The sequence below is a fragment of the Henckelia pumila genome, chromosome 1 (assembly GCF_033568475.1).
Source record: "Henckelia pumila isolate YLH828 chromosome 1, ASM3356847v2, whole genome shotgun sequence".
In the NCBI taxonomy this organism is placed as follows: Eukaryota; Viridiplantae; Streptophyta; class Magnoliopsida; order Lamiales; family Gesneriaceae; genus Henckelia; species Henckelia pumila.
This window is the reverse complement of record NC_133120.1, coordinates 107959557-108031645: the sequence shown is the minus strand read 5'-3', so window position 1 is coordinate 108031645 and position 72089 is coordinate 107959557. Positions and strand designations below refer to the sequence as shown.

At 35.7% G+C, this 72089-nt stretch overlaps 3 protein-coding genes and 1 long non-coding RNA gene across 4 annotated transcripts; 1 reads left to right on the top strand and 3 right to left on the bottom strand.

Annotated features, from left to right (window-relative positions):
- Nucleotides 1-9079: 9079 nt before the first annotated feature.
- On the bottom strand, nt 9080-12880 carry LOC140875733 (uncharacterized). The gene is made up of 5 exons (XR_012148578.1): nt 12656-12880; nt 10770-10832; nt 10565-10678; nt 10334-10408; nt 9080-9407 (listed from the first exon to the last, which is right to left on the bottom strand). It is a non-coding gene; the product is annotated as an uncharacterized lncRNA (long non-coding RNA).
- A 12469-nt stretch (nt 12881-25349) lies between these two features.
- LOC140883616 (SH3 domain-containing protein 1) lies at nt 25350-30801 on the bottom strand. Its single transcript, XM_073290163.1, has 10 exons — nt 30612-30801; nt 28921-29034; nt 28736-28805; nt 28512-28660; nt 27896-27997; nt 27186-27380; nt 26519-26581; nt 26277-26426; nt 26047-26121; nt 25350-25655 (listed from the first exon to the last, which is right to left on the bottom strand). The coding sequence occupies exons 1-10, from the start codon at nt 30669-30671 to the stop codon at nt 25527-25529; spliced, it is 1107 nt and encodes a 368-aa protein (XP_073146264.1). The 5' UTR covers nt 30672-30801; the 3' UTR covers nt 25350-25526.
- Nucleotides 30802-31556: 755 nt separating this feature from the next.
- Nucleotides 31557-36161, bottom strand: LOC140882030 (carbon catabolite repressor protein 4 homolog 4). Its single transcript, XM_073287761.1, has 10 exons — nt 36016-36161; nt 35237-35337; nt 35053-35093; nt 34267-34316; nt 34030-34099; nt 33789-33910; nt 33303-33433; nt 32624-32774; nt 32114-32261; nt 31557-32042 (listed from the first exon to the last, which is right to left on the bottom strand). Exons 1-10 carry the CDS (start codon nt 36048-36050, stop codon nt 31743-31745), a joined length of 1149 nt encoding a protein of 382 aa, XP_073143862.1. The 5' UTR covers nt 36051-36161; the 3' UTR covers nt 31557-31742.
- Nucleotides 36162-46753: 10592 nt separating this feature from the next.
- Nucleotides 46754-49736, top strand: LOC140880542 (pectin acetylesterase 8-like). Its single transcript, XM_073285127.1, has 13 exons — nt 46754-46893; nt 46974-47108; nt 47194-47276; nt 47470-47599; nt 47695-47774; nt 47887-47973; nt 48060-48184; nt 48272-48332; nt 48404-48457; nt 48534-48611; nt 48735-48840; nt 49055-49200; nt 49291-49736. The coding sequence occupies exons 2-13, from the start codon at nt 46988-46990 to the stop codon at nt 49426-49428; spliced, it is 1209 nt and encodes a 402-aa protein (XP_073141228.1). The 5' UTR covers nt 46754-46893; nt 46974-46987; the 3' UTR covers nt 49429-49736.
- Nucleotides 49737-72089: the final 22353 nt, after the last annotated feature.

Genomic DNA, 72089 nt, shown 5'->3' with positions numbered 1-72089 from the left:
TTGTATATGTAATTTTTATTAGTATTAATCGGCCCAAAGGAAGATCAATATTTAATATGATTACATATGTGTTTATATAAGGATAAAATTGTGATAGTTATTCGGTTTTCATGTGAATAATTATCGGCCCAAAGGAAGATTATTATTTGGCATTTTATTGACTATCAATTTTCGGTATCCCTTATGAGGTTTGCATTATTTGAATTAATTGGTTATTCTCTATGGATTAAGTTTATCGGGTCAATATATATGGGTCATTTAATTTTTTAATATACGGAAATCCAACCCGAAAAGAAAACCCATGACCAGATAATTCCCTGATTTGCCCACCAGACATCATTGATCGTACAGTCAATGATTAAATAATTGAATTTGACCAAAATAATTAAAATTTATTTTTTAAGAAAAGAGTCAATTTTCTTTGATATTAAATTTGAATAAAGGAATAGTTAAGGTATATATATTTTGGAATAAATTGATTGAAGCAACATGTCGCCAAAGTGACCTCTATTGTGGAAATTAATTTGTTTTGTAATATAAAAGGTTTTGTATGTAACTTATGTGAATAATTAATCGGCCCAAAGGAAGGTTATTATTTAACAGAATTACATGTGCAGTTGTGGTAATAAATATGTGATTATTATTTGGTTTTACATATGAATAATAAATCGGCCCAAAGGAAGATTTATTATTTGATATGTTATTATGATCAGTATTTGATTACTAGACCAAGATATCATTTTCAAGTTAATATTTTATCCAAAGATGAAATATTAATGGAGTGTCCGGTATCTTGAGATGAGAATTTCCTTTATTTGAATTTAATATTACTCATTTGGGCATTTTTGTGTGAGCATATTTAATTTATTGATAATTTTCTGTTCAGTTATTATTTGAATATTTCTGTTAGTTTTACTGTCCACATCAACTTTATTATTACTTTCAAATATGCTCGTTACTTCAAGTTATGGAAAAGTGAACATCTTGATAGTTCTTGGAATAATGATCAAAGATATTGCAATAAAGTTTGATTCAAGTATACCTTTATGAACTAGAGTACCTCTTTTGAAAGGAGGGAGATGGAAATGTATGAGAAATTAAATTGCATGTTTGATGATTATTAAAGTAGTCATTTAGAAATCATTAGGGCATGGTAGCGCTTATCGTGTATGCCCAAATTATCCGACTCAATCAGATAAACAAATAATGCAGTAGTGTGAGTAGGGATCGTTCCCACGAGGAAATGTAAATTTAAAAATGTTCTTTAAAATAAAAGGGTGTTTTGAAGTTGAGATTAACTACTAAAAATTTTAGCAATTAAATATTTAAATTATCACTATCATGCAAGATTAAAAATTAACTGAGAAAATCAATAAGAAATAAGACTTGGTATCGGTCGACTACACCCTTGATATTATTCATTCAATCATTGATCATCTAAAAATAATTAATCCTATCAAATATTCATCATCGGAAATTTAATTCATGTTTCACCTTAATTTTAGTTAATTAGACAACAGCAGTCTAAGTTAACCCTTACCCCATAAACTAACCCAATACCAGCGATCAGATTTAAATCCACGGTAGCATTCAAACTAGTAAAACTAATAAAGCTAGACAACCCATACACAAGCGGATGAACTTAGCCTAGTCAATTATTATTCCTACGAAATAATAAATTCAACAGCAGAAAATATTACACGCAGTTGCTTCGCAAATTAGAGGTTTCAAACAATTACGGATTTGAATTCTAATTTAGCTTTTGTTTGTATAATGAAATCCTAAGATGGCCAATCTAAAAATCTCATACACAAGCATATCAATCAATTCAGAATAATTCTTGATACTTGATAGAAATCAAACATTGAAAATCAAAATCTCATAAATAAACAAAATCAAGGTTCTTGTCTTCCTCAACCAAGTACTAAAGTTTAGCCAACAATACTCATGAATTTTCTACAAAAATTCATGAGAGAAAATAAAAATAAGAAAAGATAGATGAAAACCTAGCCGTTCACAGAGGGTTCTTCGTGTTCTAAGCGTGTAGAATCCTCTGATAATCTCTCCAAAACGGAACTAAAAGTCTAATAAAAGTCTAGAGCATTAATTAAAAGATTTTCCAAAATTACAAATTCTTCCCGCAATAGACCCGCGCGCTCGATCCTAACAATTCCCAGGATCGAGCGCGCACAAAATAGCATAGTACTGCCTTCAAACTTTCTTGGCCGCGCTCGATCCGGGAAGAATGTGCGATCAAGCGGCAACTTTTGAGCATCATACTGTCTTCAGAATTTGATGACCGCGCTCGATCCTACAACTTTCTCGGATCGAGCGCATCACTTCCATGATTAAAATTTTGCTTCGCTATTTCCTTCTACGCATGGACGCGCTTCGATTTCTTTGATCAAAACAAGGTAATTCCTACACAATGAATAAAAACTAAGTTAAGAAGCTAAATGCACGACATAAAATAAAACTAGACCAAAACATAAATAACGACACAAAATGCATACAAAACACTAATCAAAACGACACTAAAAATGCAAACAAAACACTACTATCAAATACCCCCACACTTGAACCTTGCTCGCCCTCGAGCAAGTTATGCAAAAACAAAATAAAACAGAACAAAAACATAAGCAAGGACGAATCACACAAGTCATAGCCTCAGAGAAAAATATTTTCACCTAAATAAAATCACAGCAACTCTCAATCATCAATGATACACCTTCAGTCGAATGTGAGCGTGTGTGTGTGTCATGTTACCCCAATTACATGCAACTTCCAAAGAACAAAGTTTCAAAACTGTTCGCCGACCTATTAAAAATTCAGTGTAAGCTACACCATCAAGAAACTCTCCTCCCAACAATCCTTCAACACAACACAACTTTCTTGAGAATAATTACGCACCTCTGGATTTTGCATCCGGTATTGCTTTAGCCCCAATAATTACCCGCAAACTTAGCTACAACCAAGACAGGATTAGAATTTCAATCCCCTCGTCTATAGCCCGGATGGAGCATCAACCTCATTTTATCCGCATACTTAGCCTTGATCTTGCTCTTTTAGGATTTCAATCCTGTCAAGGCCCGGATGGAGTTTACATTTATTATTTTATTATTTTTTTTCTCTAGGTGCGCCCAAGATCATTTATGTCATATCAAAGAAATCATCAAGATTCAAACACTATCAAGTTTCACAAACACCTATTATCGTGCAATGGTCCAACAGACATCCACGATATCTAATACATCGCTACACTTCACTGGTTAAACATGTGTGCTTAAGAATATTCAACAAACAACCTACGGTTTCTCATATCCAATCGAGAGTTAAATTTTTTTCAAAAATCCATTTTTCAACTATCTCGTCATAGGCTAGAAATTATCCTTTACTTATGCACACAAACACTCATGAAACAATTTACGAACTATATGCAAGTACGCAACAAACACAATGCAAAACAAACAACAAAACACTGAATGCACCCCCCCACACTTAAACGAAGCATTGCCCTCAATGCTTGAGAACTAAACTAAACAACTAACAACACAAAAGAAAATGAATGCAATGCAATGAAAAGATAAAAAGAAAACTCCCCAGGTTTATGGATTGGCGTCCGCCCCGTCCTCATCATGCTCTGGCGGTGGCACTGGGTCGACCCTTGGAAACTCAAAAGGTGGCGGGAAAGGAACAGCTGGTGGGAGAGTGGTGGGATCAATCCCAAGTCTCTCGGAGATGCCACGAGTTATATAGTCCAACACCTGAAAATTTGCATTTGTGGCTGCATTGAAAGTGTTATGGTGCTACGTGAAAGCGGCCATCTCCTGAACAGTAACTGCAGTCGGGCGGCGTGGAGGTGGAATATGACGCACCGGATCATGTACCTCCATAAACTGGTCATCCACCACAAAGATGCTCCGCCGGTAAGCTCTTTTGGCATCAACCGCTGCTTGATCAATGGGTCGCATTGGCTGCAACCATTCCTCGTCTATTCTAGCTTGCACACCAGCTCGCAGGCATAACTGTGTAATGATCATGGGAAAGAAAAGACCTGATGTCTTAGAAGTGACCGACTGCCGTATATGAGCATGAATAACTCGACCCACATTGACCGGAAGTCCGACATCGAGAGCGTATAGCAACACAGCACGGTCAACATGAACTTCACTCTTGTGTGAGATTGGCATTAGACGGTGGCATAAGAATGCGTACCAGGTGGCTGGACCCACAAAAAGATATTTTTCTTTGAAGCACTTGTAAGTAATCGGATCCGACCAAGCAGCCCCGGTAAAGCACAGCTGATTAAGGATCTCGTGGACATCTGGGTAAAGGGTTGCGCTTTGGAATATGTTGTCATCGACATCAGGTATCTCTAGCATGGCATTCAACTCAGAAGATGTGTAAGAAACCAAAGTGCCCCGGACAAAGGCCTTGCCATCCGTCCGCTCCGCAGCATTAGCGTAGAATTCCCTAACAAGAGGGACGATGGCTGGAGCGGGTTGCTTACAGAACGTTCCCCACCCACGTGCCAAGACTTGAGCCGCCACTTCGTTTACAGTCACATCGAGATCAAAACCCCTCTCAGTAATAGGGGAGCAAAATAAAATACTTGAAAGTAAAACATGCTAGCATTTATAACATGTAAGTCAAGCATGTAATAAACCATAGCATAATAAATAAGTAAGCAAGGAAGAAGACTCGATCTACCCCACTCGCTATCTATCTTAGTCCAGAATTTTCTCGCTCTGATACCACCTGTTGTGACGACCCGAGTTCAAATCTCTCAATAATCAAATAAGCATAATTAATAGTCAAGGAATCAAAGACTAAACAAAATAATTTTTTTAAAAAAAAAAAAAGTGAGCACCTCGCTCGATCGATAAAGATTACCCGATCGAGCGAGCCATGCAGCTCAACTCTCGGGTTGATCAAATGTTGGCCTCGCTCGATCGATCAATCTTCACCGATCGAGCAAGCCAACTAAGCTCACAATACTGCCTCCACTCTGCAGGCCTCGCTCGATCGGTAGAAATTACCCGATCGAGCGAGCACACGTCCAGAAAAAAATAAAAACAGATGCTCATCTACTGTCATGCCAAGTTCTTCCATTTCTTTTCATCTAACAACAACTCATACAAAGCCTATTTCAAATCATAAGCTAGCATGCATTCTAACATGGTATAAGTTGACAGAAATAGATCATAACAAAGCCTTAAAATCAACTCAAGATAGGCTCACATATCAAACAAGACTCATTGTTTACAAACATCAAGTTAAGTCCTAAGAGGTAGCAACACCATCTCCAGTTTTGTACATAAGAGTAATACATCAAACTCATAACCAATAAGTCTTAGTACATGTAACTACAACAAGATCATGATTTGGACTCAACTCTAGCATTGACAGCTCAATAAACCACCTAAACTCGGATCATCACGCTATTCTCTCATCTCTTTCATCCCTTGTTCTTCAAGATCGCTTTTGCCCTGTTCCACTCCCGTCTATTGCCATGACACATACAACACAACAATAGCCGGATAACTCCGATGAGAAATATATTTCCCAGTAAAAGAAACTAAACATGCATAGCAAGCATATATCAAACTCATGATATAAAATAAAAACAATGCATGTTTTAAAACAAGGTTCTCTAACAATTCTCTCATTTTTCGGTTGGGATCCCGAGAAGAAGATATCATAACTAACCACCGACTCTCCCGATCGAGGTGGGGCTACTTATCTTCCTTCTCTAGACTTTGAAGCCACTACATATGCATTTCAGACGCTAGGCTACATCAACCACCCAGGCCATACATATCTAATCTCTCAAATCGTCTATTCGAACGTCTCTGTTCATTTCAAAATCAAGGAATAAGTCTTGCAAGATGAATGCAACATATATCATCATAAAAGCATCCATTAACAACAAAGACTCATTCAACAACTCATAGAAGAGCATATAAAAGCAATTAAGCAAATAAGTATGTGCTTTAGGGAACTCGATACAAACCATCTCGAGTTATAATCCCATTCAAATAATAGTCCACTTTTACCTTTCAATTGTGAAGTTTCAAGGTATCTTAAAAGCTCTCCAAATCTGAACAACACAATCACCAAAATCTGCTCAAGCTTCAACCAAACTTCAAGGCAAAAAGCTACAAACCTTGCTCTTTCTTCTATCGGTTTCGAAGTCGAGATTATCGAGTTGATATCCCCTGTTATGAACTGAAATCACAGCATATAAACCAAGTAAACATCAGCTACAACCCAGCAACATCTCAGTCCGACAAACAATAGCAAAACAGCCGCAAATCATAAGTTCAACGGCGTAACGGTTAAAGTCGGCAATCCCAAAACGCAACTATAACAATTCTATGATCGTATCAGCTGTATACGATTCAAAACCAGCAATAATTCTTCAATATATCAATAGATATACAATCAAATACACGGCTGAATTCATAAGAACATAATCGATAGCCATCCTTCAACCCGAACTCGATAAATCAAGGAGTGCAAGCTCAACAACAACAATTCATAACCACATTTGATCTCTGCCATTTTCGAATTCTTAAACCATAATGAACTAACAGAAAACTTACATCAAATCGAAGGTCTTCTTGCAAGGATTCCAGAACATCTTTCGGAATCAAAATCGGATAATCGGATCAAAAGATACGGCAATTTGAAAAGTTCAAAGGCAAAGAAAAGAGAAGAGTTCGGCTCCCTGTTCAACTCTCTCCAAATTCTGAATTGATTCTCACACATACACGTATACATGCTGACAATTCATTTACAATTCTGATAAATTCATTTATATTTGCAATTTAGCCCCTCAAGTCTTCAAAAATTGCAGTTGGTCCTCAGCTTCTCATTTCATTCAATTTCAATCGTAAATAATTTAAGAATATTAAAATTTAAATCAAAACTCCAAATATTTCCAAATTAAATATTCTCGAATTAAAATTAAATAATTCCGGACGTTACATTTTGTCATTTCATTCACAATTTGAACATTTTGTTTTTGGTAGAAAATTACATTTTGCATTGTTCATGAATTCAAAAATATTTATTTTAACCAATAAAAAGTGAGTAATATCAGGTTTATATAATTATTAAGTTTTTATAATTATTATTTAACATTCTGTTATTCATATCTATCTATACAAAAATATCAAGGTCTCAAAAAATATTTTTTTATTTTTATTTTTTTTAAAATTACTATCGGAAGTTTTAACCTTTTGTTTTTATCTTAGAAAATTTTGTCAATTCATTCACAATTTAAACATTTTGATTTTAGCAGAAAATTACATTTTTCATTGCTCATGAATTCAAAATATTTATTTTAACCAATAAAAAATGATTAATATTAAGTTTATATAATTATTAAGTTTGTATAATTATTATTTAACATTTTGTCTTCATATCTATCTATACAAAAATATCAAAGTCTCAAAAAATATTTTTTAATTCTATTTTTTTAAAAATTACTATCGAAGTTTTAATTTTTTGTTTTTATCTTTTGAAATTATTTACAAAAATATTTCTTTTAACTGTTTTGGTTGAAAAAATACGCGTTACATTGTTCATAGATGTGAAAAATATTTATTTTTATCCAATTAAAAAATGAGTAATCAGACTGATATAATTATTAAGTTTGTTATTTGTATAACTTCTTCATATCTATACAAAAATATATAAGACTCATAAATATATATCCGTTTTTAATTTTTAATTATAACATGTTTTTAAAATTACTATGAGAAGGTTTAATTTTTTGTTTTTCTCTTTTCAAAACTGATTTCTTTACAAAATTTTTTTCTTTTATTTTAGTTATTTAATTAATTAATTAAATGAAAACAAATCCCACCCATTTTGTTTTTATCTTTTAAAAACTGATTTCGTTACAAAAATATTTTCTTTTATTTTATTTATTTAATCAATTAATTAAATGAAAAAAAATCCCACCCAAAAGCATGAAATTATAGAAAATTATTTTAGGCTCATTATATTGTAACATTTTTTCGATTCATTTATTCTAATCAACCCACTATTACTCAGTAATGAATGCATTTAGTTAATGTGTAATAATTAACAAGCCATGTACTTTGTATTTATTTATGTAAAAATTTATACATTTACTTTTATGTCCTAGCTAATAATTGATTTTTACATTTATATACTTATTTGTATTCACTTTTACATAAATTTGTGTAGAATAAAAGGGCAAAGTTGTAAATTCACAATTGTAAAACTTTGCCCTTTTATTCACACTTTTAGATAGGTAATAGATGTGTAGAATAAAAGGGCAAAGTTGTAAATTCACAATTGTAAAATTTTGCACTTTTATTCACACTTTTAGATAGGTAATAGATAGATTTGTATTCACTTTTACATAAATTTGTGTAGAATAAAAGGGCAAAGTTATAAAATCATAATTGTAAAATCTTGCCCTTTTATTCACACTTTTAGATAGATAATAGATTTCGTTACAAAAATATTTCCTTTTATTTTATTTATTTAATCAATTAATTAAATTAAAAAAAAAAACCCAAAAGCATGAAATTATGGAAAATTATTTTAGGCTCATTATATTGTAACATCTTTTTGATTCATTTATTCTAATCAACCCACTATTACTCAGTAATGAATGAATTTAGTTAATGTGTAATAATTAACAAGCCATGTATTTTGTATTTATTTATATAAAAATTTATACATTTAATTTTATGTCCTAGCTAATAATTGATTTTTACATTGATATCCTTATTTGTATTCACTTTTACATAAATTTGTGTAGAATAAAAAGGCAAAGTTGTAAATTCACAATTGTAAAACTTTGCCCTTTCATTCACACTTTTAAATAGGTAATAGATTTTACTACAATGATATTGACGATTTAGTTCGACCTACCTTAATGGTATCAATATTACCGCAATAAGAGGTCTAACAACTCATTATTTGCCATGTCAATCTTATAATATTATTTATACATATGTGTTGAGTTCTGAACCTTTGAGTATTACTCATATGATAAGATCTCATTAACCGATATTGACAGACATTAGTAGACATATTTAGTATTTACAAACGACAACCTTAGCCTCAGGAAAATTTCATGTCATCCCAAGTTCACCAATATTTATCATACAAATTTTGAAAAGCACAGACAAAAAATGGATCCAGCAATAACCAGAACATGTTTAATATACAATCTAGTGTAGCATGAAAATAAATAAAATATAGAAGCATGCACAAAAACCATGATGTCGAATTTTCAGTGTGAAAGTTCATTTTCCGACAATTTAGTGGCTGGAGCTGTCGTCTCCCTTGGTTACATCAGCAGGGGGAAACCATCCTGTGTTACCTTTGCATTCGCCTTCCTACCAACCGTTTGAAGCCACCTGAATTCGAATTCAAGCAAACGAAGATCATCAAATAAGCTTACGAAGTGAGAGTTGGATCTTGTGAACTAATATGCAAGTAAAACCATCACTTTCTACATATAGAAACCAGTTGGAGTACAAACTAATATTTATTAACGCTTAATAAATATACAAAAGATCATGAGTATTACTCGACTCAATTTATTTGTTTGCTCCCCTAAACAGGACCGGCAAACAGGAACGGAGCCAAAAAAATCAAATAGGGGGGCGAGATAAAAAAAACACATATATTTCGAGAGAATGATAATTATAAGACAAAATATTACTTCAACACAATAAAAAAACGTCAAATAATAAATAAATAACTTACATAAAAAAAATAGAAACTTCAATGTGCAATTGCCAAAATTATCGATGTTTCATCTATTGTTTGATCATTCAGAGCAATCAAACTTACAAAACAGTTCAAAAAAATATTACTTTAATCTTATAATACAAATAATAATAAAAAATATATAGAAATTCCATATTTACTAACTTGTTTATTATGTTTATCCATAGTACTCGACGTTTTTTATATCCTCAAACTCATCAATAATTGAATCAGTATTGAAAGTTTGAGCAATCTCCTTTTCAATATAAACTAGCAATAATATGTTTATTTTTATTTCTTTTAACTTTTTTAATCTTTATTTAAGAAATAATATTTTAATTTTAAAGAAAAAAGTAACTCAAAAACCCCTCGCCACCCCTGCCCCCCACCACCGACTCCCTCTACCCCCTACTCCCTTGTTCATCTTAAAAATTGAGGGGGGCGGCTGCCCCCACTGCCCCCACCTTCCCTCCGTCTCTGCCGGCAAAACTTCAGGCATCGGAGTAAGGGATGTAATATCATGTGGCACTATAGATTGACCATGTTAAACACGAGAGCATTGAATAGGTACCTTTCGAACTACAACGTAATCATCAACTTCAAGAGTTAGATCGCCATCTGCTTGAGCGTCGAAGGAGTGTATGACCTGATAACAAAAAAATGTCAAGAACCAAAGCAAGGAAAGACAGCGTGCATACAAATCGAAAGAGAAACAAAAGCCAGAAAATTCATCTGTATTCATGGCATAATAGAAACTTCCCAATACATACATTACTAGCCAAAACAGTGATAAGTAACTAGCCTTTCAAAGAAAATAGGAAACATTTTTATCCTCGTTAACAGGAGAAATATCATCCTTGATCGATGGATTTTCGGATTGTAGAGACAAGTAATCTGTCCGCTCCTCAAGAATCATCTAAAATTAAACAAAAAACAAATAAAGATAGTAAAAAATAATAATCATAAATGATTGAAGATTGACCTGAATAACACGAGGAGGTGCATACCTCAGAATGCAGTTTCTCCAATAAGGCAACTGCATTTTGATGATAAGATCGCTCAGCATCAACCTGTGTGCTCAAAGTTTATGATCACAACCAAAAAATTCGAGAAAGCTAGAGATAAAACCAGATCTGCTTAAATTCAAATATTTAGAGTGAATCTGATCAGACCACGAGTCAAGTTTCCATCAAAATTTTAAAAACCAATCCAGTAATCCCATTATGTTATAAAACATTCAAATAATTCGGCATTCTAGGAGTTATTGAAGTGCCATTAACTCAATACGAGGAAGTAATAAATTCACATAGAAAAGATATAAACATGCCCTTTTGAACATCCTTACTTCTTTATTTGCATGATTTTTTGAAGAAAAGTATCTAAAATTACAGTTGGCACACATTGAAAAAAATATTTAACGAGTACAAGATAAAATCAAGGAAAAACATCAAAATAAATAACTTCGCTATAAATAATCAACAATTTGAACTATAAAATTCAAGGTTGATAGGGTCCAAAAGGATTGCACATAAATGCTATAAAATTCAAGGTTGATAGGGTCCAAAAGGTGGCTATATCACATGAAAATATTTTGAAATTTTCTGCTCTTTTCTTAAATTGCAAATTTTGCTACCCCCAGAGTCAATTAAATCGTCCCATCTAACACCTTCGTCGCCCTTACCTTATTTCTCCACTTGTACGTAGAATGATAAATGAACAGGACTAGTCAACAATTTAATTTTTTTTTTTTTTTTAAATAAAACAGACTTAAAGGCGCATGCTTACTGCTTACTTTAAAAAATATTTTGAGGATCTAATGCCATGAAAGGTAAATAAGTTGTATCCAAAATAAATTAATAAAAGGACACCAGATATCATATCAATTTGTTCTTATGGACGTTGTGTCTGGCCACTATGAATGTTTTATATAATATCACATAAAGGGTCATATATAGAGCACTATAATGCCCAAAGATATTTAATTATAATTCATTTCGCTACAACTGTATGATGCATTTGAAGGCGGTATGAGGGATATAAGTACGCTGATAAAACTCTCTACTACATTAACTTGCAACGAAAATAAGTTTTAGTCGCGCCTCGCATTCTGGATCAAAAAATAAAGAATTTCCGACCACAAAAAGAACAATTTAACATTACTCGCACTTATAAAAAAGGAAAAAAGCAAATTTCGTGACCACGGGAAGGAAAATGATACCATGGATTCCAACAAAATGAAGGAAAATTAAGTTCCTTGTTAGGTAAAATAACATACGGATACCAAACAGTACTTTATGACTACGCCAACACTCGCATAACATATCCCAGGGCATCGAATCCTGGACCTTCCCCCATTCAGATTTTTCCTAGTATGGATGTCAGTTATGATACTTAGCACATACAAACTATTCTTGGCATAACTCATCCACCTAACACCAATATTAGTAGTAAAACGCCTGAAAGGCCAAAATCATTAACATATCCTTGTTTCTGGTGGTCCTTGTATATTAAAAAAGATTCAAATTTCTTCTGGTAAGAATTTCTTGATGCCACAATTATGGATAGCATACCAAAGAGGAGAGACGCAGATGACATCCAAGAGTGTACGTCATACACAATCGCAGAAGGAAAGCGAAACCCCATATCAAACGCATAAAAACAAACAAATAAACTGTGATTTCCTAAACCTGTTACCTTATGCCAAAAACCATCATTCTCCGAAAACAAGATAATAAAAGCCCAGGAATCTTAACTCACTAGTTCCCTATTTTCTTTAAATTCCATGAAATTCATCCCAACAACCCGAATCTTCCAGCAAGATGACAGCTCCGTACCATAATTCAAGAGTTTAAATGAACTCCTCAAAAGTTAAAATAAGACAAGAACATCATACCTGTTGTTGCCTAGCCACTTGTTCTCTTAGTTTACTCGCTTGCTTTCATGCTTGCAGGGCAGGGCCACCATCAACTAACTTGGCGGAGGATGAGAAGGGATTCAATTTACGCAGGAAAGCAAAGTAATGAAGTGGAAGAAGAATCAAATGAGAAAAAAACAACGAATTTTAAATTTGAGAAAAGTTTAGGACAAGAATTACAGGTGTGGACACTGTCGGTGAAAGGGTGCGTTGGACTCGAGGAAAAGGGTGTCATTTCTATTTTATTTCTATTATATTTAAAAAAAATTCAACTCTCGATTTATGATATTGTCCTTTTGTTTAATTACATATCAGTTAAAAAAGTAAAATTAGTTTGGAAGAAATTTTAAAAAAGAAACTTTGACTTATTTTTTTATTAAAAAAAAGGGAGTTGACTCATTTAATTTATAATTAAAATCAAATATTACTTAGTTAAACTAATTAACAATATCGATTTATTTGATTCTTGCCGCGAGTTGCTCTAATTTTTCCGCAACAAATACATGTCTTCATCGTTCTTCTCTTCACCTGATTGTTCCTATATTATAATAGATCCATTTCGATCATTGAGTTGTGAATTAGACCTAATCTATTCCAAACATCGTGTAATGCTCATTCATCTGTCTTGGAAGGAAAACAAAAACTTATCTCCCTTCAAACTCAAGTTTTCTCATTTTTTGTTAAAAGTAAGCATTAATCCAATCTCCAAGTCATTTTTTTTCATTTAGCAAGTGTTGATAAAAAAATAATGTGTTGGAATTAGTTGTCTTTGATTTTATTAGTGATTTGTAGCGCTGAAGAAATTTTGGTTAAATTATGGTTGACCAAGAGTTCTCTATGGGTCGACCATGGTCTACCCAGAGTTCATGGTCGACCAAGAGATCTGTGGGTCAACCATGATCTACCAGAACTCTCTTGGTCTACCATGGGTAGACCATACTCTCTGGGTAGACCATGGTAGATCATGGGTAGACCATGGTCGACCCAGAAATCTCAATGGTAGACCATGGTACACCGTGGAGAGTTCTTGTTATTTTTTACTAATTAAAATAGTTTTATTTTCATAAAATTTTTGTGAATTTTGTAGGTTATGCCTACAGTTATCATTGTTCATTTTTATGGTAGATGAGAAGCGAATGAAGATAACGTATATAAACGGAATCAAGAGCTAATGCAAAGTTTGATTTTATTCCAGTAGATAATGATATTTTACTTGAAAATTTAAAAAGTGAACTATATAGAGCTGGAAAAATAAACGACTGTCAACCTGAGGTTGAATTAACTTCTAGAGTTGTCGTGCAACATTCAACCAATTTATATATTGAATGACCAAGATTTGAAATCTTATTTATATTTTGGTTGTCCCAAAATGAGGCCGGTGCTTAAAGATTGAAACTGAACATGTTGGTTTTCTGGATGTATTTGATAATGTGCATGAAATTGGTATTGACTATTGATGAGAGCAGTACTAATTAAAACGATCAAAGATCTTAGGATGATTTGAGTATTGTTTCTTTGGATCGTAATAATATCATTGAAACTTTTGATGAGGTAGATGTGGTTGCAAATAATGAGTCAGATGTAGTTGCAAATATGGATATTGATAACGAGGCAATTGTGGTTGCAAGTAATGAGGCAATTGTGGTTGCAAGAATGAGGCAGATGTATTTAAAAATGTGGATATTGTTAATGATACATTTTCATTCACAAATGGTTCAAACTTGATTGTTCCCAACAAGGGATAGCAGACGAACAACATTGATAAGTATAGGTCGTACGTCTTCATCCAGAGCTTTGCAGTTAGCATCGCGTCTTAGATGCAAGTCAAATATAGTGCACTTATTGACCCCTGCCATGAGTTTTAGCAAAAAAACCAGCGCTCATCACTCTGGACAGGGATGAGAATTAGTTGCGTCTTTTCACATGACACGAAGGGTCATTCTGGATCAATCCTTTTAACCACCCCACAAGATTTGTGTTAAAAAAATCTATTTTCATCTTCAGTCACTACTGTCTACTGACATCGACCAATAGAATTATCTATGCAGCAGCGGGTGACATCACTTCAGGATGTCGCAACTGAATCTCGAGCAATCCCCGGAGAGCTTCACACATGTGCTTCATTTGATTAGAAAATATGTTTTTAAAGTTTAAAAATAAGCGTTATACAAATATACACGAATTGTAAATGCTTACACAAATCGTGAAGGGCGAATTTGCAATCACGTACCATGGACCGGTAGAACGTCTTGTCATAATCGTCATAAAACTCTTTAATTCCGCTAGGCGAACTCACGAGCATCGATGCCCTAACTCGAGCCAACGAAGTCGTTTACATTGAAAGTCACACTCTCCGCAAATGGCCTCACACTGTCACAACCTCTCGATATGGTCGCCTCGCCACTTGACATGACCGCATCAGGAGTCAACTTGATATCTAAATATAAAGTTGATTATTTATTATACTATACATAAATATATAAGTCAAAAACTGCATTAACTCAACTTCCTAGGATTCTTCTGGTATAGTTGGCAGCTCAGCTCGGCTACTATAGGGAAACAATTCCCTGACCATATTATGATCCACACCTAATAACATACATCAAAAAAATTAAAATTATAAAGACAATTCTATTACATAATTCTATTATTCAAACATAATTAAAAATTACTCACCAACGTCTGTCTCAAGTATAGATGATTTCCTCTTTTGTCTTCTACAATAGATCATGTTATAATCTCTCTGATCATGCATTGCTCTGAGACCTGATCTCATTCAAACCTACTCTAATCTGTTCCACCAAAATCGATCTCAACTCATCAAAACCCAATCTCAATTTTCCTCCTGCACGCTCTCATCTCTATACACGATGATTTAACATTATCCTGCAATGCACTCAAACGATGCTCCAGTGGTGATGGACGGCGAAAAGGATTGAGTCCTAAGTGGACTCGTGGACCTGTACGAATGAGAGAACTGGTGTTGGAGCTGGAGCTAGTGGCTTCGGCAGAAGAGGTGCTAGAGCTGGATCTAATGACAAATAGAAGGGGTGCCGGGAACCATCTTGAAAAGAAGGTGTGTGCTGGACTAGGGGAGACTCCACATCATTCTCGAGAGGGTGTTGGCTATATATAACAGTTTGGCCCTGACTCCACAGCTCTAGTACCCGAGTGGTGACAGCACTTGGTGCAGAATCAACAAATACACCAGTCATATAATACGATGACACGAGCTCCCTAGGATTGTGAGTCAAACATCCAACACAATCCTATATTTATTTAATATCGTATCAGATAAATTAAAAATTTATAACAGTTGCTATATCAAATTAATTCATATTACTTATATGTATATCACAGACACTAAAGACTGCACAAAACATCAACATCAGACGGGTACGGTTTGAGGGCCATGTGTTAGTTATCCATTGAAACATCTTGGACAACATCAAACCGTCCACCACATCTCTTCTATGGCCAAACTTTTGTGTCACACTAGGATAATATTCATAAGAAATTATCTGTAACATAAATTTCAAGCAATGTTATTATTATAAATAAAAAAACAAAATCACTTTAAAATTAAAAAAATTATATACCTGCAGAGGCAACACAAAACCACTGAAAAAAAAGCTGTCATCAACTTCTTTACAACCCCGTGCCTCGGTAAGGGAAGTATATCTCCCTAAAATGTCCATTTTCAAAGATCTGACGACATCACGTTAGGTTATTCTACCCCAAGAATAAATATTAATCCTATCCAAATCATCTATAAGCCTTAGCCATCTAAAATCAATCTTCACGCTTTTTTTACTACTCCCCACCGAGCACAGCAAAATAAAAAATAAAGACAAACTATCTTCAAATGTTCCAGTTCCATCCCCTTGGTCTCATTTTGCCCTACGTCTTTGATCTTTACCTTCAAATCACTGAGAAAAATCTGAGACTTACCAACAAAATGTCTGAAGACAAAAACACCTCCCTCTGGTAAATCTATCGGCTCTATACCGCAATCGAGACCGGTTATTAAACAATGCTTTAACATAGAAAATCTAACCGAACTCTTGCGCACGACCATCCAAAATCATCACTGTTGTTATAACCTATCTGCCTATGAATTAGATACCAAATAATTTGACATTAAAATCTCGGTGATACTTAACGATATTACCAAATGGAGACTGCTCAAAAAACGTCGCTCTCTCCTCGTTGTTCAGGTACTGATGAATCTTCTCCTTCGCAGTCTCTTTATACCTCGACTCCACGGTCAATTTGACACGGAAAATTACATTCTTACCTAATTTTGTTGGCAAATGCATCTGCAAAATACAAAAATAAATGCGATAAAACAATTAAAGAGACAACTATTAGATGGGTCTACCCAAAACCGTGCCTGAGTCGACCCAGAGAGCAATAACCCAATAGCTTGAGTCAACCCACAACCGTGCCTGGGTCGACCCACAAGTGCCCAAGGGTTGACCCATGCTTTGTGCGACCCAAGCACTTGGGTCTGACCCATAACCGTGTCTAGGTCGACCCAAAGAGCAATAACCCAATAGCTTGGGTCGACCAACAACCGTGCCTCGGTCGACCCAAGGCTTGGGTGCCCAAGGGTTGACCAAAGCTTGGGTCTAACCCAAGAACGTGCTTGGGTCTGACCAAGCACGGGTCAGACCAATTGGGTCTTCTCAGTTCGTTTTTTTTGTATTTTAAATAAATAATTTGAAAAAACATACCAAATTGTTGTTCATCTTTCTGGAAAGGATTTGAGAATAAGAATATAGATTTTTTTGAAAGAAAAGAATAGTGAGACGAGATCTGGAAAAAGAAAGAGAACGAGGGAAGAAGAGGAAAGTTTGAAGGGAAAGATAAGAGAGTGACGAGAAGATAGATAGAAAGATTTAGGGTTAAATAATGTTTTAAAATATATAATGAAATATATGTAGTTAAACAAAAGTACAATATCGTAAATCGAGAGTTGAATCCCTTTTCTTAAATAAATTAGAAAGGACTCACTTTTCCCCAATTTTTCTTATATATAATTATATATTTTAAAACATTATTACCTTAAACTTTTATCTCTCTCTTCTCGTCACTCTACCCTCTTTACATTCAAACTCTCCTCTCTTTCTCTCATTATTTTCCCTTTCCCATATCTCGTCTCATTATTCTCTTCCTTTCAAAAAACTCTCTATTCTTATTCTCAAATCTTCTCTAGAGAGATGAACAACAATCTGGTATTTTTTTTCAAATTATTTATTTAAAATACAAAAACAAAACGAAATGGGAAGACCCAAGCTTGGGTCTGACCCAAGTGCATGGGTCAACCCTTGGGCACCCAAACCTTGGGTCAACCGAGGCACGGTTGTGGGTCAACCTAAGCTATTGGGTTATTTCTCTCTGGGTAGACCGAGGCACGGTTTTGAGTCAGACCCAAGTGCTTGGGTCAACCCTTGGGCACCTAAGCCTTGGGTCCAGGCACGGTTTTGGGTTGACCCAGGCACGATTTTGGGTCGATCCATCTAATAGTTGCCTCTTTAATTGTTCTAACACATTTATTTTCGTATTTTGCAGGTGCATTACCAACAAAATTAGGTAAGGATGAAATTTTTCGTGTCAAATTGACTATGGAGTCGAGGTATAAAGAGACTGCGGAGAAAATTCATCACTACCTGAACAACGAGGAGAGAGCGACGTTTTTTGAGCAACCTCTATTTGGTAATCTCGTTAAGTATCACCGAGATTTTAATGTTTCCAATCAAATTATTTGGTATCTAATCAATAGGCAGATAGTAGATAATAGCAGTGATGATTTTTGGATAGTCGTGCGCAAGAGGCCGTTTAGATTTTTTATGTTAGAGTATTGTTTAATAACCGGTCTCGATTGCGGTATAAAGCCGATAGATTTACCAAATGTGATGTTTTAGTCTTCAGACATTTTGTTGGTAAGTCTCAGATTTTTCTCAGTGATTTGGAAGTAAAGATCAAAGCCGTAGGACAGAAATAGACCGAGTGGATGGATGTGGATAAGTTGAAGATAACAAGTCTTTATTTTTATTGTGTTGTGCTCGCTGGGAGAGTAGGAAAAAGAGCGCAAAGATCGATCTTAGATGACTAAGACTTATAGGTGATTTGGATAGGCTTAATAGTTATCCTTGGGATAAAATAGCCTATCGTGATGCCGTCAGATCTTTGAAAAAAACCTTTAAGGAAGATATACTTCTCTTACCGAGGCACGAGGTTGTAAAGAAGTTGATGACAACTTTTTTATCGGTGGTTTTGTGCTGCCTCTGCAGGTATATCATTTTTTTTAATTTTAAAGTGACTTTGTTTTTTTTATTTCTAATAATATCATTGCTTGAAATTTATGTTACAGATAGCTTATGAATATTATCCTAGTGTGACACATAAGTTTGGCAAGAGGAGATGTGGTGGACGGTTTGATGTTGTCCAAGATGTTTCAATGGATAACTAACACATGACCCTCAAACCGTGCCCGTCTGATGTTGATGTTTTGTGCAGTCTTTAGTGTCTTTGATATATATATAAGTAATATGAATTAATTTGATATAGTAACTGTTATAAATTTTTAATTTATCTGATACGATATTAAATAAATATAGGATTGTGTTGGATGTTTGACTCCCAATCCTAGGGAGCTTGTGTCATCGTATTATACGACTGGTGTATTTGTTGATTCTGCACCAGGTGTTGTCACCACTCGGGTACTAGAGCTGTGGAGTCAGGGTCAGACTGTTATATTTAGCCCGCACCCTCTCGAGAATGATGTGGAGTCTCCCCTAGTCCAGCACACACTTTCTTGTCAAGATGGTTCCCACACCCCTTCTATTTTAGTCATTAGATCCAGCTTTAGCACCTCTTCTGCCAAAGCCACTAGCTCCAGCTCCAGCTCCAGCTTCAGTTCTCTCATTCGTACAAGTCCACGAGTCCACTTAAGACTCAATCCTTTTCGCCGCTCATCACCACTGGAGCATCGTTTGAGTGCATTGAAGGATAATGTTAAATCATTGTGTATAGAGATGAGAGCATGCAGAAGGGAAAATGAGATTGGGTTTTGATGAGTTGAGATCGATTTTGGTGGAACAGATTAGAGTAGGTTTGGCTGAGATCAGGTCTCAGAGCAATGCATGATGAGAGAGATTATAGCATAATCTATTGCAGAAGACAAAAGAGAAAATCATCTATACTTGAGACAGATGTTGGTGAGTAATTTTTAATTATGTTTGCATAAGAAAATTATGTAATAGAATTGTCTTTATAATTTTAATTTGTTTGATGTATGCTATTAGGTGTGGATCATAATATGGTCAGGGAATTGTTTTCCTATAGTAGCCGAGCTGAGCTGCCAACTATACCAGAAAAATCCTCGGAAATTGAGTTAATGCAGTTGTTGACTTATATATATATATATATGTATAGTATAATAAATAATCAACTTTATATTTAGATATTCAGTTGACTCCTGATGAGGTCATGTCAATTGCCTAGGTGACCACATCGAGAGGTTGTGACAGTGTGAGGTCATTTGCGGAGAGTGTGACTTTCAAGATGAACAACTCGTTGGCTCGAGTTAGTGCATCGATGCTCGTGAGTTCGCCTAGCAAAATTAAAGGGTTTTATGACGATTATGACAAGACGTTCTACCGGCTCATGGCGATTGCAAATTCGCTCTTCACGATTTGTGTAAGCATTTACAATTCGTGTATATTTGTATAACACTTATTTTTAAACTTTGAAAACAAATTTTTCTATCAAATAAAGCACATAGGTGAAGCTTTCCGGGGATTGCTCGAGATTCAGCTACGACATGCTGAAGTGATGTCACCCAATGTGTCGCTGATGCATAGGCAATTCTATCGGTCAATGTCAGTATTGACTAAAGATGAAAATCGAGTTCTGAACACAAATCTTGTGGTGGTGGTTAAAGGAATTGATCCAAAATTGCCCTGCGTGTCATGGGGAAAGGCACAACTATTTTTTTTCCCTGTCCACAGTGATGAGCGCTAGTTTTTGCTAAAACGCATGGCAAGGTCAATAAGTGCACTATATTTGACTTGCAGCAAAGATACGACCCTAATTGCAAAGCTTTGGACGAAGACATACGACTATACTTATCAATGATGCTCGTTTGCTATCCCTTGTTGGTAACAATCAAGTTTGAACCATTTATGAATGAAATGTATCATTAGCAATATCCACATTTGCAAATACATCTGCCTCATTTCTTGCAACCACAATTGTCTCAGTACTTGCAACCACAATTGACTCGTTATCAATATCCACATTTGCAACTACATCTGTCTCATTATTTGCAACCACATCTGCCTCATCAAAAACCTCACTGATACGATCCAAAAAAATAATATTCAAATCAAAATAATCATCATAAGATCTTTGATCGTTATAATTAGTATTGTCCTCATCAATACCAACTTCATGTAGATTATCAAAAACCTCCAGAAAACCAACATGTTCAGTTTCAACTTTAAGCACCGGCCTCGCTTTGGGAGAACCAAAATACAAATATGTTTTCAAATTTTGGTCATTCAATATATAAATTGGTTGAATGTTGCACGACAAACTCTAGAAGTTAACTCAACCTCGGGTTGACAGTTCTATTTTTCCAGCTCTGTATAGTTCACTTTTTAAATTCTCAAGAACCAAAATAACATCACCTACTGGAATAACTGCAAACTTTGCATTAGCCCCTGATTCCATTTATATATGTTATCTCCACTCGTTATCATCTACCATAGAAATGAACAATGATAACTGTAGGCATAACCTACAAAATTCACAAAAAATTTATGGGAATAATACTATTTTAATCAGTAAAAAATAATAAAAACTCTTCACGGTCTACCATGGAGATTTTTGGGTCGACCATGGTCTACCCATGATCTACCATGGTGTACCAAGAGAGTATGGTCTACCCATGGTCGACCAAGAGAGTTCAGGTAGACCATGGTTGACCCATAGATGTTTGAAATGTATTAGGTTACTTCACATCCCAATTATCGAAATGTATCTAATATAATATAAGATAAGAACGAAGAAGACATGTATTTTTTGCGTGAAAATTAGGGCAACTCGCGGCAAGAATCAAATAAACTACATTTTAAAAAAATGATATTTTTTAGTCTGAAAATGTGATCTTGAATCTGATTTTAATAAACAAAAGTAGCAAATTTAATCCGCACATCCAAATGCAGAAAATTATCCAGGAAGCTGGAAGTGGTAAAACATCATTGACAATAAAGACAAGATTTTAAATTTGATTACAATGCCTTCCATGGGTTTTCCCATTTCTCATCCTCCACGTGATTCATAAAAACAGAAGAACTACCGGCTGCCAAGTTTGGGTGATACACAACCTCAAACCACGTAAACCAGAATTGTTAACTTTCCAACTCTCCCTGTCTGATTTTGCTTTATGATAGATTTGCTAGTTTGTATTGATCTGCTCGACAAATATGCCAGTTTTTAACACAAAACAGAGTTGTATTCCAAGCAATATATGTTTGTTCATCGAGTCAAGGGTGTTTCACTCACTTAGGAATCTTAAAGGCAACATTTTTTCAGGGAAAGAAAAATAAAATTCGCCCAAAAAGTGTGATCAGGCACAAAGAATTTACTTCTGGAAAACAAGTTTGAAAGAGTAAATTACAAATATAGAACATGCACGGATCCATATGGGAGGTAGCGAGCCTTCCAGAGCAACAATTTTTAGAGGGACTGTCAAAGCATATGTTTTCGATTTCCAGAGGTCAAAAGCTGCTTTCACTTTTTCATCTTCAAAGTTCTCCACATTTGATTTCTCTACGTCATTGGCATCTGTATATGAAGACAAGGATCATAAACGAACAACATTTCCAGGTGATCCCTTGAAGAAAAAATAAACAACCATCCCCACCTCTAAATAGTTCTTTTAAGTAAAAAATCAAACCACACAATGTATACATTCACGAGCTTGCACACCGTGTAGCACGAGTTAGCATGTGCCCACTTTACAAACTGGGAGACATTTCTTTCCACACAAAAATTCGACTTGAAATTGACAAAAAAATCACCAGTGACAGACTCTTAATTTCAGTGAATTCCAAGCAAACAAGGTAAAACCAATGAATGAGAAAATCCGACCCCACAAAGCAAACCCCCAAGCTCGGCTTTAGGCATTTCTACAAACACACGCTAAAGCACAATTACATAAATAATTCCATCATTACTCGCACCATAGCACCATCCCCAAAGAAGTGCACACTGACAAAGCAAACTGTACACCACCTTTCAAGGAACAAGATTATAACTTTAGGAGTTTCCTGCTGCTGAGCGATTGAGGCTGGAGGAATTCGGGCCAGAGCTGGAGACGGAAAGACCCAAAGCCCGCCCAGTCCCAGCCCAAGCAAAAGAACGGAAGAGAGCGAGAGCTGCCGGAGAAGGTCCACCAGCGAGCTCGCCTTAACAATCCGGTGGTCCTTAGAGAGTTCGGCAGAGAAGACTTTGAGTGTGCAGCCGAGACGGTGGACCCTATAACGGGTCGGGTTCCAATTTGGATATGGAAATGGTGGCTATTCGGGTTCGGATCGACGACCAGTCGAGGAAGACAAAGGGGGCTTTTCAAACACCTTGAAGACGGTAGAATATTTTTCGGTTTCTCTATTATTTTTATAAAAAAAATTAATTCCTAATTTATAATATTCTTAACTATTTTAAGCTTTTTGTTTTTCAAATATTAACAAAATATATTAATTATTAATTTTGTTAACAATGCTACGCTTAATTTTAGGGGTAATCACGGTGCGATTTGGGCGGGTTTTTCATAAAATTCAAAACGAATTGCCATTCATGGTGCAGTTTGAAATATTTTTTAAATTGCGGTTTTTTTTAAAAGTAAATATGCGGTGTCGACCTGTCGGGCGGTGTCACGGTTTTTTCAATAAATAATAATGTCCATCAAGTTGAAAAAAATATAAGTTATGAATACAATAAATCAAAATATTTATGTTGATATAAAAATATTAAATGAATGTGAAATGTTTTTCAAATAAAACAATATAGTTCAAATTATAAAAAATAAAATAATAATCAAAATTTGAGTCATCTAATCACATAATTCAAAATAAATGGCTCCACCGAAAATGATATATACGTGCATTACATTATTATTTGATTACTTTCAACTTTCAAGCAATAACACCTGCAATATTGAAAGAAACAAATGCTTAAAAAAATATTGTACATTCCGGCAAGAAAAATAATAGTAAAAGTTGGATAAGAAAAAAAAAATATAGTCTAAACAATTTTGTAGAGAAACAAACCTTTTAAAAAAATATCGCTTCAATGAATGATTTTTTATCCCATAAAGACTTGATCAATCAAATTTTAAAAGATGAGCAAATAATCATTAGTCAATCAAACAAACTCTTGAACACAAACTAAGAATATAAAAAATATAATAATATAGATGAACAAATAAACTCATGAGCATATATAATTTAAAAAACTAATTATTTAATTATGGGGTGCGTTTGGTGCGACTTTTCAATAAAATTGCCACCACACCATATTATGCGGTACGGTTTGGCCTTTTTTATGTTTCCAACCACGGTTTCGACCATAAAATTGAATATGGTGATATGTTGCGGTTCGATTCGGTCGGTTTAGACGGTTTTTGATTAAATTTGATCAGCCCTACTTAATTTAAATACAAAGCTAATAAATCAATCACATTAATATTGATAATACAAATACCAACAAACAATATTTGTTGTAATGTAACTTAAAAGTTAGTAAAAATTATTTTGGTATATAAACTATTGATAAAATGTTAAATTGGTACATGAACAATTGAAAAGGGTTTAATTGGTATATGATCAAACTCAAAAGTCAATTTTGTCATTTACTTAAATTTCTTTTAAGTTGAATATTGTTATTAAATTGATTAATTGAACTACATACATATTTTTGTCTTTTAAATTATTATATTAATTATAATTGTAAATATAAATTCATATTTACTAATTACTATACTATAAAAATAATATTATATATCATGTATACGAAAAAGTATTCAACGTAAAATTTGTAGATCATAAATGAAAAAACACACACATATATATCATTTTTATTTTGATTACTATAAATAATAATATTATAACATAGATAAACCTAAAAATATCTTTTATTATATATTTTTAATATATATTATTTTTGAATATATAATTTATCATCATTATATATATGTGAATGTACATGTTTGTATTAATTAATATTTACAATGTTTCGTATAATAATACGATCCCTTATTTATAATATAAAATTTAAATAAATATAAATTTATGCTTATAATTCTATTAGTAAAATAATTTTGAAAAATAAAATGTGTATCTATTTTAATTTAACAAAAATATTAGACTTTAAAATAATATATATAAAAGGTAAAATTGATTTTATAAATTGATTATGTACCAATTAAACCATTTTTAATAGTTCATGTACCAATTTGACATTTTACCAATATTTCGTGTATCAAAATGAATTTGACTCCTTAAAAGTTAAAAATTTGTGCATTTTTTTTATCCATTTATTTATGTGACTGCTACAATGATATTGACTGGCATTAGTAGACATATTTAGTATTTACAAACGACAACATTATCCTCAGGAAAATTTCAGTTCACCGATATTTATCATACAAATTTTGAAAGCACAGACAAAAAATGGATCCAACAATAACCAGAACATGTTTAATATACAATCTAGTGTAGCATGAAAACAAATAAAATAAATAAAATATAGAAGCATGCACAAAAACCATGATGTCGAATTTTCATTGTGAAAGTTCATTTTCCGGCAATTTAGTGGCTGGGGCTGTGTCGTCTCCCTTGGTTACATAAGCAGAGGGAAACCATCCAGTGTTCCCTTTGCATTCGCCTTCCGACCAACCGTTTGAAGCCACCTGAATCCGAATTCAAGCAAACGAAGATCATCAAATAAACTTACGAAGTGAGAGTTGGATCTTGTGAACTTGGATGCAAGTAAAATCACCACTTTCTAGATATAGAAACCAGTTGGAGTACAAACAAATTGAACCTTGTAGAAGAACATTACTCGACCCGTATTTGTGATCAGCCGAGCTCAAGCATATTCGAAAATATTTTCTATCAACAATTGCTATATTTATTAACGCTTGATGAATATACAAAAGATCATGAGTATTACTCAGACTCAATTTATTTGTTTGCTCCCCTAAACAGGACCGGCGAAACTTCAGGCATCGGAGTAAGGGATGTAATACCATGTGGCACTATAGATTGACCATGTTAAACACGAGAGCATTGAATAGGTACCTTTCGAACTACAACGTAATCATCAACTTCAAGAGTTAGCTCGCCATCTGCTTGAGCGTTGAAGGAGTGTATGACCTGATAACAAAAAAATGTCAAGAACCAAAGCAAGTAAAGACAGCGTGCATACAAATCGAAAGAGATAAAAAGCCAGAAAATTCATCTGTATTCGGGGAATAATAGAAACCTCCCAATAAATACATTACTAGCCAAAACGGTGATAAGTAACTAGCCTTTGCAAGAAAATAGGAATCATTTTTATCCTCCTTCTGACTACTTGATCTTATTGAAAATTTCTCCACATTAACAGGAGAAATATCATCCTTGAACGATGGATTTTTGGATTGTAGAGACGAGTCATCTGTTTGCTCCTCAAGAATCATCTAAAAGTAAACAAAAAACAAATAAAGATAGTAAAAAATAAAAATGATAAATGATTGAAGATTGATCTGAATAACATGAGGGGGCTGCATACCTCAGAATGCAGTTTCTCCAATAAGGCAACTGCATTTTGATGATAAGATCGCTCAGCATCAACCTATGTGCTTAAAGTATATGATCACAACCAAAAAAATTCGAGAAAACTAGAGATATAACCAGATCTGCTTAAATTCAAATATTTAGAGTGAATCTGAACAGACCATGAGTCAAGTTTCCATCAAAATTTTAAAAACCAATCCAGTAATCCCATTATGTTATGAAACATTCAAATAATTCGACATCCTAGGAATTATTGAAGTGCCATTATCTCGGGAATTTTTATTCATAAACAGATATTAACAATCAAATCAACCACCTCCACTGTCCACCTCTCCACACTGGCCTCATGAGGCACAAAAAGTTACGATAACTCGATACGAGGAAGTAATAAATTCACATAGAAAAGGGATAAATCTGCCCTTCTGAACATCTTTACTTCTTTATTTGCATAATTTTTTGAAGAAAAGTATCTAAATTTGCAGTTGGCACACATTTAAAAAAATATTTAACAAGTACAAGATAAAATCAAGGAAAAGCATCAAAATAAATAACTTTGCTATAAATAATCAACAATTTGAACTGTAAAATTCAAGGTTGATAGGGTCCAAAAGGATTGTACATAAATGCTATGCCAATACAAAAAAGAATGACTTCAAATATACCATGGAAAGAATCTTTCGGAAAGTAGACTCTTGCTGCTGATCCTCCACAGACAACATAGCTGCTGTAGCTTCTCTTCCAAGTGCCAACATAGAAGACTTGAGCTCTGATAATCTTTTTTCAGAGTTTTTAAGCTTTAGGACACTTTCTGCAGAAGAATCTCTGAACTTTGATTGCCTTCTTATTACTTCAGCTGCCTAAATGGGGTTTGGGAAGTAGAAGGTTAAACGATTAAATTAATTCAAGGGTGATTAATTTCCAAAAATATTCCTCCATGTACAGTATTAGGCTATTAGCATATAATAATCTTCGGATTTGTCCTATTTTTGGTATCTTAACCATAATCAATAATGCCACACACTGGAATAATGAAGTGAAGCATTAGATGTAATAGTATTACTGTAATAATTGTGTGTGTTTTGTTTTGTTTTTCTTTTTTTTGGGTTTTTTTTGGTTTTTTTTTCCCCTATCATACCCCCTACTTCCTACTTTAACAATGATATAGTATATTAAAATTTTGATATTTGACCGTCAAAAAAAAATTTGATATTTAAAAATAAACCTTGCCATGCATATAATTAATAACCCCCTACGTTGACAATGATATAATATCATACATAAAATGTTTGATATTTAAACATAGCCGTGCTATGCATATGATTAGTTTAGACATGGTGCATTCACAGTATTACAGTATTAATGACTTTTTAACCTGAACTTCAATCTCTTGGCGCATTCTATCATATTGGTGAGTCAGATGACGAGCATCTTCCAAAGGAGCACCATTCATCAATGCACGAAGTGGCTCAGAAACCTATAGTAAGCAAGTTACAACGATAGATATAGAGAACACAAGAAAATTGAACACCCACTAAATTCTAACCAGAGGCAAAATGGAAAATACAGTTAAAAAAGAGGACACCCTTTGATTACAAAGAAGGCTGAGTCCTCTTTTTCTAGATTGAAAGCCATAGGCAAGCCGAACATCAACACTACCGCTTCATATTACCAACAACCTAAAAACTTATCACCATGGAGAGGTTTGAAACAGTGAAAATGGAAAATTTTGTAATCTCATCAGTATTGGAAAAGATAGTTTTCCCCCTTTCTGAGGCAAATATTTACTCCCTAATAGTTGTTTCTTTCATTTGATTATACATCCATGGATATACAGTGGTAATTGAGTTTATGGAAACTTAAATTGATCTTAAACCGAGAATAGAAAGCACTTCTATGAAGTTAAGTCCTGCGTATATCATTCCCAAATAAGATAATAATATTAAGATGCTTGAGATTTCATTAACACGCACTTTTACCAAATTCATTACCTGATAACTAAGAATTCCAAGCATTGCTTCTCTATGATCTTCAATCGAGGCATGTGACGTACCAAAATTCGATGCGATCCTTGCAAGGGCAGGAGTAGAATCCTGATTTTCAATGCCATACTTACAAGAATCTTCAGCCAATTTTCTGGCTACAAAGTGAGGTCAAATTATTTTTTTCCCCTCGTCACAGGAGAAATTGAATAGAGAAAAATAGGACCACACACCTATCACCATTTGTTTTTTGCTTGTCGAGATGAAGCCTTCTAACCCACGGACAATATCCCTCTGGAAATGCTGTGGAACAAAAAGCTCCTTAAATGTGACTGCTGAAGTTATATAAGAGGATTCATTAGATTCAGAAACCACTACAGCAGATTGCAGGTAACAAAATAAGCCCCCACGTATTTACTTTGGCTGCTCGAGTAGACTTGTATAAATTCTGTAGCTGTTGATGACAATGCATGTCAGTTTCATCAATCATAACCCCTTCATGGCCCAATTGACCGAGTTGCCTCAGAATAACCTGCCAACAAAGAAGGATAACATTTTTACAATATCAAAATTTAAGATTCATATCACAGCCTACCTACATACTTAATGATTACAGAGCAAAATTTCAAGAAAGACAAGAATGAAGAGCCATGGTTGTTCAATCCAAGTTGGAAGTATATGGAACAAAAAAAAACTCCTTTAGGGCAGACAGTCAGAAATAGAATAATGCTTACTATCCTAGGGAGGGAGGGATCTAGCAACAGTGAAGGGTGGTGGTTATATCACCTGAAAATATTTTGAAATTTTCTGCTCTTTTCTAAAATTAAAAATTGCAAGTTTTGCTACACCAGAGTCAATTAAATCATCCCATCTAACACCTTCGTCGCCCTTACCTTATTTCTCCACTTATACCTAGAATGATAAATGAACATAACTAGTCAACAATTTATTTTATTTTTATTTTTTAAAAAACAGACTTAAAGGCGCATGCTTACTGCTTACTTTAAAAAATATTTGGAGGATCTAATGCCATGAAAAGGTAAATAAGTTGTATCCAAAATAAATTAATAAAAGGACACCAGACATCATATCAATTTGTTCTTATGGACGTTGTGTCTGGACAGTATGAATGTTTTATATAGTATACACACAAAGGGTTAAATGTAGAGCACTATAATGCCCAAAGATAATTAATTATAATTCGTTTCGCTACAACCGTATGATGCATTTGAAGGCTGTATGAGGAATATGAGTACGCCGGTAAAACTCTCTACTACATTAACTTGCAATGAAAATAAGTTTTAGTCGCGCCTAGCATTCTGGATCAAAAAATAAGAATTTCCGACTTAAAAAAGAACAATTTAACATTACTCGCACTTATTTTAAAAAAAAAAAAGCAAATTTCGTGACCACGGGAAGGAAAATGATACCGTGGATTCCAACAAAATGAAGGAAAATTAAGGTCCTTGTTAGGTAAAATAACATACGGATACCAAACAGTAAATTTATAACTACGCCAACTCTTGCATAACATATCCCAGGGCATCGAATTCTGGACCTTCCCCCATTCAGATTTTTCCTAGTATGGATGTCAGTTATGATACTTAGCACAAACAAACTATGCTTGGCATAACTCATCCACCTAACACCAATATTATTAGTAAAACGCCCAAAAGGCCAAAATCATTAACATATCCTTGTTTCTGGTAGTCCTTGTATATTAGAAAAGATTCTAAATTCTTCTGGTAAGAATTTCTTGATGTCACGATTATAGATAGCATACCAAAGAGGAGAGACGCAGATGACATCCAAAAGTGTACGTCATACACAATCGCAGAAGGAAAGCGAAACCCCATAGCAAACACATAAAAACAAACAAATAAATTGCGATTTCCGAAACCTGTTACCTTATGCCAAAAAGCATCAATCTCCAGAAACAACATAATAAAAGCCCAGGAATCTTAACTAACAAGTTCCCTAATTTCTTTAAATTCCAAGAAAATTTCATCCCAACAACTCGAATCTTCCAGCAAGATGACAGCTCCGTACCATTAATTCAAGAGTTTAAATGAACTCCTCAAAAGTTAAAATAAGACAAGAGCATCATACCTGCTGTTGCCTAGCCACTTGTTCTCTTAGTTTACTCGCTTGCTTCTTGATAGCATCCATGCTTGCAGGGCAGGGCCACCATCAACTAACTTGGCGGAGGATGAAAAGGGATTCAATTTACGAAGGAAAGCAAAGTAATGAAGTGGAAGAAGAATCAAATGAGAAAAAAGCTATGGACTTTTTAAATTTGAGTGGAATTGAGAAAAGTTTAGGACAAGAATTAAAGGTGTGGGCACTGTCGGTGAAAGGGTGCGTTGGACTCGCCACTGTCCCCACCATGCCAGCCGGAGAAAATGGGTCGATTTTTGAACCGGTCAAAAGGAGGTCTCCTTGGTTGTGGACCGGACCTTTTGAGTGAGCCGATCGATCACTTCACACGAGTGTATTTTTTTAAAAAAAATATTTATGAGTCATTTTCAAAGCTTATTATTTTTAAGTGCTTTTGAATATTTTATTGACTAAAAACTTTGGAAATAACTAAAATAAGATTTTGAAACACTAATTAAATCTCGAAAAATATTTTTTAAATAAATAAAAAATAAAAAAAAATTACAAATAAATTTTGTTTTCCAATGATCTTTTCAATCGGTTTTGGAAAACAAATAAATTTTGTTTTCCAATGATTTTTTCAATCGGTTTTGGAAAACAAACAAATCTACTACCCTCACAATACCTCAATGATGGAATGCTTAATTTAATAATTTTTATTTGGAAACTTCTAAATGAGTAACATTTGTCACAATTACAATTGCACGTTGAATTTGAAGGGAATACTCTCTTCATATAAAGGAATTTACTACTACAATTTTCTGGTAGTAATATTGGCTATCCCCATATTTCTAACAAATTAGGTTTTTCCCTTTTTGGCAAACTTTTTTCTCGAAGAAAAGTTGGTGCTTTCTGAGGGAACTCAACATGGTTATTAGTTTTTTATTAAAAAAACAATAATAATAAACATTCTTATTAGTTTTTACAACAAAAAATGGCTGCAAAATCTTTCGAGTCATGTGAAATAAACAAACTAATGGACTTGTCATTAGTCCAAATAAAACAAATGAATAATTCGACCACAAATTACATCGGGAGAGCGTGGGCTTACTCATTACTCTCAAGAAATGAAAATTCTACGCCTCAGACAACTTCAAACTCAGCACCAATGGGAAGATGATCACTTGGATGATAGTAGTTCGGCAATCCACCATCAACATCCCGCGAATCCACTGCCGGAAGTTCAAGATAGCTACACGGTTTTACATCTCCAGCAGGGGTAAAAAGAATATAATCAAGAGTACCAGTAAAACCAGGTGTACAGTTTGTAAACTCAGGTTCTCCTCCAATGAATCCATATACACTTGATAACGGGATTGGCAGCTCGTCGTCAGCCATCTCCTGTCCCAAGGAAGTGGTGCCCGAAATGAGGTATTGATACACCTGAAAAGTATCTGATCAATGGATGTGGTCTAAATGAATTATTGAAGAAGAATATGGTAAATATTACTGACCTGATCGCCGGGGATGGAGTTGAAGTCACCAGCAACTATTATCGGCGGTGTGCAGTCGAATTTGTTTGATACCAGTTTCTTGAATTTTGCTAAGCGGGAAAGCAAGTATTTGGCCTGCGCAATCTTGACATCGGCCCAGTCAGGATCCCTGCAATTGGGATGGAAACAGGTAAGTCTGGGAAATTATGGTTTTTTCTTCGGATGAATATATTTCAATTAAAAAGAGAACCTTGTAAAAAGGTGTAAGAGAATTAGTACCCTTGAATTAGGCTAAACCCAAGAATTTGGATTTAAGAAGATGACTTGGTGTATTTTGAAGAAAAGACTTAAATTTCAAGAAAAATTGCATGCGTAACTGAAATTTTTAATTCAATTGGGATCTACTATCTTACTTGTTCTACTTTGTGTCCAGCTCCACCTTTAACTAAAACAATTGAATTTTTCATTACCCGTGTCCTAGAGGAGTGTAAGTTGTGAATGGGGAAGATACACGAAGGATAACCAGATTACCAGTATAGATGAGTGCTGGCAATAATAATATGATTGCTGGATGGACTGTTAAGTCTGAAGGCAGCCATGATTCCAACACAATCACGCTTTAATCTCACACGAGGGTCATTAGGATTTCCGCGGTCCACTTGAGGGTCTTTTTGCTCTAAACCTGAATTTGATTCGCTGATCAGAGAGGTTTGATATGCAGCTCCGTATAAGTAATCTGAGCTATATTTAAGGCCACGTGCAAAAAGCCAAAAAAGGTTGTCATAGATAACTTGAAGACATGGAAATATATCTGGAAGATTACTGTATGGAGCCAATGGTAGGCTAGAAGGGGCAGTTTCCCAGCCACTTCATTGCTAAATTTTACCTTTTGAGTTGCATGAGTACGTATTGTACATACACAGAATGATAACCCTCCTAAAAGTTTCCCCTATTCACCTCTCTTCTTGCTCCGCTGTTTCGTACGTTAACTTAAGAATAAACCACAAAATTCATGTAGTGAAACTTGGACTAATAAAATTTGTTTTCCACTGCATTGAATATAAAGTAAAATCAAACAAGTGGATAAACGAAGAATGCCTCTCTAAGGGAAAAGTCTATACTAAAACAGTCATTTGGCTTTTTGCAAACAAAAGGGGAATCAAATGGATAAGAACACGAAGAATAAACAAGAATTAATCTTCAAAATTACTTGTTTTTGATTCATCTTCAATATCACCAGCCAATGATTTGTCCTCTTTATCCAAAGATGGGGTTTTTTCATCTCCAAATGAGTCCACCAGATCATTGTATTCAATTCTCTCTTCGATGACCAACTCTGCACTAATCACAATATCAAGACAAAGAAAGCTAGTTTACCAAAGAAAAAGCCCTTGAATTGATCTAAGGATTGCTGTAAAATAAATCCACACCAGATGTCATAATTTGCACCCTAAAATATAAGATGAAAATTCACCTTTCAATGTAATTAATATTTTTGTAGTGGATGGTATTTGGGACATACACATCACATTTTTGTTTATCTATTATTTGAGTATTGGAACAATGTAGTTGACAAGAAATTTTGATATCATACACTTTGGGAACTAAAATAGTTTTTATCCATTCAGTCCCAAATAATATTTAGTTATAAACTGTACAACCAAATTTAAATATGATTCTCAAATTCATGGCATACCTGTTTGGCCTATAAAAAATTCCACATCCATCACGTTTTTTCCCACTTCTTTGAATATAGCAACTTGCATAGCCCAGGATTTCCATATTCTTCTTATAGAAGGTATCATACTCATCTACTTCCTGAGATATATTTGATATTTCTTGAAGTACAGGAAAGAAAAACGATTGCGAAGCAGTCTAAAGTATTACATCTGAGGCCATCCGAATTTTTATAACAGGAGCAGGAAGGAAACAGAAACCTGAAGACAAAGAAAATCGGCCTCAAGGCTCTTGAGAATGTTTAATACGGCTTGAGAACGAGCTTTCCACCTAGAGATGCACTCAAAGACATTTTAGTAAAATTTCATGAGTACGAGATATTTAGTATAAGCTCCATGAGTTGTAGCAGAAACTCACGTAAATTACAGTTGGATGGAACAAATCAAACGACATAAGAATTGTCAATTAGGAAATAATTTTGGCATTGGAGTTCATACTTCAGACAAGGTGCTGGTGAGTGAGGAAAGAAGGCACTCTTCACGTATGCCTGAAAATAATTATAGGGTACTGTCAATAAATAGGAAGAATAACTATAACGAGGAGGCAAAGCATAAAAGAAAACAAAACATAGAAATCAAATAAGTGATGTAATATGCCACCTGCAATTAAGTTAAGAAGTCATGAGCCCTTCAAGTCATTAAGAACATAAATAAAATCAACAGAGTTGATCGAGGAGAAGGGAAGAGATTATTCATAGCATATATTACCATTTGATATGTTGGTGTATTAGTTTGTCCCACGTCGGTTGGGTAAATAGCCGGAGAGTTTAATATATAGATTAAGACAACCCTCAACCCTTGAGCTAGCTTTTGGGGTGAGTTAGGTCCAATTATCATTTCTTAACATGATATATGCAACCTCGTATTTGGAAACCAGGAACAATATTTCATTGCAACCGTATAAAGACTTATCCAGTAACTATCCTATTTTCTTTAATCCCTCGAATGGTCTAAAAATGGAAGTTGCATAATCTAATACTCTCGTTTACTAAAGTTAACAAAAGAACTTCAATACCATCAAAAAATATTGAAACAACGCAAAAAAAAATTAATGGCTCAATTCCAAAAATTTATCAAAATCTAGTGATCTATTTAGTCCTAACGTGAATTTCAGGATGCAACTTAAAAGCTAACATAAGTACATAAAAAATAATAGAGAAACGAGATGCAACTATTGTTGCTTTTGAACAGACCAATGAAACAAGCAAATTAACATCCGTTCACCTGAGCCAAAATGTTATAAGACACCAAACGGAATTTGAAGCCTGTAACATTGATCATTAAAAGTATCAGAGCAAAAAAAGTTCCTAAAATAGACTTGGCTTTCTTAATGCCTAAACGAAACAGAAGAGATCCATACACATATGAAAGAAAAGAATGCGCTATTCAAGAACACAAATATACAAACCAGCAGGTCTGCTCATTGATGTGATTTCACTCTGCTGAACTGGCACAAATTTTCGACATAATGGTTCGGGAGCCGTACTCATCTTGCTGCAACAAGCTACTCTGCAAGTCAAAGAACCACAAAATGTCCGGCCCAGTCTCAAAATGAGAAAAAGAAAATCAAATTTTATGTCAAGGGGAATTGAAATTTTGGGTTTGGTCGACTATTGATTTTAAAAGTAACCTTCTTCAATGTATTTCATTACATTGGGAGGATCATTTTTCAAAACAAGCTTTTCAGGGGAGTTAAAATTTCACCAATTAACATTAAATAATCCCTCATTGAGTTTCTTGCCTGCCCACGCTCATAGTCATGGCCACACCCACACTCAACCTGCCATGGTCTCCCCCCGTAGGCTGGACCCTTTGCAAAAACACACTCAACCATTTGAACTTCAGAGAACGAAAAATTGCAAGTATTTTCAAGAACAAAAAAAACCAAGAGAAGATGGTGCAGAAGAAAAGGATATCCCACCATCCATTTCATGCAATTGGGACCTTAATCAACCAAATTTCATGCTTTCGTAAGTGGGTCGCTAAAAAACCATAAAACCAATTCACTTTCAATAAAAGCATGAAAAAATATAAACGCCCAATAAAATTTCCACCAAAATGGGGCATCACATAACATGAACTTGCAAGAAACATTCAGTAAGCACGTGAACTCAAGATTTAGTGTCTCTGTAATAGATATGCTCCATGAACATGAAATCTGCAAATATAAATAACCCCATTAATTACCTGGAACGAGGAAGCAAGAAACAGCACTTGAGCATAACTTAAATCTCCGAGATTTTACGAACTGTTGCTTTGCAATATGCTTGGCGGTGACACGGCGGGCAAAGGAACACATCCATTTCAAAACCTTTGGCAGTTCGGGCATTCTATTTGGCCTGGTTCGTTTTGGGCCAGACGTCCAAGTTAATTTACATTTAGATTTAAATCATAAATATATAATGTTCAATTTTGGTATAGTATAATTTACTTGTCTATATTATAGTTTATTTCCATAAACTATGGAATCTCAATCTTAATATGCTACCTTTGTTCATTTATTAATGATATTTGATAATTTTAGTAATTTTTTTGTTAGGTTGATGTTACACTCCGTCGATGTGGTGCTACATGGCACTGCAACACTGATGAGATAAAATACAAGTGTTTTATTTGGGCATTACTCCAAAAAAAAACTTTAGAGTTTTATAAGTGAGATAATTTAAAGTAAGCGTTTGAACAAGATTTTGAAAATATTTTTTTAAAAAAATGTTGTGTTTAAATAAAAATTGAGACATGTTTTTTTATATTTTAAAATTTGAAGACAATGATGTAAAATTGTTAAGAATCCAAAGATAAAGATTAAGAAGAAAAATCCAATATAAAAAAATCAAAAGTTGTAATTTTCCTTCAAATCTATATTATCGTCCATATAAAAGATTGTTCATGTGTTTTATGGGTGTGAATTATATATAATGTTTCTTTAATTTTCTCTTATATGGTCTAATTTAATTGGTATTGCCGCGATAATTGAAGGAAGTGGTTGATTCAATTATGTATAGTTAAACCACCACCACAAACACAAATGTCTGATACAATTGCCCACTCATCACGATTGGTTCATTCGGGGACATGATAAAGTATAAACTTACCGTAAACTAAAGATATTATATTCAATTATCGTAAAATTCGAGTTAAATACGAGATGATACAAGAATGTTAAATTTTGTTCATCAAAACAAACGGTTAATGCAACAAGATTCACTTGTGTATCGACTTGATTCAATTAAAAAGGTTTACACGGTATTCAATGGAGTTTTTAGTGAACAAATAAATTGTTTTGTGTTTTTAAACTCGATTACAACACACGACTTTTTGTGAGATTATATTTGGAATATTATTAATATTTTATAATATGGGTTTTGCAAAATTAAATAAAGGGAAGAAAAAGGGAACGAGTCAATGACAGAGCAAAAGAAGTACCATTCATAATTGAAGACTAATTAAGAACGTCCACAACACTAAAGCAAAATATTATGATGATCCAAGAATTTAACAAATTTTAGTTTAACAACAACAATATATTATTAATTGTATTTAGTAGAAACAAAATTTCAATAATTTTTTTACACTATTTGAATTTATTTATTTAATATGTACGAGAATTTGTATTTATACTGTTACCTTAGTCCTTATATATAGAAATTTTCAGCTGCCCAATCAATGATGCTCAACTCGTCCCGACCACTAAAACCCGATACCGTGCTTTAGTGTTGTGAGAAGTAAAAAAAAAACAACCAGGTTTCAGTGATCAGAGACTAAATGGACAGAAATTATTGAGCAATTTAAAACTTCTCTCCATATATATATATATATATATATATATATATATATGGTGTGTTTACTTGCCCTATACATATATGGTGTATTGCCCTATTATTTTAAGGGGTAATTATTTTAAAATCCCTAAACCTAAACATAAATTTTTTCTAACTCCCTACATTCAAATTTTTTAGTTTGCACTCCCTAGTGGTTCCCAATTTTGATTAAACAAGTATTTAACTAATCTTTTATACTTTGGCATTGTTTTACCTATCGAACCAGTTCATATCGTGAAGAACTATTGGTTGCGCAAGGTTTCCAGCCTATATACTTTAGATTAAGGTCCAACATGCTTCCGTAAAATGAATCAAATTTAAATACCTCTTTGACCATAATGTTGTCGGGTCATACCTGCCGAGTTTTACGAAGTGCTCCTCACACTCCAACCACGCAGTCGCAACAGATAGTTTCTGCACAAGCTCCTTCAACGACACCCAGCACAACCTTAATTCATTTTCTACCTTAAGGCGTATGATATATAAATTTAATTATAAAACATGAACATGAAAGAACAAGAGACTTTAGAAAATTTATTCAGACATAATATTATTACATAAATCAACTCCTTTGAGGAGGAGAAGACAACTTGTTTAGCTACTCATAGTAGCCTCGTTCTTGAAATACATAGACGCAAACTTATTACAAAAGAAAGAGAAATATTACAACAATTTTATTCGTAAGAAAACTGAAGGAAATGATCGATGTCTTCAGCTTCCTCAAATGCCTGTATTTATAGCTGTAGTTCCACTCGTTTCACCGAAAAACTTCAGAGAATCTTACAGCTGTCCTGTATTTCTTTATGCCATTATTGATGGCATATTTTACTGGTGGAGGAGGCAGCTGTCTTGAATTTTTTATTATGCATTGATGGCATCTTTTACTAGTGGAGGAATCACATGCCTGCCACTTTCTTTTGGCTTTATTCTCCTCACATGCCTGCTTTATTGTTGTCGGGGCATCTTTTGCTTTTGAATTAGACCCCTGTGAAAACGCATCTTTGGTGGTCCTTGTCCACCTTTGCTTGTCTCGGAAAAATCCTTTCGATCCGTTCGGGGTCTAAAGGTTTTTCCAAATTCTGGCTCCTTCTGATTTGGGCATTCTGGGCAGATATTCTCTGACCATCGTCCAATATGAGCCATGTTACAAAATTTTCGGCGAGTTTCTTTACTCCCCGGCAGCTTGTTGTTCCACAAAAGATTTCTCTTCTTTTCGAAGAGTTCTTCCGCAAATGCTGTAGTTTTTCCTGTCATTGTGTTCAATAGGAACGATCCGTTCACAGAATTTTGATAAAATTTGAATGGAAACTTGACTTTGTCCATCTCAGTAAGACAGACCCAAATACCCCATGCCCTTCTGGTTGAGATCTCATTTTCCCCGAAAGTGGACACCAAGGGTATTTCTTCAGTTTTAGGATCCTTGATAAATTTATGACTGTTTATATCAGGTCTCTTCAGCTTGATAAAATGAAAGGGTTCGTGTGATCCTTTCACTGTTGGTTCTGGAGCTGCACTGAAAAAATATAACTCAAGCACATCTCCTCTGGACAAATGATCATTATTTGCCCATGTTTCTTGGACTGCTTCCTGAATCCATTTTGGTAATTGTGATATCTCCAGAAAGCTTGGTGACATTATATAAACTGAGGCCAAAGCCCCAAATTCATACCAGAGTTTTACATCTTTAGGATTGACATTGTTAGCCAAACCCTTGGATATATTCCTGCAACATCAACCCTGCAAGTATTCGGGTTGATTTCATTCCTTGTATTCAATTTCTCCCACTTCTGTTGATAAACCTGGAATTGAGAAATAATAGATGGATTAGTATCAATCTTAGATTTGCCCTTGTCAGTGTTGGGCCTAAGATTGATCTCTTCCTCTTTTACCCCAGAGGCGGAGGGTTGACTGATGAGTTATCCTCATCAATTGTTGCTTCATCCAGATCATCAAAGGCTGATGATAGATTAGCTCTTGTTTCTTGAGTTTTAGATTCCTCAACATCTTGTTTCACAACCGATGGTTGTATTTCTTGTTCTTGTAAAACCAATGGTTTTAGTATATCTTGTTTATGAGAAACCAATGGTTTCTCTATAGCCTTCACAATTGGCCCTTGAATAGCAGCCCATAGTTGTGTTTGAGATTGCATACATCCTGTAATTTGATTAGTTACTTTGATCCGATCAGCTTGTTGTAACCTGCCGGCCATTTCAGCATTAATGGCTAACTGGTTGAACTCGTTTTGAAGCAACCCAAGGTGTTCCCTGAGATGCCTCTGCATTTTCAGGATGGAATCCACGTCACTGCCTTCCATCTCTTGTTAAAAAATCTGCAAGAATATTTTCATGAGATTTAATAATAACAATATCAAAAATATAATTTTGACATAATGCTTGCCATCTTAATAACCTAGTTTTCTCAGGTTTAGATTCAATCTTATTCTTTAGGAAAGCTTTTACCTGGGTGTTATCAACCTTCAGAGTGAATTTTTTAGCAAGTAAAAATAATGGCCATTTTTCAAAAGCCCTTTTAACCGCATAAAATTCCTTCTCGTTGATATGCCATCTAATGGCCTCAGATTCTGAAAAAAGACCGCTACAGTATCTGCATGGTATTTCCCCATCTGGAGTGATTTTGGTAAGGACTGCCGCCCACCAATCGTCGCTAGCATCCGTAAATAATACCAGATCATCTTCATCTACGGGTATAGCCATTTTTGGGAGATTCTTACATATCTTTTTTAATTGGTTTACCCCTTTAGTATGGTCATCGGTCCATATAAACCTAGCATCCTTTTTTAACAAAGGACTGAACACCTTTCTGTACATTGCTAGATTGTTAATGAACATCCCTGCAAAATTAACTACTCCAAGAAAACTTTGGAGTTGTTTTACATCTTTGAGTTTATCTGGAAAATTCTTTACCTTTTCCACAATATGGGGTTGTAGAATTATTCCAGTTTCATCAATCTCAATACCGAGGAATTCAATTTTCCTTGTTGCTATGACTGCTTTCTTTTCAGATAACACCAGTCCTTCTTGTTTGCAAATTTTAGAGAAAATCTCTAAGTGTTTAACGTGTTCGTCTATATTTTTTGATGCTATAAGAATATCATCAATATAAACAAACATAAAGTTGAAATAATCTTTAAAAAGGTTATCCATCTTTCTTTGAAATACCTGGGGTGCATTAGCCAATCCCATAGGCATAACTTCCCAAATATAGTGTCCTTGTGGAGTATATAAGGCTGTGAATTTCTTACTGCCTTCTTCCATTCTTATCTGGTAGAATCCAGACTTACAATCAAATTTTGAGAACACTCTAGCATTTCGTACACAGCTAATTAGATGTTCTCTACTAGGTATGAAGTACCCGTCAAACTCTAGGATTTTATTAATACCTTGGTAGTTAATAACTAAACTGGGTTTTCCTCTTTTTATTTCACCATGATTTCTGACCAGAAAACCTGGGCTACTATATGGTGAAACTCCTTTTTTGATTAGACCAAGGTCCAAATGTTTCTTGATAATCATTCTCATATCCCTTTGATCTGTTATGTTCATCGGGATAGGCTTATATCTGACGAATTCATACTTTTTGCCTTCTTTTAGAGTAAGACTGACTTTGAGTTGATTTCTATCCCACCATGCCAAAGGATGCTCATTATAACTTTCTTTGAGCCTCTTTTTGATATCTTCAAGGGATACCTTATTTTCTAACTCTATATCTCTATGATTTAGAGTTACCTTGAGAAGCTCCATATCCTCTGTTTGGAGTTCTTGTTCTGTTGTTATTTTCAACATGGTTTCTCCAAACCTTCTTGGATCTTTCATTTTTGGGTGAAAAGTTGTCCCTTATCACCACGCTGGCTGCGAAATGTTATCGGCAATTGTCGATAAAAAGCAACTTTGAGTCTTTGAACGATAATTTTATGATCACAAATTGTAGTGAACATACGTCTTCTTGACTCATTGTCTTGTGTGTACTTCTTAAACATTTGTAAGAAGTTATTTCCTAACAGGATATCAGCTCCTGTATCATGGAAATAGATTGGTGGTGTCTTTACCTTGTACCAAGGTGTCTGACCTGCTCCTCCTATAAGGATCTCTGCTTATTTTATTCCTTTGCAAAGAATTAAAATTCTTCGAGAGAAATCTCGTCCAGCAATTTTTGACAAATCTTCTTCACATTTTTCAGGGAAGACTCCTCTTTTTGCTATACAAATTCCTGCTCCCGAATCAATATAAGCTGCAAAGTATTCAGCCTTATATTGTTCATACAACATCTCTATCGAAATGTATATGGAGAAAGGACTTGTTGTCATTTTTTAAAGGGATTACTAAATGGCCATGCCATTTTTAACAGACTGTGTTGTAACTCAGTAATCCGATTAAGACTATTCACCTTTAGTCTTCCTAAGGCTTCAGAAGGTAGAGTATGGTTACTCCTTTCTACCTCTTCAATGCGATCTAGTAAATCATGTTCATGACTTACTAATTTTAACAGCTGCTTCTTCCTCTGTTTGTAAACAGAGTTCTCGAATCTGATTAAGGGATTGTCCCTTCTCCAATTTTCTTGATTTTCCATCTCGTAGAATTCTTATTGAATCCTCAAAGTCTTTTCTTCTGCCATGAACTCTATTCCTTTTTCAAGGCGTTTCCATGGTTTATGGTCTTCCAGAAACTCTAGGCCAAGAATGAGCTGATCCACTTCTTTTCCTGGAATTCCACATATTTGAACTTCCAATTCTCCAATATTTATCAATCCTTGGTAAGTTCCTTTTTCATGTTGTTCCAAATAGTAAATCGAGTTACAAGGGAACTGGTTCCGATGACTTGTAATATCGAATACTATTTTTACTTCTTTCCATCCTTCTGGAGATCTAAGTTTTCCTATTATAGAAAACTCTTTTTCTTCTGATGGAATTTCTTGAATAAGAGATTTGTCCCATCTCCTACTTGTCATTCGGTTTCCTTGAAAAGATAACCTTCGAGGTTCTATTTTAAGGTCTCTGTATAGAACCGGTCTGTCTTGAATTTGAATGTCTGTTTCCTGAATTAAAGGAAACTCGATTCTTTCTGGGTATATTGCATGAGCAACTTTTCCAAAGATCTCTGGAATTTCAATGAACTCATTTCTAATAAATAATTCAGAATGATGAGTATTAGAAAGAGCATATGAAATTTGATATGTAATAGAATATGGTCTATTACCTTCCTTCATTAGTCTCTTTTCCTTGAAGTTTTGATGCAACGTCAAGGCTCGACTAAAGTCCCTGTCAGCTAAATTGTAGGCTATTCTTGGATAGATAACTCCTACAATTTTTCTTGCACAAAGATTTCCTGAGATAGTACCCAGGACAGCATCTTGAATATTCCCCATTCTTTTATCGCATACTACGATATCTATGGGTGAATCTATTCCTTCTTTAAAAGTTGCCTTGATCATTATTTGGATTGCTCCAATATGAATCCAAGACATTGTCCTTGCTACCTCACCTTTCAACTTTTGCAATTCCTCTCTTATTTCTTCAAAAGGAATTAACTGCATCTTTATTTGATTACTTGTTAACTCCATGGGGATTGCCATTTCCCTTCTGGATACTTTGTAAATCAAATTATGTCTTCTTTGTCTAAGCCCTAGGTTGCCTAAGACTCTTTTTACTTGTCCTGCCGAAAATCCCTGGTACTTTTGTAACGTTGGATTTTCTCTCATAATCCTTTGGACCATATTATGAGATATCGTGGTTTGGCTAAAGAATCCAGCCAAACTTTCATGTGTTTCATGTCGAAACACTTCTTCTTTATTCTGATTCTGATTCTGATCCATCCTCAGAATCTTCTTGACTAAACAATATTTCTTCTTCGTATATGCTTTCATCTGAGGGGATATCCTCAAATTGATATACTTGGACTAGATCTTGAAAGAAGACCGCATCATCCATATCTGGTGTTGCTTCAAAGAGTTTAACTCCTTTTTTCTCATTTTCTGGACAATTTGTAGATATATGTCTTCTTGCTCCACATGTCCAGCAGTTGCAATCCTTGAAACTTTCACTTGCTCTTGTATGAGTTCTTCTGAAAGTTCTTCTTGATGGTGTTCTTCCCCTGCTTTGTGATGAGCTTGTTACTGGGGATGTTCTTGTAGGTCCACTTCTTCTTCCTGACCTATAAGATCTGGCCTTTTGTTTGGACCAAAATGTTCTTGGTTTCCAAGAACTTCTCATTCTTTTATTGTAGGGATTACTTCTGAATTTCTTTCTTTTAAATCCCTGTGATCTGTTTCCAATGATCGTTGGAAGATCATTATCTTTACAACATAAATGTGTACGTTTATTTATACCCCTTATTTTCTTGTAGTTCTTCTGTAATGCTGCCATATGGCACCATTCTGCCAATTTTCCTTTCAAAAAGGACGCGCGTCTTGCCAAAGTGTCAAGATGACCTGGAACATATTCTTTAATCAGCATTTCTCTCCAGGGACTTGGCATTTTTGCGAAAAATAGCTGAATAGCTACATTTTCTTCAACTCCTGAATTCTATCTGTATTTAGTGAATAACATAATGTATTCATCAACTAAACAGATATCATGTAACTCGAGGTTATACAGAGCTTGAGTATATCTTCTCTTTTTCTCTGTATCTTGATTGTTGAAATAGTCTACCCCTATGAATTGTGCTTTAAATAGGGTGGCCATTCTTTCTCCAATTTCACTGAGGGATTCTCCTGCTAAGATTGATTCCTTCGTATCTGGCATAGTCATCTCCCAAGCAATCTTGACAGATCCCATTAGACTCATTTCTAGAAGTTTAATGAATCCTTCTTTATTGAGATCTAATGTCGCGGCTGCAATTCTCATTGCTGACGTCCAATCATGTATAAGATCTTCTCTGTTTTTGAAGTCCAAAACATCAAGGTTTAACATAACCTCGTAAGGATGTATTGGATCTAAAACAGTTTTTCCGTAAGGAATTTGATGGAGTGGGATTTTACTCCTTCTTGATCTGGTTTCTGCTGGATGTGAATTTTCTACAACCTGAAACTCACTATGTGGTTCTTCTATTTTAACCGCATATCTTGGGGGATTCCCTATGGGTTGTTCACCCTCAGGGGAGTTCATTTTTAGATCTACTACTTTGAGATTCGCAAAAGAATCCGCGAGATCTTGTAGATCCTCGAGATTTAATCTCTCTAAATTAGTCATCAGATAGTATTTTTCTCTGATACTGCTTTTATAAGATTAATCATCCTTTCATCATCAGTTAAAGATTTTTGAACCATTTTGGTTTTACCTTTCTGATGTAACAACGGTTCGGTACCAAACGAGAGTGGTAACCTTCCTCCTGTATTTCCTTTTCTAGAACCTGAAGTTTGTTCTAGATTTGTGATTTTAGTTTGAAGATCCTTTAGGGTTACAAGAATTTCTTCTTGTTTATTAAGGATTTCTTCAATCTGCCGAAGTATTTCATACAGCTGATTGCTGTAATATTGTACCGTCTTTTGAATTTCTCTAAAATCTCCGGAGAGTTTAGAGGAATCTGGGGTAATTTCTAAACATTGATAGTTAGAAATCATCTTTCTGTCGTAAGTAATCTATTGTGAACAGATTAACTTGTTTATAGGATTTCATATAAATAAAATCCTCTTGATTCAAACCTTCGTTTGAAGTCATCTTTTGTAAAAAAATCTTCTCCTCAACAAAGAAAAGTATGAGTTAACGAATAATATTAAGTCTGAATATTTAACCTAAGGCTCTGATACCATTTTTTGCACACAATTCTTTGTACCAAAATAAGCATTAAAACATGAGATATAAGCACATAGATCTTTAGATATAAGTATAAAACCTTCAGATCTAAGTACAAAACAACCCATATTGAGTACAAGAATTAAATATTAAAATAATCAAGTTTTGTGGTCCTTAGAGAGTGCAAAGAAAAATTCTTTAAGAGAGGGAGTTGGAAGAAAAAAAGATTTGAGTTTGGAAATTTATTCATAATTGACTCTTATTTTAATCAATCGTCCCTATTTTATTCATATCACGATAATTTATTAATTTCGTCCTCTCTCAAATGTCCATGTGCCGCGTCACTTTTAGCATTCTTTATTTATGTATATAAATATTATACATAGATATAAATACAAGTCACCGCCATGCATGGGTCCCTGGATTCAAACTATTACGAGACTGATATATTTGTCCCATGCAAGCCTATTAAATACAATTATGACTTTTGTGTTTTATCTTTTAAAATCTAGTTTTGGTCCAACGGATACATCTAATCATGCTGTGTTTGCCCATGAAGCCCCTAATATTGTTGCTCTCATCCAACACCACTGTAGGCGGGGACCCAAGTGTATTGTTACCCGGGCTTTAGCCTGGGTGATCAGGAAAATTTTAAAATTTTATATATATTAATTTTGAAAAATTTTAGATTAATTTGACAGTAGTGCGAGTGGTTCGATTTAAAATATTAAACAATTTTAAAGTTTAAAATTTTAACCCCTATAGTTTAAAAATTATGGATCCGCCATTGAGTTTGTAGCAACATTGTCTGCCTTCAGCTAATCGAGTCGTCTACGTTCTCGTAGTTTTTGGTTTATCGTATGAGATACAGGTAGCTAGATTGTGTCGACTTCTGTATTTTGTTTTCGAGTCTCTCTGTAAACTGTGACATTCTGGATTTATGATATTTAACAGTAGTACTCGAAAATGCTTATTATAAATTACCCATTTCAGGACATGTTTCGAGATTTTATAACAATGAGGCGTGGGAATTTGATTCTATGTTACACAAATACAGATATCACTTACATTTCAAGAGTTTTAATGTTTGCTGTCACTACTAAAATCATATAGTAAATTATTGTTGTCTGCCAATATATATATTTCGAGTGATCAGTTGGACTTCCTAGAAATTCCAATAATTCCCTATCCTTCAACGTTACACATTAAATGCAGAGCGCGTAGTTTGATAAGATTCATCTGTGGCTCTACATGTGTCCATGGAACACGGGTCCGCATTAAAATTGAGACGATTCTAGCACTCACTCTTCTTATATAAGATGTTCACGCAAACATTTTATATCGTATTATCTCACATGATTCTTGTAATAAAGATAAAAAAATATTCACCCTTAAAATATGTATCTTGGTCCCGCACTTATATAAAGCCCGGACATCACACAAAACAAAAGTGTCGGCGGGTTCACTATGCCCAAACAGATTTAAGAGTGTGCTCAAAAGGTATCATTGTACATAGTTGGCACCTCTTTTTTCTCACTTTATCATCCTTTTTTTTAACTTTTTTTTTTCCCTTTTTGTAGCGTAACTTGAGAGAATGGTGAAAGAAAGATTTGAGCAATGGCTGCAAACTCTGGTTTTTGCGCTGATAATGCTGAGAATTGAATGCTACGATGTGGGCATCACTTATGTTCAGAGTGCTGTGGCCAAAGGAGCTGGTAAAGAATACTGTTAGATCTTTTTTTTTAATTCTTAATTAGTATCATGATTTATTAATTCATGTGTACTGGTCTTGTTTCGTAGTTTGCTTGGATGGGAGTCCACCGGCATACCATTTTTCCGCGGGATTCGGAGCAGGAATCAACAACTGGTTGGTTACGATTGAGGTTGGTCTCCAAGAATCGAATTAGATGTTGTGAATCATAAACCATCAGACAAAATTTCTTGATCCAACTCCTTATTGATTATTGATCTCTGTCACATAATGTATATATATATATGAAGTACTTCTTGAAGGTTCTTATGAAACTTGGGATAGAAAGTGAGTCTGAATAGTTTGCATAATGTTGGGCCAATTAGGGAGGAGCATGGTGCAACAATGCCACGACTTGCCTTGCTCGAAAAAGCACCCGATTAGGCTCCTCCACGAAAATGGTTAAGACACTGTCCTTTTCTGGGATGTTGAGCAACAGAGCACAGTTTAATCCTGGTGATTTTTTCAGCATTTCATTGGCTAGAAGCATCTGCGTCGAGTTTTTTGGTGTTTAATGAGTTTTTTACACGGGCCGATATCGATTTTTCCAGATTTTTATGACTGGAATAAGGTCAAGGTTAGATACTGTGATGGATCATCATTCACTGGTGACATTGAAGCAGTGAATCCTGTGAGCTTTTCCACATTATCTTTCTTAAACTATGAATAAGATCTTGTTTTTAAACATTGGCTGAATCGATCGTACATATATCTGATGTGTTTCACATTTGTGATTTGTTCAGGCAACTAAACTGTACTACAGGGGAGCAAGGGTCTTCCTCGCTATAATGGAAGATCTGCTGGGGAAAGGAATGAAAAACGCCAAAAATGTATTGTTTTTCATGAGTAAATCATACTAATCAACCCTTTTTCCACAATACAAAACATAAAGAAACTCCTTTTAATGGCAATTCAGGCGATTTTATCCGGATGCTCGGCCGGTGGATTGACGTCGATTCTTCACTGTGATAGATTCAGGTCTCTTCTTCCTGCAAGCACAAAAGTGAAGTGCTTTTCGGATGCCGGCTATTTTATAAACGCGTAAGCTGAATATCCCAAGAAGTTGAAATGAAATTATTTAAACTCGTCAATAGGCATCAATGTTCAATCATTTTTTTTTCTTGACAGGAAGGATGTTTCTGGAGCTGAGCATATTAAAGAATTCTACAGTCAAGTTGTTGCAACTCATGTAAGACTTGAATTTCCTATATTTTCGACTTTTCGTGATCCTAACTTGTTCATTTTTACGTGGCGCCTTAGGGATCAGCAAAGAATTTGCCCAGTTCTTGTACCTCAAGATTGAGTCCAGGCCTGGTATGATCCCATTTCCTCAGTAAAACTTTCCCTTCAAAGAAGAAACTAACAAACACATGCCCGATTATAATTTCAGTGTTTTTTCCCGCAATACGTCGCCCAAGGAATTCAAACGCCCCTTTTCATTATGAATGCAGCCTATGATTCATGGCAGGTCAGTCCACATTTCCATGATACCAGATATGCAAAAATCTTGATTGTTAAATTTCGCCATCAAAATTTTTTTCCTTACTTCCTTTGTATATGTCAACTATACACAAGTGTATGTGTGTAACAGATAAAGAACATTTTGGCTCCTGGAGTTGCTGATCCTCATGGTCTTTGGCACAACTGCAAGCTTGACATTCTCAAATGTTCATCTTCTCAACTCCAAACTATGCAAGGTTCGCGCCAGCCGTAATCTATCAGTTCTTTCTTCTTGATCAGTGCATAGTATCAGACAACAGAAAACACGAATTTCGATCTAAAGGTCTAATCACATCTATATTTTGTTGAAATTAAACGACATTAATCATACCGCAGAAGAAATTTTGTCCCCCAATCTTTCATATAAATCTTGCATCACATGACCTTTTATCTGATATAACATACCTTCAGGTTATCATACGGAGTTCTTGAGTGCATTGACAGGATTAGGCCCCTCTTCTACAAGAGGATACTACATAAACTCTTGCTACTCTCATTGCCAAACTGAAACACAAGAAACGTGGCTAAGAAGCGACTCGCCTAGACTAAATGGCAAGGTTATTACATAACTATATATTTCCCTTTTTCGCTTACATTTTCTGCGAAAATGAGTGCATTAACACCAAAGTAACACTTTGTTTGCATAGACCATTGCTGAAGCAATAGGGGATTGGTACTACGACAGGAGTCCGTTTCAGCATACCGATTGTCCTTACCCTTGTGACAAGACTTGTCATAACCGAGTCTTCGAGCCTCAGGAGTATCCTTCAGCAGGAATATACTGAATCTGTCGCGGGATTCGCCCCGCCCAAGTTTATCAAGTTACAGATAAGAAACGGATCGAAGGGGTTCACAATGAATGTAAATGTGGCTTCTGAATAAGGGAAGATGTAATGTTCTACAGAGAAACAGAGTGTTTGTGATTGTTTCAGTCTTATTTCATTATCATTGGAATATATTTATTTACAATTGTTCAATGGCATCAATGTGTTGAGCATTGTATACAAATTCGTCCATAAAAAGTTAATGTCTCATTTTGTACCTTACATCGCTTTAATTTATTTGGAGTAAGATATATATAGTTTTTGATTGTTGGAATGGTTGAAAATATCAGAAGTAAGTAGTATTTTATTTTTTAGTTATCATAATTTTTAGATTAAAAAAAAACTCAATACTATATTAATAATTTAAGTGGTACTTGTAAGTTGTATATAATTATTAAAGGATAATAAGTTTAAGAAAATCTAAAAGAAACCATAAATATGTACAAATAATTCTTTAAATTAATGTATTCGATCGGAAAATTGAGTTAGGATATTAGATTAATGAAAAAGATATTATTAAATTTAATGACAAATAAATGGAGGTAAATAAACAAAAATTGGCAAAAATAAAAAAGAAAAACTGAAAAAGGATCGAATTTGGATAAGAGGTGGAGGAGGAAAATATGCTTTCTTTAATTTGTAAAAACAATAAAAAAAATCGATAGTGTATATATATATATATCATATATAAAAGTTTTAAATCAAAAGAGTTGCATTAGAGATTAAATTGCATGCATTGACGAAATTAATCAGATTATCAATTTATTTAATTATTTCAAATATTTGAAAAATGCTGCAAGTCCGTCCATACATTATTGTCCATAAATTTTCATAATTAATTAATGACGTATCTCATAAATTTACATACAATATGAACTAATTGGTTTTTTTTAATTACATAATATTTGATAGAGAAAATTTCTTTTTTGGTATGATATGTTTGTAATTTTGCGCTTTCAGTTTTTTATATTTTTAAATTAGATTTCAAATTTAGTCCGATATTTTTATTTTTTTACAATTTTTTTCCTCTTTCCGACGTGGCGCTGACGTGACACCAATTTAGTGCTGATGTGGAGCTGACGTGTACAGTGTTACGTAAGCATTTTCGAATAAAAAGAATCGAAATTGCCAAAAATCGGAACATGCAGAACTAAAGCTAAAATATGAAAACATAAAGGACCAAAATCACAAATTTACAAATATACATAACCAAATTTACAGTTTTTCATTTGATATAACCTCATCAAAATAATATTATTAATTTATTAGCTCCCACATTTTGATATAACCTCATCAAAATAATATTATTAATTTATTAGCTCCCACATTTTACTTTTCTTTTTTTAAAATTTGATAGTGGTATTTCTATAAAGAAATCTGTCGAAACAAATAAAATTGATTTCTTTAAATACATTTTATTTTATTTTTATTAAATTCACTTATATATATTAGATTTTCTAAAAAGTCGCTCCAATAATATTATGAGAGTTTTGGAGGTATTGAACTTCCCTATGGGGTTTGCGAATCCTATTAGGGCTGGTCTCCTGCTTTCGCAGGTTTGCTTTGCATGATCATCCTTTGGATCCGTGCATGAGTTGACTTTGGTATCATAGTAGTATGCATCTACATGAAATTGTACGATTGGTAAACGAGTTGAAGCGTCCCATACCAATCCTAATGAAGTTGTCAATCTGGATGAAGTAGACATTTGGATCGGGGAAGAAAGGTTATCTCGTTGCTTGGTGGTCTTTCACGGATTTGAAATCCAAACTTCAAGCATGCTCACTGCTTTTCATTATTGCTGGTTATCTGTTCTCGTGACTTATTGCTAGCTGAGTGGTCCATCCAATCTGGTGGAGGTTGAGTCACATATTTTCTTTTATTTTTGTCGGGGAATCTTTGGCTTTTGAGGTCCTCGAGAAAAATACTTTTTGTGTGAGCCTTGTCCCCACTAGGATTTGTTTTTGCACCGTGTTTTCGCTCAGATCTTGGACGAAAACCTTTCCTGAATTTTGACTCCTTTTGGTTTGGTTTAGACAGTCTGGGCAGATTTTTTCTATCCATCTTCCCACGTGAGTCATGTTGCAAAATTTACGGCGAGTTTCTTTACTCCCTCATGACTTGTTGTTCCACAGAAGATTTCTTTTCGAATGTATCTTTTGCAAGTCTTTTAGTTTTTTCTGTCATTGTATTTAACATGAATGGTTTGAATTCTGGTAGAATTTGAACGAAAACTTGACTTTGTCTATCTCTGTGACACAGACCCATATTCTCCATGCTCTCATGGTAGAAATTTCTTCTTCACTAATAGTGGAAACCAGGGGTGTTTCTTCTGTTGGATGGCCTTTAATAAATTTTTGAGTATTTATGTTTGGTCTTCTATGTTTGATGAAGTGAAAGGCTTCATGTGAGCCTTTCCCAACTAGTTCTGGTGCTGTACTAAAAAAACATAGTTTCATAATATATTCTCTGTACAAGTAGTCATTATCTGCCCAAGTTTAATGTACAGCTTTCTGGATCCATTTAGGTAACAAGGCTATCACCGAGAAACCCAGTGAGGTGGTTTCATACCATATTTTAACATCATTTGAATGTATGTTGTGTTTCATCCACATCCTTGGATATTTGTTTGCAACATCAACCCCACTTGTAGCCGGATTAATTCCTACTCTAGTTTTTAATTTCTTCCAAGTTTTTTGATATACAAGAAATGGATAAATTATAGTTTCGTTAGTATCAACCTTAGTATTTCCTTTGTCAGTTTGATGCATAAAGTTGATCTCTCCCTCTTCAATCCCCGAGGTGAAGGTTTGATTTGATGGCTCGAGATAAGGATATGAAGCTTCAATTTTTGCTTGGGCCGACTTATTTGAAAATGATCCCGACTTAGCACTTGTGCTAGGGGTACTTGAATCCCCTGCTCCAGGTATAGAGTCTTGTACTCGAAAACTCTCCTTTTGTGAAACCAGTCGGCTTTTGTGATACAAACCACAGCTGAGTATAAGCCTATATGCATCATGTAATTCGTTCAGAGACAGTTCTCTTATCAACTTGTTGTAGCCTACCTGCCATTTCTGCATTTAGGGCAAGATTATTGAACTCGTTCTAAAGCATTTCAAGGTGTTCCCTCAAATGCCTCTGCATTTTCATGATGACATTGAGATCAGCGTTGTTTATCCCTTGTTAAGAAATCTACAAGAATATTTTCATGAGATTTGATAATAACAATATCAAAAATATTATCAACATTTAAAGAAAATTTCTTAGCAAGTAAAAATAATGGTCATTTTTCAAAGGCCTTTTTTACCGCAATGAATTCCTCTTCGTTGATATGTCATCTTGCTGCTTCTGCATCGAGAATAGACCACTTCAGTATCTGCATGGTTGTTTTCATCTGGTGTGAGCTTTGTAAAAACTGCTGCCCACCAATGATCACCAGCATCTGTATACAATACTAGTTCATCTTCGTCTTGAGGGATAACCATTTTTTGGGAGATTTTTTAAAATCTCTTTTAATTGGTTGAGGTCCTTAGCTTGGTCTTCTGTCTATATGAATATAGAATCTTTTTTTAGTAATGAACTGAATATTTTCTGTGTTTTGCTAGATTTTTTATGAACATTCGAACAAAATTAACAACTTCTAAGATGTTTTGGAGTTGTTTTTTTTATCTTTGAGAATCTCCGAAAAATTCTACACCTTTTTTAAAATATGCTCTTGCACAATTATTCCCAATTCATCTATTTCTACTCCGAGGAATTTAATTTTCCTTGTATCAATGAATGCTTTCTTTAAATACAAAGCCAGTCCTTATTGCTTACAAACGTTAGATAAAATTTCTAAATTTTTTATGTGTTCATCCATATTTGTACATGCTATTAACATATCATCAATGTAGATAAACATAAATTCAAGATAATATTTAAATAAATTATCCATTTTTATCTCATCAATAATACTTCCCAAATATAATGACTTTGAGGTGTTGAGAAAGCTGTGAATTTATTGTCTTTTTCCTTCATCCGAATTTGATAGAATCCGGACTTACAATCAAATTTAAAGAACACTTTTGCGTTGTGTATACAACTGATTAAGTGATTTCTACTTAGTATAAAATATCCATCGGATTCCAATATTTTATTTATTTTTTGGTAATTAATTACTAACCCGGGTTTGTTTTTCTTGATCTCACCATGGTTTTTTTATTAGAAAGCCTGGACTGCCATATGGTGGTACTCCTCTTTGATCAACCCATGGTACAAATGTTCCTTGATAATAATTTGCATATCTTTTTGATCAATTATGTTTATCGGGATAGGCTTGCATCTTACAAACTCATATTCTTTGTCTTCCTTAATTTTAAGGCTGACTTGCAGTTGGTTTCTTTCCCACCATGCTAAAGGATTTTCATTGTAATTTTCTTTAATCCTTCTCTTATCATATTCTAGGGATACTGACCAAATATTTCAGTTGGTACAAGCAAGTGTACTAGGTCAAATTATAATAAACCAAGTTTGAGTACGGATCATGTAGTGACCCTGCATGGTATCACCTACTAACTGGCAACTAATAGCATGCATTAAACTTAATACAGCAAAATAACTTAAAAGAGTAAAACGTGCGGAAACATAACCATAAATTACATATCAGCTTAGTATAAAAGTGTCAAGCTTATTCATCAGTAGTGATACAACCATATCGAAATACTTAAAAGTAAACATTATACAGCTATAACGAATCCTGCTGTATAATTAACTCCTCAAGGCCTGCTCCCTAATCCCGCCTTGAACCACTAGCTCCGTCCATCCTGCGACCTGCCCCATGGAATAGGGTGTCCAAGATAACAACTAGGACGTGAACGTTAACGCCCACTACATAAACATGAGTAAACATATGTATATAATGCATGCAACATGATGACTGGTAAAGAGTCATCTGAAAAGTCATGCTCAGAACCGGCGCCACATGAGTGCTGCCACCGCACGGATCAACCTCTGGGTGCAACCACACACGTTTAGTACACCAGAGTAGACAGACATAAATGCCCCCGCCGTCGCGGTACTCTCAGTGACAGACTATCGAGTATAGAGCTGAGCGGCTCTATAGTCAGGTATAACAAGATATAGGCTCAACATGTATATGCACATGACATATGAATATAGAAAGCGGCAAATCATATATTATGCCATATAATAATACCAAATAAATGCAACATATAAACATGTATACTCACTGGCAATCTCAGTCAATGTGTACGTACCTCTAGGCTAGTTCAAGTATAGTAGGATCCTAGGTTCCAAGCCTATATTCAAAAGTTCACCGTATCACTACATAAATTCTATAAGCCTTAACTAAGCTAATAAGTACTCCCAAAACTTAAATAGATTTCCGAACCATACTTTCGTCCGTAGATAGCCCTTTGGAGTCGCTAGTCCCGGATGACTATAACCACTCCTTGGTTATTCCAGAACCTCTATTATAACCGATAGGGCCCTCAAGTGTATAACTCACACTATATAACTGAACACTCGGAATACTTGATTTATATCTAATTTCTCGTCCGAATGGCCCTATTTATAGGCAAAATATGCCGGAGTTCGGAGCCTCCGAACTGGGGTTCGGGCCCTCCGAACCTGCATGCCCGACACTTGTCGAAAATCGCGGATTAGTCATCTAGCATTGCTTTCTGGGGGAGTTCGGAGCCTCCTAAGTGCTGGGTTCGGATCCTCCGAACCCAGGTTCGGATGGTCCGAACTCATTTCGGTGCCTCCGAACTGTCCGAGACCCCCAGGACCCTTCCTACCATTTTCGAACGTTTCGGAGCTGATTTTCCACTTATTTTTACCAAATAAGGACTCTTTAATCATGTTTTGCCACATTTAAAATTATATGCCATATCATAGCATGGAAAGTGGAACTTGGCTATCACCCTTATATGAAGCGATCCCTCTGGTAATTCTGAAATCCAATTATGCCCTGAAATTGGTTAATTACTAATCCTTAATCATGTTTAACATATCATTATCTTAAAATGGAATCTGGGTTACTACATTCTCCCCACCTTTAGATATTTCGTCCGCAAAATAAAATCTAAAGACAAATCAAGATAATAATATGAAACATCAAACCATGTTTTATTACAACAACTGTAATTACAACTACATGGTAATAAAAAATACAAAGCAAACAACTCAGGATATTCTGCTTGCATACGACTCTCAGCTTCCCAAGTTGCTTCTTCAACGCCTCGGCGCTCATCTTAACAATGAATGAAAGCAAAAAAAAATAGAGCTGATGGTGAATTTACAAGCTCAATCAAGCTTTTTTGAAAATCTCAAGGGTATGGTGCCACTGTACCATCACAAGTGGTATAGTCTTGTTCCGAAGAACTTTCTCCTTTCTGTCTAAGATACGGATTGGTCGTTCAACAAAAGACAGATCTGGCTCTAGCTGAATATCAGTAGACTGAATCACATGAGATTCATCAGCTATATACTGTCGAAGTAACGACACATGAAAAACATTATGTATACTGGAAATATTTGGCGGTAACGCCAAACGATATGCAACATCTCCGATCTTCTCCAGTATCTGGAAAGGTCCAATAAAACGAGAAGACAACTTGCCTTTCACACCGAATCTCATCACCTTCCTGAAAGGTGATACTCGTAAGAATACATATTCACCAGGCTCAAACTGAAGTGGCCTGCGGTGAATATTAGCATAACTGGCTTGTCGATCTTGAGCAACTTTGATTCTATGCTTGATCAAATCTACCTTGTCTACAATATGCTGCCCCAATTTAGGACCCTCGACTTGTCATTCCCCGACTTCATCCCAGAATAACGGAGTACGACACCGTCGGCCGTACAATACCTCGAAAGGTGCCATATCAATACTACGATGATAACTGTTATTGTAGGCAAATTCGATCAAAGGTAACTGATCCTGCCAAGATAAGCCAAAGTCCATGACAGAAGAACGTAGCATATCCTCCAATGTACGAATCGTCCGCTCTGACTGTCCGTCAGTCTCCGGATGATATGCAGTGCTCAAACTCAGAGTGGTACCCAACGCCTCCTGAAAACTACCCCAAAAACATGAGGTAAATCTCGGGTCTCTATCACTGACTATGCTCACTGGAATCCCATGCAATCGCACTATCTTCTGGATGTATAAACGTGCCATGCGATCATAAGAATACTCCCGGTTATAAGGAATAAAGTGTGCTGATTTCGTCAAACGGTCAACAACGACCCAGATAGCATCACACTGACGTGAAGTCATAGGTAAGTGGGTAACAAAATTCATAGTTACGTGCTCCCACTTCCATTCGGGAATCTCAAGATTCTGCAATAATCCACCTGGTCGTCGGTGTTCAGCCTTGACCTGTTGAAAAACCAAACATCTCGAAACAAATTGATACACACTCCTCTTCATCCCTTTTCACCAGAATCTAGTTCGCAAGTCCTTATACATTTTCATGCTTCCAGGATGAACTGATAATCGAATCCTGTGAGCTTGAGAAAGAATATCGTTCCTGAGCTCCGCAACATTAGGTACAACCACTCGATTAGATAAGCACAATAAACCATCTGCCTGAAAATGAAATCCAGATGTATTAACTTCATTGGCTAAACGTGCCAAACGCTGAGTATTAACATCAGATATCTGAGCATCTCTGATCCGAGAATACAATGTTGGCTCAGAAAAAATAGTATACAACCGAATCCCATTTCTCCCTTTCTTGTGCTTGAGCGTAAAACTCAATGAACATCACTCTTGAATCATATGAGATATTTCACTAGTCTGAAGTGCAGAAAGTCTCACCTGCCGACTCAAGACATCAGCAGTAAGATTAACAGAACCTGGATGATATTTGATTTCACAATCATAATCCTTCAGAAGATCCATCCAGCGTCTCTGTCGCATATTCTGAAAGAGTGGGTGCCCGGTGAGCCAACTTGTGGCTAAGGGCTTTTATGACTCTATGTATAAACAATCTTTGGTTTAATATAATTTACACTTTTATAATGACATTTACTTTATCTTTTATCATATTATTATGTTGTGACATACTATAAGATGTTTAGATGAAGACCTTGAATATACTATAGTGTATGTAAGATGTGGTAGCACATGGGGATGGCTGTCATGAAACACATTTTATAGTCACTGTATATTCTAAACAGTTCCTAGTTGATTGAGCCGTCCGTTAATAAGGATAAGGATCGCTCGAGATTGAGACTAGCATTTGCGATGTCGAGTACCACGTTTTATTGGTATGGAACATAGAGATGTTCAAAGCATGCAAATGGATATTCATATGATGAATGATCGAACTACCCTATCCGGACTTTCCAAGTGGTTATCACTTATCGAGTGGATAAAGTCTGCGGTTTTGGTTGTATACCATTAGTCCTTATTACTTGAAACATCATTGAGACTCTATATGCTAGTACTGTACTTTGACTCGTTTACCGACTCTATTAGGGTCATCAGGTGTCGGGATTGGGTACAGTTACGACACATATAGGAGTCGATGTTTTGTTGTCAAGGATTCACCACATACTTGCGAGTGTGGATATCCTATGCAATCTGAGGAGATATTAGTGTGACGAATCTCTGGCCAGAGTACATGATGTGTTTTAGGTTACTTGGTTTCCTAGTAGCACATGCGATGTCACTATTTGATATTCAAGATGCATTGTATAGTTATCGAATCTCGAACGACTCTCGATTTACCAATGATTGTTGATTCGATCGGGATATATGGATGAAGGGACCGTACTGTATGCTAACCAAAATCTATTGGTTCTTGCAGGCACTATCAGTGATACCTAGAGAATCATGGGGCGATGTTGCTAGGCGCTCTTACCATGATTCGACGGGCAAGTCGAAAATTGTTGTTCCGAGTCACAAGGAGTTGTGAGCCCACGGCTAGCTGTATCCCTGAACCATTTAGGGTCACACAAGTAATGGATTTTTAATCCCCGTTGAGATAATTAAATTTAAAAAGTTAAATTTAGTGAATAAAGAAGTGGGACTTCTTATTTAAAAGTAGAGGGAGTAAGATTTCCTAAAATGACATAGTGATGGACATTTTTGGAAATCACTGAATTCGGATTCAGAAAATTTATCTTGACTTTAAAAGATGCAGAAATGGTTTCTGTGCACATTGGTGAAATTGGTTTATCAATCTGAGTCACGATGAATTTTATATTAATTTCTGAACATGCGGGCTTTGCTTGTCAGGCTTGAACTTATGACTAATGGGCCCTAAGCTGTTAGCAGCCCACATTATAAATAAGTTATTGCAGTACAGAAATTACATAACCTAGGTCATAATTTCGAAAACCTAGAGAGCCTCCTCTCTTGAAATTCGGCCGAACCCTTCCCCTCTCTCACAGAGTTCGAAAATCCAGTCTGTGAAATTTTGAATTTGCAGATTGATTTAACAGATCATATCTGTTCTATCTCTTCATAGAAACTTCTGATAGACTTTTTAGTGCAGTCTATCAGAAGGATTAAACTTCTGTTCGTGGACCTGATTGAAGAATCGTTGTTCATCAGTTCCTGGGATATACAACAAGAGCAGTTTAATCTGTTGGTGTCCATAATCTCGCTTCGAGATTTTAAGGTAAAATTTATATTGTTTAAATTTTATATTATCAATTTTAATTGTAGGAATTTGATATCCATATGGAATCATTCCATATAAAATTTTGATCCGGAGAACGACCGTGTTCCAACAGTTGTATCAGAGCCAGGCTATTTTCGGATTTTACGATTAAAATATTGTTCAATTGTACAAGCCTCGATTTTTCAGAAAAATAAAACGAAAAAAAAAAATTTATTTTCCGGGGGGACTGCCCGCTGCCCTGCGCGCAGCTGGGCCGCGGATGCGGCCCAGCACCCCAGCGTGTTGGGCTAGGGCAAACGTTGCCATAGCCCAGCACGCAGCTGCGCGGCCCAGCGAAGGGTTGGGCCCCTGGCCCGATTGTCGGGGACTGCCCGGGATCGTCCCGGGCAGCCCAGAAAAATTAAAATTTTAATTTTTTGAAATTTTGAATTTCAGCCCGTTAATTGTTATCGAGCCCAGTTTTTGGCCCGATTGAAAATTGTTTCAGTTGGTCCACGAGGCAATAGGTCAAAATTGTTTGAGCCCAAAAAATTTTTTAAGAAAAATTAATTTTTGGATAAATTTTGAATTTTGGAAATTTATAAATTTAATCCAATAAATTAAATCTTTAATTATTAATTTTGCTACAATTGATAATAAAATATGATTTTATGTATAAAATTGGATTTTATATGTAAAATATGATTTTATGGATAAACTAGATAAAATATGATTTTATATATAAAATAAGATTTTATGTATGAAATATGATTTTATCTATATATATTTATTGCCATTGAATGATATCCAATAAATTAATTTGTGAATTCAATGTTATTGGATAAGGATGATCGATTGTCATGACCAATATTATAGGTGTATGTTAGGTTGTTTACATTTGGTTTTATTATTGATTGTTGGGTTTTATTAATGGGCCTGGTTTATGGCCCAAATTTGATTTTATCATTTGTAATAAAAGTGGGCCTGGTTTATGGCCCGTTTCCACCCCTATAATGTATCCCTTTATTTGTCATAGTAATTTATTGTAAATTCACTAGAAATAGTGGGAGATTTTGAAGATGGAAGTGGGACCAGCAAGCAATGATAAAGACTGAAAAAATGTAAATTGGAAGCACAATGTAATACGATTGCATTGCATACTTGCATATCACCTAGGATTGGATTTAGACTCATGATTGGCAACCACGGGTCGATTAGTAATGGAATCGATCATCCTAAAATATAATATATGATATTATCGTTGTATGCATGTTTAGACTAAATTGTATGAATCCCGCAAGCATACAAATTTTAAATGATGAGACAAATTTTCAAAATTAAAAATCTCTCATTTTAAATATGATTTAAAATTGATATCAAGATAAATAAAGGAAATTTAAATATTGTTTAAATGTTCCTACCTTCCATCAACGATCAATGTATGAAATGCTACCCGCGGATACGGTCCGGCTCATATTATTGGGGGGGCCCGTTCGTCGGAAAGCTGTACATTGGATCGACACATGTTGTAAGTTGGATGGAACTCCCATGGGATTGACTCATATTATTGGGGATCCACATGGTGACCGTCCATCACAACTTAATATTGATGTGTCATCTTGACGTGTCACAATAAACGGCGTCATATTATTGGGCCCTTATTGAACATGAGGTAAAAACATGGAGGTTGCTTTGGAAGCAATTGGGCTCTACCATTTGAAAATTATGGTTGGCTGATATTATTAGGGACTATAGTTTGTCAATTGGACTCCATGTTCCCACTAAAAAAAATGTTTTTCGTTTTCACTAGAGGGTAGTGAAATCGTTAAAATAGTGGGAGTGAGATTCATAAAATAAATTTCGCCTTATTTTATGTCTTAGTAAATTAATTAAACAATCACTGATTATTGTCTGTTTCTTTTCAGTATTTCATTAAGATGAATTCGCGTAATCCACTATTCTCTATTCTCGAACAAAACAAACTGACTGGCGCAAACTATACGGAATGGTTCCGTAAGTTGAAGATTGTCTTGACCTCGGAATCTCCTTCGAAGGAAGCACCAGCTAATATAAGTCCGGAAGAGTTGGCCAAACTTGATAAATGGTGGGACCATGATATCAAGGCCAAATGCTATATGCAAGCTTCAATGTCTGATGAACTCCAGAGGCGATTTGAGGATACCGTGAATGCTGCTGACATTCACGCACAACTCAAGGAACTTTTTGGGGCTCAATCGAGAGCTGAAAGGTTCGCTACTGTAAAAGAGTTAATGACGTGTCGCATGCGTGAAGGGACTTCGGTCCGTGATCATGGGGTACGCGTGATTTGGCTCATTCAGAAGTTGGTAACGCTTGAATTGGTATTGGAGCATGAACTCAATGTGAACTTATTACTTCTCTCTCTTCCTTCATCGTTTGACGGTTTTGTGGTGAATTTCAATATGAACAAGATAGAGGCCTCCCTTGAAGAGATGGTCAATATGCTTGTAACTTATGAAGCCACATTAAAGAAGGATAAACCGGTACTCTTGGTTGGCTCCTCTTCTAACTCTAAGAAGGGGCCAAATGGAAAGGGTAAGAAACGTTCTGCCCCACCAAAGAAAACAGTACCGAAGAAGAAGGGCAAGAAAAAGGCTTCTAACGGGAACAAAGATGATGATACTTGCCATCACTGCAAGAAACCAGGTCATTGGAAACGTAACTGCAAGGAATATCTCGAGCAGTTACGAACTGCAAAGAGTATGTTTTGCATTGAAATAAATGTTTCACTTAATACTACTTCTTGGGTATTGGATACCGGATGTGGATCTCACATTTGCAATGATTTGCAGGTGATGACAAGAAGTCGTAAGCTTAGGATGGGTGAGACCCAGCTGAGGCTCGGAAATGGTTCTAGAGTTGAAGCCAAAGCTGTGGGAGACGTTTATTTAATTTTGCAGAACGATTTTAAGTTACTTTTGAAAGATGTTTTATTTGTTCCAGACTTGATTAAAAACATTATTTTTGTTTCTATGCTTGATAGAGATGGTTTTTCTTGCAATTTTATGAATGAGATTTGCAATATTTACAAGAATGAATGTTTAATTGGAAATAAAAAACTTGAAAACGATCTATATAACTTAAAATTAAAAGACTTTCCAATAAATTATGTTGATAAACCGATAACAACGAACAAAAGGAAAATCGATAGTCAAAACCCGGCAAACCTTTGGCATGCTAGGTTAGGTCATATTTCCTTAAGGAGGATGAACAAGCTAGTGGGAGAGGGCATGTTTGAAATGTCTGATATTAACTCTCTACCTACTTGTGAATCCTGCCTGAAAGAAAAAATGACTAAATCTCCTTTCAAAGGAAAACCTGAGCGTAGTCAAAATCTATTGGATTTGATCCATACAGATGTTTGCGGACCATTTAGTATTGGTACAAAATTTGGTCACACCTACTTCATTACCTTTACTGATGATTATTCTAGATATGGGTACTTATATTTGATGAAATATAAGTCTGAATCATTTGAAAAGTTCAAAGAATTCAAGGCTGAAGTAGAAAACAAACTAGGTAAGAGTATTAAAGCACTTCGATCTGATCGAGGTGGAGAATACTTAAGTACCGAGTTCTTGGATTATCTAAAAGAGAATGAGATTCTCTCTCAGTGGACTCCTCCTATGACACCTCAGCTGAATGGTGTTTCGGAGCGTCACAATCGAACCTTGTTGGACATGGCTCGATCTATGATGAGCTTCACTGAGCTCCCACCTTCGTTTTGGGGCTATGCTCTTGAAACGGTGGTATTGTTGTTGAACAACGTCCACACTAAAGCAGTGAACAAAACACCATACGAGTTATGGAATGGCAAAGCTCCTAAGTATTCGTACTTGAGGATTTGGGGATGTCCTGCTTACGTGAAGCAGACAGTGGGAGATAAGTTGGATAGTCGATCCACCTTATGTTATTTTGTAGGGTATCCGAAGAATTCAATCGGATATTATTTCTATCATCCTACTGAAACAAAAGTGTTTGTTTCAAGGAATGCCACCTTCTTGGAGAAGGAGTTCTTATTGGATAAGAAAGGCAAGATGATGGAACTCGAAGAAATTCGAGAAGAACCCGAGATACAAAATAACGATCCTATACCTCAAGAATCATCACAAGACACGCCTATTACTAGAAGATCTGAGAGGACTTCTAGGCCTCCTATTAGATATGGTCTTCTTCTTGAAGGGGATCAAAGTGAACCCGACATTGGATGTGATCCAAGAAACTTCAAGAAAGTAATTTCTGATGCAGATTCGAATTTATGGCTTGAAGCTATGCAGTCGGAAATAGATTCGATGCATACAAACCAAGTTTGGTCTTTAGTAGATCCTCCCGATGGAATTGTTCCAATAGGGTGTAAATGGATCTATAAGAGAAAACTTGGGCCTGATGAAAAGGTACTGACCTACAAGGCACGATTGGTGGCAAAAGGTTATACTCAAAGACAAGGAGTTGACTATGATGAAACCTTTTCACCAGTCGCAATGTTCAAGTCCATAAGAATCCTTATTGTCATAGCAGCATGGTATGACTATGAGATATGACAAATGGATGTGAAGACTGCATTTCTTAATGGAAACATTAAGGAAGAAATCTATATGATGCAGCCTGAGGGATTCACATCCATGGGAAGCGAGCATAAGGTATGTAAGCTTCAGAGATCAATTTATGGTCTCAAACAAGCATCAAGAAGTTGGAACCAGAAATTTGATGAAACAATAAAGGATTTTGGTTTCATCAAGAACCCGGAGGAACCGTGCGTGTACAAGAAAGTAGTTAAGGATGCTGTGACATTCTTAGTACTTTATGTTGATGACATCTTACTCATTGGGAATGATGTAAGGATGTTGCAGTCAACAAAGATATGGTTATCAGGTAGATTCTCGATGAAGGATTTGGGTGAGGCATCCTATATTTTAGGGATACAGATCTATAGAGATAGATCTAAGAGAATGATAGGACTTACTCAAGCTACCTACATCGACACTATATTAAAAAGGTTTTCAATGGATGAGTCCAAGAGAGGACATCTACCTATGTGTCATGGAGTCTCTCTATCCAAGTCTATGTATCCCAAGACTGACGAAGAGATAGAGAAAATGACACACATACCATATGCGTCAGCCATAGGGAGTATCATGTATGGGATGATATCTATCAGACCGGATGTGGCATTTGCTCTGAGTGTTACGAGCAGATATCAAGCCAATCCCGGTCAAATTCATTGGAAAGCCGTGAAGGATATTCTTAAGTATTTGAGAAGAACTAAGAATGTATTCATGGTTTATGGAGGAAGAGAACTGAAATTGGAAGGCTATACTGACTCTAGCTTCCAAAGTAACGTGGATGACTCGAAGTCAACCTCTGGATTTGTGTTCATGCTCAATGGCGGTGCTGTCTCTTGAAAGAGTTCCATGCAGGACACCACAGCGGATTCCACCACTGAGGCAGAATACATTGCGGCATCAGCTGCTGCTAAAGAGGCCGTTTGGATGAGGAATTTCGTCCAAGAGTTGGGCGTTATTCCTGAAGCTGTTGGTCCAGTCCCGGTGTACTGTGACAACATGGGTGCCGTTGCTCAAGCAAAGGAACCAAGGTCTCATCAAAGATCCAAACACGTACTGAGGAAATACCACATCATCCGGGAGATCGTGGAAAGAGGAGACATCACTGTCGAGAGAGTGGCCTCTGCAGACAATATCGCTGATCCACTTACTAAGCCCTTGCCAGGACCATTATTTGACAAACATCGCGAAGCAATGAGACTACGTAGTATGACTAGTTGGCTTTAGGGCAAGTGGGAGATTGAAAGAGTGGGTGCCCGGTGAGCCAACTTGTGGCTAAGGGCTTTTATGACTCTATGTATAAACAATCTTTTGTTTAATATAATTTACACTTTTATAATGGCATTTACTTTATCTTTTATCATATTATTATGTTGTGACATACTATAAGATGTTTAGATGAAGATCTTGAATATACTATAGTGTATGTAAGATGTGGTAGCACATGGGGATGGCTGTCATGAAACACATCTTATAGTCACTGTATATTCTAAACAGTTCCTAGTCGATTGAGCCGTCCGTTAATAAGGATAAGGATCACTCGAGATTGAGACTAGCATTTGCGATGTCGAGTACCACGTTTCATTAGTATGGAACATAGAGATGTTCAAAGCATGCAAATGGATATTCATATGATGAATGATCGAACTACCCTATCCGGACTTTCCAAGTGGTTATGACTTATCGAGTGGATAAAGTCCGCGATTTTGGTTGTACACCATTAGTCCTTATTACTTAAAACATCATTGAGACTCTATATGCTAGTACTGTGCTTTGACTCATTTACCGACTCTATTAGGGTCATCAGGTGTCGGGATTGGGTACAGTTATGACACATATAAGAGTCGATGCTTTGTTGTCAAGGATTCACCACATACTTGCGAGTGTGGATATCCTATGCAATCTGAGGAGATATTAGTGTGACGAATCTCTGGCCAGAGTACATGATGTGTTTTAGGTTACTTGGTTTCCTAGTAGCACATGCGATGTCACTATTTGATCTTCAAGATGCATTGCATAGTTATCGAATCTCGAACGACTCTCGATTTACCAATGGTTGTTGATTCGATCGGGATATATGGATGAAGGGACCGTACTGTACGCTAACCAAAATCTATTGGTTCTTGCAGGCACTATCAGAGATACCTAGGGAATTATGGGGCGATGTTGCTAGGCGCTCTTACCATGATTCGATGGGCAAGTCGAAAATTGTTGTTCCGAGTCACAAGGAGTTGTGAGCCCACGGCTAGCTGTATCCCTGAACCATTGAGGGTCACACAAGTAATGGATTTTTAATCCCCGTTGAGATAATTAAATTTAAAGAGTTAAATTTAGTGAATAAAGAAGTGGGACTTCTTATTTAAAAGTAGAGGGAGTAAGATTTCCTAAAATGACATAGTGATGGACATTTTTGGAAATCACTGAATTCGGATTCAGAAAATTTTTCTTGACTTTAAAAGATGCAGAAATAGTTTCTGTGCACATTGGTGAAATTGGTTTATCAATCTGAGTCACGATGAATTTTATATTAATTTCTGAACATGCGGGCTTTGTTTGTCAGGCTTGAACTTATGACTAATGGGCCCTAAGCTGTTAGCAGCCCACATTATAAATAAGTTATTGCAGTACAGAAATTACATAACCTAGGTCATAATTTCGAAAACCTAGAGAGCCTCCTCTCTTGAAATTCGGCCGACCCCTTCCCCTCTCTCACAGAGTTCGAAAATCCAGTCTGTGAAATTTTGAATTTGCAGATTGATTTAACAGATCATATCTGATCTATCTTTTCGTAGAAACTTCTGATAGACTTTCTAGTGCAGTCTATCAGAGGGATTAAACTTCTGTTCGTGGACCTGATTGAAGAATCGTTGTTCATCAGTTCCTGGGATATACAACAAGAGCAGTTTAATCTGTTGGTGTCCATAATCTCGCTTCGAGATTTTAAGGTAAAATTTATATTGTTTAAATTTTATATTATCAATTTTAATCGTAGGAATTTGATATCCATATGGAATCGTTCCATATAAAATTTTGATCCGGAGAATGATATCTTGTGTAATTTCTGTACTGCAATAACTTATTTATAATGTGGGCTGCTAACAGTTTAGGGTCCATTAGTCATAAGTTCAAGCCTGACAAGCAAAGCCCGCATGTTCAAAAATTAATATAAAATTCATCGTGACTCAGATTGATAAACAAATTTCACCAATGTGTACAGAAACCATTTTTGCATCTTTTAAAGTCCAGATAAATTTTCTGAATCCGAATTCAGTGGTTTCCAAAAATGTCCATCACTATGTCATTTTAGGAAATCTTACTCCCTCTACTTTTAAATAAGAAGTCCCACTTCTTTATTCACTAAATTTAACTCTTTAAATTTAATTATCTCAACGAGGATTAGAAATCCATTACTTGTGTGACCCTCAATGGTTCAGGGATACAGCTAGCCGTGGGCTCACAACTCCTTGTGACTCGGAACAACAATTTCCGACTTGCCCATCGAATCATGGTAAGAGCGCCTAGCAACATCGCCCCATGATTCCCTAGGTATCACTGATAGTGCCTGCAAGAACCAATAGATTTTGGTTAGCGTACAGTACGGTCCCTTCATCCATATATCCCGATCGAATCAACAACCATTGGTAAATCGAGAGTCGTTCGAGATTCGATAACTATGCAATGCATCTTGAAGATCAAATAGTGACATCGCATGTGCTACTAAGAAACCATTTCTTAAAACACATCATGTACTTTGGCCAGAGATTCGTCACACTAATATCTCCTCAGATTGCATAGGATATCCACACTCGCAAGTATGTGGTGAATCCTTGACAACAAAGCATCGACTCCTATATGTGTCGTAACTGTACCCAATCCCGACACCTGATGACCCTAATAGAGTCGGTAAACGAGTCAAAGCACAGTACTAGCATATAGAGTTTCAATGATGTTTCAAGTAATAAGGACTAATGGTGTACAACCAAAACCGCGGACTTTATTCACTCGATAAGTGATAACCACTTGAAAAGTCCGGATAGGGTAGTTCGATCATTCATCATATGAATATCCATTTGCATGCTTTGAACATCTCTATGTTCCATACCAATGAAACGTGGTACTCGGCATCACAAATGCTAGTCTCAATCTCGAGCGATCCTTATCCTTATTAACGGACGGCTCAATCGACTAGGAACTGTTTAGAATATACAGTGACTATAAGATGTGTTTCATGACAGCCATCCCCATGTGCTACCACATCTTACATACACTATAGTATATTCAAGGTCTTCATCTAAACATCTTATAGTATGTCACAACATAATAATATGATAAAAAATAAAGTAAATGCCATTATAAAAGTGTAAATTATATTAAACAAAAGATTGTTTATACATAGAGTCATAAAAGCCCTTAGCCACAAGTTGGCTCACCGGGCACCCACTCTTTCAATTAACTCCGTCCTTCAAACTCTTATGATCCGTGAATATCTCAAATTTCTCGCCATAAAGATAATGCCTCCAGATCTTGAGTGCAAATACAATGGCGGCTAACTCGAGATCATGTACTGGATAATTACTCTCATGCGTCTTCAACTGTCGAGAAGCATAGGCAATAACATGTCCATGCTGTGTCAGAACACATCCTAACCCCTGACTAGAGGCATCAGTATAGACAACAAAACCTCATGATCCAGAAGGTAGAGCTAGCACAGGTGCAGTAGTAAGACATCCACGCAGCTCGTGAAATGACTCCTCACAATCCGAGGACCATATGAAGGCAACATCTTTCCGTGTAAGCTGTGTCAAAGGTCTGGCCAACTGTGCAAAATTCTCGATGAACCGACGGTAATATCCAGCTAGACCCGAGAAACTACGAATCTCAGCAACCGTCATCGGACGAGACCAGTTCAGTACTGCCTCTATCTTACTAGGATCAACAGATATCCCTTCATTAGAAATCACATGACCGAGAAACACTATCCGATCAAGCCAGAATTCGCACTTGCTTAATTTCGCATACAACTGCTTATCTCGTAACGTCTGTAAAACAATTCTCAAATGTTGTGCATGCTCATCCTTGTCATGAGAATAGACAAGAATATCATCAATGAAGACGATGACAAATCTATCCAGATATTCTCGAAATACCTGATTCATCATATTCATAAAGACTGCCGGTGCATTCATTAAACCGAATGGCATCACCAGAAATTCATAATGCTCGTATCTGGTCCTGAAAGCAGTCGTAGATATATCTGAGTCTCGTACCCGCATCTGGTGGTATCCAGATCTCAGATCTATCTTGGAGTAAACTGAAGTACCCTGTAGTTGATCGAACAGATCATCAATCCGCGGCAAAGGATACTTATTCTTGATGGTGACACGATTCAACTGCCTGTAATCAATACACAATCGCATCGATCCATCTTTCTTCTTGACGAACAAAACAGGTGCTCCCCACGGAGAAACACTCGGACGAATATATCCCTTATCAAGCAGATCCTGTAACTGCTGTTTCAATTCCCTCATCTCTGAAGGTGCTAGACGATAATACGCTCGGGATATAGGCGTAGTTCCTGGTACTAAATCAATACCAAATTCAACCTCTCGCACCGGAGGAAAACCAGGAATCTCATCAGGGAATACATCAAGAAACTCACTGACTATCGGTAGCTGATCAATACCCGTACTACTCATGGACATATCAACTGCATAGATAAGGTAGCCCTCCCTACCTTACTCCAAGACATGACATGCCTTCAGAGCCGAAATAAGTGGCATCGAAGATCGCGCACCCTCACCATAAAAATACCAGCTATCACCCTTAGCAGGATGAAACTGTACCAGACGCTGATAACAATCCACAGTAGCGTGATACAAAGTCAACATATCTATTCCCAAAATACAGTCAAAATCTGTCATTGCTAATATCATCAGATTAGCTGACAATACATTACCTTCAAACTCTAGAAGGCAACCCATCACTAGACGCTTAGTTACTATCCTCTGCTCCAGCGGAGTAGATACAACTAAATCCATATCTAATGATACATAAGGTAATCTATGTCTCTTAACAAGCGACTAGAAATAAAGGAATGCGATGCTCCAGTATCAATTAAAACAAGTGCAGAAATACCACATAACAGAAAGGTACCTGCCAACATGCGATCGCTTCCCTCAGTAGCATGTTCTTGAGACAGAGCAAATACCTGCCCTTGAGACTGGGGACGATAACCAAAAGAACTCTGTGGTGCTGGCTGCTGTCGTGAAAAAGTATAAGCCTAAGATCCAACCTGTGATCCCGATCCACTAGCAGAACCCATGCGCTAAGGACAATCTCTCCGCAGATGTCCCTGTTGACCGCAAATATTGAAAGAGTTGATGCCCCGTTAGCCAACTTGTGGCTAAGGGCTTTGAGAGTCTCTTTTTCTAAATAATCTTTGTTTAATATAATATACGTTCTTTAAATGGCGTTCACTTTATCTTATTATTATATAATGATATACTATTGCTATTTTGATAAAGACCTTGAATATACTAAAGTAAGATGCGATAGTGAATATAGAGAGATCACTGTCCTGAAACACATCTTATGTTCACTGTATATTCTAAATAGTTCCTAATCAATTGAGCTGTCCACAAATAAGGATAAGGATCGCTCGAGATTGAGACTAGCATTTGCGATGCCAAGTACCATGTTTCATTGGTATGGAACATAGAGATGTTCGAAGCATGCAAATGGATATTCATATGATGAATGATCGAACTACCCTTTTCGGACTTTTCAAGTGGTTATCACTTATCGAGTGGATATAGTCCGCGGTTTTGGTTGTACACCATTAGTCCTTATTACTTGAAACATCATTGAGACTCTATATGCTAGTACTGTGCTTTGACTCATTTACCGACTCTATTAGGGTCATCAGGTGTAGGGATTGGGTACAGTTACGACACATATAGGAGTCGATGCTTTGTTGTCAAGGATTCACCGCACACTTGCGAGTGTGGATATCCTATGCAATCTGAGGAGATATTAGTGTGACGAATCTCTGGCCAGAGTACATGATGTGTTTTAGGTTACTTGGTTTCCTATTAGCACATGCGATGTCACTATTTGATCTTCAAGATGCATTGCATAGTTATCGAATCTCGAACGACTCTCGATGTACCAATGGTTGTTGATTCGATCGGGATATATGGATGAAGGGATCGTACTGTACACTAACCAAAATCTACTGGTTCTTGCAGGCACTATCAGTGATACCTAGGGAATCATGGGGCGATGTTGCTAGACGCTCTTACCATGATTCGATGGGCAAGTCGGAAATTGTTGTTCCGAGTCACAAGGAGTTGTGAGCCCACGGCTAGCTGTATCCCTGAACCATTGAGGGTCACACAAGTAATGGATTTCTAATCCCCGTTGAGATAATTAAATTTAAAGAGTTAAATTTAGTTGATAAAGAAGTAGGGCTTCTTATTTAAAAGTAGATGGAGTAAAATTTCCTAAAAATGACATATTGATGGACATTTTTGGATACCACTGAATTCGGATTCAGAAAATTTGTCTTGACTTTAAAAGATGCAAAAATGGTTTCTGTGCACATTGGTGAAATTGGTTTATCAATCTGAGTCACGATGAATTTTATATTAATTTTTGAACATGCGGGCTTTGCTTGTCAGGCTTGAACTTATGACTAATGGGCCCTAAGCTGTTAGCAGCCCACATTATAAATAAGTTATTGCAGTACAGAAATTGACACAACACATGTCAAAAATTTCGAAACCTTAGAGAGCATTCTCTCAGGGGATTCGGCCGACCCCTCCCCCTCTCTCACAGTGTTCGAAAATTCAGTCTATGAATTTTTGAATTTGCAGACTGATTTAACAGATCATATCTGTTCTATCTCATCGTAGAAACTTATGATAGACTTTCTAGTACAGTCTGTCAGAGGGATTAAATTTCTGTTCGTGGACCTGATTGAAGAATTGTTCGTTCATCAGTTCCTGGGATATACAACAAGAGCAGATTAATCTGTTGGTGACCATAATCTCGCTTCGAGATTTTAAGGTAAAATTTACATTGTTTAAATTTTATGTTATCAATTTTAATTGTAGAAATTTGATACCCATGATATGGAATTGTTCCATATAAAATTTTAAAACTTCCGCTGCAACGGGTATCACTTTCTTTTTCGATCCGGAGAACGACCGTGTTCCATCAGTGGTATCAGAGCCAGGCTGTTCTCGGATTTTACGATTAAAATATTGTTCAATTGTACAAGCCTCGATTTTTCAGAAAAATAAAACGAAGAAATTTTTTTTTTTTTTATTTTCCAGCAGGCGGCCGCTGCCCTGCGCGCAGAGTGTCTGCGCACAGCTGGGCCGCGGGTGCGGCCCAGCGC

Bases quoted from the DNA above. Each gene is read 5' to 3' on its own strand.
- LOC140882030 (XM_073287761.1), bottom strand. From the start codon at position 36,050: ATGCTCAAGTGCTGTTTCTTGCTTCCTCGTTCCAG. The intron at 34,100-34,266 runs GTATGAACTCCA...GTGCATCTCTAG, and splicing joins TCACCAGCACCTTGTCTGAA to GTGGAAAGCTCGTTCTCAAG. The intron at 33,434-33,788 runs GTATGCCATGAA...TATTGTGATTAG, and splicing joins ATTTTTTATAGGCCAAACAG to TGCAGAGTTGGTCATCGAAG.
- LOC140880542 (XM_073285127.1), top strand. From the start codon at position 46,988: ATGGTGAAAGAAAGATTTGAGCAATGGCTGCAAACTCTGGTTTTTGCG. The intron at 47,109-47,193 runs GTAAAGAATACT...CTTGTTTCGTAG, and splicing joins TGCTGTGGCCAAAGGAGCTG to TTTGCTTGGATGGGAGTCCA. The intron at 47,974-48,059 runs GTATTGTTTTTC...ATGGCAATTCAG, and splicing joins GAATGAAAAACGCCAAAAAT to GCGATTTTATCCGGATGCTC.
- LOC140883616 (XM_073290163.1), bottom strand. From the start codon at position 30,671: ATGGATGCTATCAAGAAGCAAGCGAGTAAACTAAGAGAACAAGTGGCT. The intron at 27,381-27,895 runs GTTAAAAAGTCA...AACCCCATTTAG, and splicing joins GCCAAGAGATTGAAGTTCAG to GCAGCTGAAGTAATAAGAAG. The intron at 26,427-26,518 runs GTATGCAGCCCC...GTTTACTTTTAG, and splicing joins TGGAGAAACTGCATTCTGAG to ATGATTCTTGAGGAGCAAAC.